This window comes from Sycon ciliatum, chromosome 12 (assembly GCF_964019385.1).
Source record: "Sycon ciliatum chromosome 12, ocSycCili1.1, whole genome shotgun sequence".
Taxonomy (NCBI): domain Eukaryota; kingdom Metazoa; phylum Porifera; class Calcarea; order Leucosolenida; family Sycettidae; genus Sycon; species Sycon ciliatum.
In genome coordinates, this window is record NC_088654.1 from 2,940,568 (window position 1) to 3,009,914 (window position 69,347).

Here is a 69,347-nt window from a genome sequence, read left to right on the forward strand (position 1 = left end):
AAGCGAACCCGCTGGTGATCAGACGGCTTTACAAGGCTATGGTCATCATCAAAAGGCAGATACGAAGGATCGGCAAGAGTATCCAAACGACGTAGAAGGTGCAACTGCAAATAGTGATACACCGTGGGCGAACGCTTTCGTGCCAGACATTGCTACGCCGGTGATTGTCCCAGAAAGCACCGAGTATATGATTGAGAATGCACAGCAGTTCAACACTGGGACAGCACCATTGGCCCACACCAACAACTCCATGGACACATTGTGGCAACCTGGCAAACAGACCCCAGAGACTGCATCGCAACCTGTGTCTAGGATGCAATCACAGCGCACACGCATGCAGTACACACACACACAGCCTTTGTATGTGTCGCAGTCTTTGTCGCAGCCCGTGCCTTCATGTATGTCACAACCGTTGTCTGCGTATCAGTACTTGTCGCTGCCTGTGACGCAGCAGTCGCTGCCCGTGTCGCTGCAGTCGTTGCCGCCGTTGTCTGCGTCTCAGTCTTTGCCGTTGCCTGTGTCGCAGCAGTCGCTGCACGTATTGCAGGAGTCGCTGCCTGTATCGCAGCAGTCGCTGCCTGTGTCGCAGCAGTCGCTGCCCGTCTTGCAGCAGTCGCTGCCTGTATCGCAGCAGTTGCTGCCCGTGTCGCAGCAGTCGTTGCCGCCATTGCCGGCAGATCAGTCTTTGCCGTTGCCTGTGTCACAGCAGTCGTTGCCGCCATTGTCGGCAGATCAGTCTTTGCCGTTGCCTGTGTCGCAGCAGTCGCTGCCCGTGTTCCAGCAGTCGCTGCCTGTAGCGCAGCAGTCGCTGCCCGTGTTGCAGCAGTCGCTGCCTGTGTTGCAGCAGTCGCTGCCTGTATCGCAGCAGTCGCTGCCCGTGTCGCAGCAGTCGTTGCCGCCATTGTCGGCAGATCAGTCTTTGCCGTTGCCTGTGTCGCAGCAGTCGCTGCCCGTGTTCCAGCAGTCGCTGCCTGTAGCGCAGCAGTCGCTGCCCTTGTTGCAGCAGTCACTGCCCGTGTTGCAGCAGTCGCTGCCTGTATCGCAGCAGTCGCTGCCCGTGTCGCAGCAGTCGTTGCCGCCATTGTCGGCAGATCAGTCTTTGCGGTTGCCTGTGTCGCAGCACTCGTTGCCGCCGTTGTACGCGTCCCAGTCGGTCTATGTGCCGAAGTCGTCGCAGCCTTTGTCTACGTTGCAGCCGTCGTCTATGCCGCAGCCGTTATCACGCATGCTACCGCCGCAGCGGTTTTCCACGCCGCTACCGAGGCCCAGGCCACAGCCGTTGTCTGGGCTACAACAACAGCAGCAGCAGCGGCAACAACTACAACAGCAGCAACAGCAGCAGCGGCAACAACAACAACAGCAGCTGCAGCAGCGGCAACAACAGCAGCAGCAGCAGCAGCGGCAACAGCAACAATACCAGCAGCAGCAACCCGCGCAGACCAGTTGGTCTGGAATGACAGCCAGCTCAACATCGTCAACAGCAGCACCAACAGACGTGTACCGACACCTGAAGAAAGTGAAGATACCTACGTTTAGTGGTGATAAAACAGCATACAGAACATGGAAAGCAGCATTCTCGGTTTGCGTAGAGCAACAAGATTTATCGCCAGAACTGAAATTATTGCAACTACGTCAGTGTTTGACGGGCTCAGCATTGAAAGCGATAGAATCTTATGGATACTCAGCAGCAGCGTACACCGCAGCAATCAGGCGTCTAGAACAGAAGTTTGTTGGCGATAGAAGACAGACAGCAGTGCATACAGAGGCGCTGGCGCGGCTACCAGTGATACGAATGGAACGAGCTGCCCAGGATCTGGAGAAGTTCGCTGATCTTCTCCAAGTAGCAGTCATTCACCTAGAAGATGCCGGACGCAGCCAGGAACTTCAGGCTGGTGCATTCTATTAGCAGCTCCTGAAGAAACTGCCACAGTCTCTCTTGACGCAGTACTACCGCCAGATGACAGAAAGAGGAGAAGCGGAGACGGTATGCACTCTGCTGGCCTGGGCATTAAGAGAAGCGGACTACAGAACAACAGCACAGGAGACGCTCACTGGCATCACCACACGGCCTGAGGGGACCAGTACACGCAACAAACAGACCTACAGAGAACAGCCAACAGCAGCAGCATTAGCAGCCTTTACGTCCCCGGCAAGTGCCAGTTGCGTGTTCTGTGGACAGAGTCATGAGACTGCCAGGTGCTCTGTCGTTACAAACACAGAGAAGCGGAAGGACATAGTTAAGAGCAACGGAAGGTGCTTTCTGTGTCTGAAACCGAACCACATAATCCGTCACTGTCAGTCGAAGTTGAAATGCGCCAAGTGCCAACGTCGACACCACACTACCCTGTGTGACTCAACATCTGACAGGCCATCACCTGTGACACCACCCACGTTGCGCTATGAAAAGAAGCCGGCCGCTAACAACCAGTCTAGGGCAGCATCGGCTCCAAGCAAGAAGGGACTGACCAATCCATCCGCCAGCAGCGTTACACTGTCGTCTGTCAGTGCTCTGACATCATCTAGCAAAGACAACAGTATGGTTTTGCTGCAGACCGCTAAAGCTATGGTTGCACCAGGCATACCTGTCCGAGACACCGGGATCCCTGTGAGAGTGTTGTTCGACGGAGGGAGCCAGCGCTCATTCGTGACACGTGATGTGCAAAGGCGGCTGGACCTAAAGACAGACAGGCAGGAAGGCTTGAATGTCAATGCCTTCGGTGATTGCTCTGTTGGGGACAGCGGTTTAAGAGACGTGGTGAATCGGACCGTACAGAGTACGGAGGGAGACCCCCTGCAGCTGGAGTGTATCGTGATTGAATCAATTTGCGCACCAGTCCAGAACCAGCACCCTGCACAAGCAGTCCAGTGCTGCGGTGCGCTACAAGGCCTCACACTGGCAGACGACTGCGACGGCACAGCCACAATCGATCTATTGATTGGAGCCGACCAGTACTGGCAATTTATGATGGGCAAGACGATCACGACGGCCTCTGGTCCGACAGCCATCCGTACGCGTCTTGGCTGGGTCTTGTCTGGTCCTGCATCAGGCCCAACAACTAGTACGACAGGTACATGCCTCGCTACTGAGGTGCACAGCTTAACGACGACAGCGCAGGTCCTTGATCAGCAGCTTCAACAATCCTGGGAGCTGGAGTCTCTTGGGATACATCCAATAACGGAGAATCAAGTCCGCCATGCAACGCTACCCGACAACTTCCGAATCAGCAATATCGAGGAAGTCAAGAGCCCGGAATTTGGTGATGTGAGAGATATACACTATGTGCCACATCAAGCCGTTGGTGGAGAAGATAGGACCACGACAAGAGTGCGTGTTGTGTACGATGCGTCATTCCGCTCAGGCAAGGGCCCGTCGATCAACGTCTGCCTCAACGCGGGACCCTATCTACTGGAGAAGCCCCATCTGCTTGAGAAGCCCCCCTGGTGGGGCGGGTTCTTTGAGAGAATGGTGAGATGCGTCAAGCGTTGTCTTAAGAAGATCATACACCTCTGATTGCAATATCATAAGTATTCGTTGTTGAGCTACAATACATGCATTCGTTCAGCCTTATGTATCTCAACGGAGGGAGTGTCTGATATTGTATCTCAACGGAGGGAGTGTTAGATATTTGCATGCGTCTTCACACACGTCTCTGATTGGACAGCTGCACTTTCGATGCATTTCTAGTATTCATTGCTACTGTGTGTTACCGTCGGACAACATTACGATTTATTGTTACATGTACGTTCTATGTCAAGTCAACCCTCAGCCTGTGTTCCCATTCATTTTCTAGTTCTATACTTACTGCCATGACTTGTCCCGTTTATGGTTATACAGTCTTCTTCTTTTCCTGTCGTATTGCTTTCGTTTACCGGAGACTTCTACGGTATGTCTCTATTCGCCTCCACGATGTCCTTATCTTGACACTAGCATTTTCTGCGTCGTGTACGGCTGGTGGGAATATCTACCCCAGCCGTCGTGATGTAGACGCTTTCTCATCATTACTACTTGGAGGACAGTCACGAGTTTGAGTATCTCTGATACTAATGATAATGATTCTTACTGAAGTATGAGGAGAATTGTTTCCGAGTGGAAAGACACTGAGTGTCTATGTGTAATAACTAAATGAGCTCAACGAAGAGCCAAAACGTCCTTTAGGATTCTACTACTACTAGTACGGGCAGAACCAGAGTAGGATCTCTAAAAGGCGAGGCGGGATCCCGCCTCGAAGCACCCGGGATCCCGGCTAGGCGGGCCAGAAAAAGCACATGTAAACAGACCAGCCCGGGCCAGAGTTGTATTATTATGTGGTCGACACTGCGTTCATACTACAAAATAGGCACTTTTACCTTTTGAGGGAAGTTATAAAGAGAATTCCCGATATTGTGTTGAAAATCTATGAAGCTTTTTGTACAGCAACAAGAAGGACGTGCAGTGAGCACTGTTTATTTGTCGACATGCATGATTTACATTAAAATGGAAGGGGAACTACTGCAAAATACTTTGATATGGACAGCTAAAAATGTGAAAAACAGGAAAAAGAAACAAGGTGATGCAACACACCAAGCATGTGCCACAGCGCGAAAAGAAATCAGCAGAAGAATACATTGTGTGAGAAAAAAAGTTTTTGGTTTATAACCTGAGTCACGATGGCTTGCAGCCCTGCGTTTCAGCCCGGGGCAGCACACTACAGTCGTAGTGTGTTCGCTGCATACCCACAACGGGCTGGCGTGAGCTCAGCGCATATAAACTCACTGCGGGCTGGCGCCCTGAGCCCGGCCTTGCACATGTAAACAGCCTTGGTGGGCTGGCCCGCTCGCTCCAGCCCGGGCTGGACTTGCACATATAATAGGCCCCTAAGGGCCTGGTCAGACTGCGGCAAAATCGAAATAATCCTGGGATTATAATCCGAATCTCCATAGTAACTTGCCGCCAGAGCGGCAAAAGCGAGAGTTGACGCTCCAAAAAAAAAGCAAGAACGGACCACGCTTTTCCGCTCCAAACAGGATTTGACGCTGATACGCCATTGACGCTGATAATCACTGCTTTTTTCATCTCGCTATCGAGGAGCTAATTGGCCACGGACAACAACAAAACTCATAAGGATGGTTGCAAGGATTGCACTGAAGGTGTTGGCGATCCCCAAGGTGAAGGAATTTGACGTCGTTCGTGGAGATTACCACTTGACGCTCGAAATGAAGTTTGAATTTTCACTCTCCCCACATGTGTAGTGTGATCGCGATTCAAATTCTGGACGCTGTTCTGTTTTCGTCAGGCAACCAAAATTTGCCGCAGTCTGACCAGGCCCTAAATGAGCTTGGATTTCCCGCCTCTCGTCCTGCTACTCTTTCTGCATCCGACCTTCCTACTCGTACAGCAGATGAGTCCTGTTCGTCTGACCCCACGCCACTGGCCAGTTGGCGGTTGGCTGGTGGACCCCGACCCCATGGATTTGTCGTACTCCGATCCGTGTGTGGGTGAGGCGATTTGGACCAGAGAGTAGTACAATACAGTACAGTATACTAGTATTGTACTACTCCCTGATTTGGCCAGGCCTTTGCCTCATGTCCGCCTTGCTGATATCGAACACATGTTTGCGTTTGACCTGGGTACCAAACCCGTACCGTAGTACTACCGGAACCTATACGCACAGTAGACGGCATGCTCTTCTTCAAACTCATCCTTTCATGGCGGGTTCCCGTTTCGATTGAAAAATCACCATGCTCCACGATCTTTCTTGTTATTGGGCCATGAATATCTCCAAATGCCCCCAAAGAACTTGCAACTGCCGATACTGTGATTACTTCACAGCCTTAAGCGGGATTCACAGAAGCTTTTTTGCGATGCGACACGCGATGCGACGCGATCTGCGATGGATGCGTGCGATGCGAACTCGCGAAATACCATTCACAGAAGAAGTCAACGATGCGACAAAGTTTTGCTGATTTGGGTACGTCACCATGATATTCGCGCGGTTTGACACAACTTGAAAAAATTTATAGGCAACTCTTGCACCTTTGTACAACTTTGCTGTAGAAAAGGTCAAAATCGTACACCAAATCGCTTGTCGCATCGCATCGCATCGCAAAAGTTGAGCCAAGCTCAACTTCTGCGATGGCCCAGTTGCGGCAGTTGCGTGGGGTGCGACATGGCTGCGATTTGGGGTTTTCCCGGTTTCGCGTCTGTCGCATCGCGTGTCGCATCGCAAAAAAGCTTCTGTGAATCCCGCTTTAGGGCCGATTCCCACGGGTAGGACTAAAGGGACAAGCCCAACTTTTTTTGCAGTTTTCTGTCATAAAAAAATTAACGTCACAGGCTGCTCTTCGCAGGTGTCCGCGTCGGAGCGGTCCGGGCGAGCGACCGCATCTCAGTGGGACACTTGTCCGTGGCCGTTGTACTGGAAATCTGTGGCAGAACCTTGCCATGCCAGAGGCTACACACACCCGGGTACCTATACCGGGATAGACAAATCCTTGGTGTTGCTCCTTTCATTTTTAGTTGTTCTTGCTGAGAAAGAAACGTTGCTGCTTGGAAAGCTTTCTGTTCACTCCAGCGACTTTCCTCTAGTAACGTTGCTCACTGATAATGATCATAGCTCGTGATGCCAATGGTGAAGAGAAGCTGGGTTTCTTGCCATTTGCAACTTCCTGGCTCTGAAAATATAGCTTGAACAAATAAGAGCTCCAAGTATTTTAGTTTTAGATTTCGATGTGCCAGACCTATCGTTACGAGATGCAGAGATGAGGAGCAAGGGAGGCGTTGGATTAATGCCAATAATGGTGTTTATGGCCCAGACAACGCCAGCGATTTTCACTTGTCAAGAGGACAGTCAAGTTGGAGCAGGCAGATGACAGATTATTTGAGCATTTATAGCGGAGTGGGTGGTTTGCTAAAGAGAATCGTCTCAGTACCTCATGGTTACTAGTATCTGACAAATGCCTCTTATTGCTAGTCTGCATTAGAGCATAGCAGAATTGATCATGTCACAAGTAGTGTCAAGACTTGATGTCCTACGATTATACTCAGGTCATGTTGTAACTTCACGGGAATATCCGTCCTGCCACTTTACGCTCTCCCAAAATTGCCTACAGGAGCCACGTGCCTGTGTAAGGGACAATGCGTTTGCATTGCTTACGGATGCAAGCGGATGGAGTGTAGACCAGATGAGAAAAAGGGATCCGGATATTCAACTAGCTTGGACTGCCATTATAAATTTGCCTGATGCCTGGACTATCTGAACATTGCTCCAAACCAATCCACAGAAGCAATACTCACACAGGAAGCCAAATGATAAACCCATTCATCAGCTATCGAACCTTTCATCAAAACAGAATGCAGTGCATGCCTACTACTACTCAAACGAGATCAACGGATGCCACATGCCACACAGATACAACGTGGAGGCTCAGTATTTTCAAGACCCCGTGCAGTCTAGACAACTAGAACAACGAGGTTTGCACCTAATGTCCCTCGATTTGCTTGCCGTATTTAGTTCCTTGCAATTGAAGCAAGCCGTATCCGAGAACCGGTCACTGAGTCTGCAGTGTCGTCGTCGCGTGAATGTTGCCGTGGTGCTCTCTACCCTCCTGTACGGCGCGGATACCTGGACAACGAAGGCTCCGGACCTACGACACCTCAACATTTTCCACCATCAATGTGTCAGATCTATCGTTGGAGTGTCGCGACGGCAGCAATGGGAGACCAACGCAACGTCCTCCGCCCTTGCAAAGACCCTTGGAGTGCCTGAGGACATTGGTCACATCATACGGGAATGACGTTTGCGCTGGCTTGGACACGTGGCACGGAGGGAAGATCACCGGTTGCCGAAGTGTGTTCTCTTCGGTGAACTGCCTGCCCCGCGCGTGATCCACGCAAGAGGTGGAGGGACGTCGTTATGCATGACTTTGCGTCGGTTGAGCCACCGGTACCAACATGTGGATGGTACGATGCAGCCCAGAACCATCCGGAGTGGCGTGCCATTACCCGTCGACCACACAAGGCACCCTCTGCTGCTGGCTACGGTTGCGCCTGCGGCCGCATGTTCCGTCGAAGCGGCGACCTGAAACGCCATCAGTCATTCTGTCGTGGACTGGAGAAATAACAATGCGGTATCATTGCTACGCAATGGGCAAGGTCAAGGTGTGTTTATGGTGGTACAGGACATGCTATGTACGCCTCTTTGGTCGCTCACACATTATCCATTGCCGGCATTGGTTACACGTTGTTATCAATTTGTTATGACCTTCGCTGGTCTGCACACCCACCCTCTCTACTCTACTCTCTGAAGTTGAGACTTTCGTTTGCCATTTCATCCGGTAGTTTGACTCTCTGAGAATATCCCTGCTACATGTACATGTATAATGTTATTTATACTTTACAATTATCCTTGTACGTGTCTATCTTCTTGACACCATGACTTTCTTTGAAGGTCTTGTAGCTATGAAATGTTATTTGCTGCAGGTCATGTGTGTGGTGTGTGTGTGTGCATCCGTGAATGTCCCACGCTTGGCCCGTGGGTAAATATACAGTAATGTATATGTTATGTGCCACACCAATTTCGCTATCTGTATAATATTATGCAGCACAGTGGCAGGCATAGAGAGAGAGAGACGTTTTAATGTCTCTGATGTGAATTCTTCACTACTACATAATCTACATTGTACTTGTATGATCGAGCGTATGAGTGTGTGTGTGTGTGTGTACTTGTATGATCGAGCGTACAAGCCTGTGTGTGTGTGCATTTGCAGATTTGGTGCTTCTCTTGCGACGGGCGTATACATGGTGTGTGTTTGTGCATCCGTGAATGCCCCACGTGTGGGTAAATATACAGTCATGTACGTGTTCTGTGCCATTCAATTTCACTAACTGTATATGCAGCACAGTGGCAGGCATAGAGAGAGAGAGAGAGAGAGAGAGAGACAGAGAGATACGTTTTCATAATGTGTCTGAGGTGAATTCTTCACTACTACATGTACTTGTATGATCGAGCGTACGGATGGGTGTGTGTGCGTGTGAATGTCCCACGCATAGCCACGTGCGCGGTGCCACACAATTTCATTATGTGTAGAACAGCGGCTGGTAGAGAGATAGAGACAGACAGACAGACACAGAAAGACAGAAACAGAGGGATGCTGCGCATAAAGAGCGACAGACAGAGACACAGACTCAGAGAGAAAGAGACAGAGACAAAGCACAGACTGAGGAGAAAACAGACAGAGACAGACAATCAGACACAGAAAGACCGAGACAGAAACAGAGGGACGCACATAATGAATGACAAAAGGAGAGACAGACACAAAGACTCAGAGAGCCGGAGACAGAGGGTCCTTAGGGAGAGATAGAGAGAAAAAAAACTGAGAAAGGGAGAGGCAGATCGAGAAGGAAGAAGACACAGAGACTGAGAGAGAGACAGAAGAAGAGAAGCAAACGGAGAAACAGCGACATAAGTACAGGGCCAAGAAGAGAGACAAGCAGAGACAGACCAAGACAGGGAGGCAGCTGGAGAGTTACACAGACAAACACAGATAGGCAGACAGAAAGGCCGAGACGAAGATTCAGAGAAACACAGAGAGAGAGAGAGAGAGAGAGAGAGAGAGAGAGAGAGAGAGAGAGAGAGAGAGAGAGAGAGAGAGAGAGAGAGAGAGAGAGAGGGAGAGAGAGAAGAAGAGAAGAGAGAGAGACACGCGTGCACACACACACACGGAAACAGAGAGAGAAAACTGAGAAAGAAAGAGACAGAGAAAAGTGACCGAGTGAGGGACAAAGAGAGACACACAGAGAAAGACTGAAGAAGAGAAGCAGGCAGAGAAACAGAGACAGACAGATGGAGACAGAGAAACAGAAAGGAAGACAGACGGACAGACAGATGGACAGACAGACAGATAGGGACAGGCACACGGACAGAACGAGATAGGCAGACAGCTAGAGAATGACAAAGACAGGCATACAGAAAAACCAAGACACAGACAGAGACACATAGACACAGAGAGAGAGAGGGGCAGACAGATAGATTAATAGAATAGAGAGACAGACAGACAGAGAAACATGTGGAGACACACAGATACGAGAGATTTCGTTCGTTGGATTTCTAGTACTGAAGTAGTATAATACAAGTAGGTAGCAGCATAATGCACACAGATCTAGAGTGCTGAGAGTTGTCGAATGCGGCAAAAGCAGAGTGTAGTAGACACTACTGTACAGGAGGGGAGCAAAGCTGATTTGTTGTAATGCTGCCTGACTGCTTGCCTGTGTGCAATAATGAGGTGAACTCATAAAACAGTGAGCCGAAAAAAAATACGATTAAAAAGCCGATTCACAAACCAGGTAAAGACAGGAAGAGAAGGAAAGATATGTGCGCATTTACCCTGCACCCGTGCACGCACACACACACACACACACACACACACAGAAGGGAGTTGATAGGTGGAGAATTGCGAAAACAGGGGACCCAGTGTGCCGTCAAGGAGATAAAGAGATAAAGATAGATAGATATTTTTGGCACAGTATATTCGGCCCTGGTTTATATATGGTTTTGGAATTTATTTTTCATTGCAATCAGGTTCGGCCTCATTTCTCTGTGCTGTGCTAATGAGTCCACAAAGGACGAAACAGTTCTGTCCCCAGATTGGATAGATAGATATAGATGAAGATAGAGAGAGGGGGGGGGAGAGAGAGAGAGAGAGAGAGAGAGAGAGAGAGAGAGAGAGAGAGAGAGAGAGAGAGACATAGGCAGCTGTCTTGGTCATTATCATCCGATGTATTCCGTGTGGCGTAGACCAGGTGTGCATTGAGAATCCTTTCACAAGGCATCGCAATAATTATAATTACGGAATTGGGCAGTAATGCGGTGCTAGTCTTGATATGTTTCACTCAGGTCATGTCTGATATCGTAGGCATAAGAGAAAATCAGTGGGTGTACATCCACTGCACTTGCAAATTTGCGTGTCTCTCTTGCGACGGATGCACATGGTACTTGGTGTCTGTGTCAATTGGCTCATTCTGTGGGCGAGTGGTCACTGCCTGAGTTCAATGTCGGAAAAGGTAAGTAGCTCTAGAGTGCAGTATAGAGAAAATTATGCCAAATACGCGGTCATTAGGAGAGACTATACCAGCAACTTCGACTCATATACTTCAATATCTAATTGGATCTGTATAGAAGACGCTGCTCAGTGGTATTGGAGTTCTGGTTGATCAACAGCGTATCTTTTAGGTACATGTGGCATCCATTGGTCTTGTGTGAGTGACACTAGGCATGCAACCGGACAACGTTGGTGAAAGGTTTCATTACCAAAGAACTTGATTGGTTTGCCATTTAGCTTCCTGAGTGGCGTCACATCGTTTCCGTGGACTGGTTTAGATTCTTGAACACGTTTCCAGGAGTCCAGCCAATTAATAGCAGCCGAAGCTATTAGAATAGCCAGATTATGTCTTCTTATCTGCTCTGCACTCCATCCGCTTGCATCAGTAAGCAATGTAAACACGTTGTCCCCTGCACAGGCACGTGACTTCTGCAGGGAATTCCGGGAGAGCGTAAAGTGGCAGGACGAATTACCGTGAAGTTGCCACATGATTTGAGTACAATCGTAGCACATCAAGTCTTGACACTACTAGTACTTGTGACATGATCAATTCTGCTATGCTCTAATGCAGACTAGCAATAAGAGGCATTTGTCAGATCCTAGTAACCATGAGGTACTGAGATGATTCTCTTCGGCAAGCCACCCACTCTGCAAAAAAATGCGCCAAAATTAATAATCTGTCATCTGCCTGCTCCAACTTGACTGTCCTCCTGACAAGTGAAAACCGCTGGCGTTGTCCGGCCATAAACACCATTATTGGCATCAATCCAACGCATTAATCCAACGCCTTCGTTGCTCCTCATCTCTGCAGCTCATACCAATAGGTCTGGCACGTCGAAAAAATAAAATACTCGGAGCTACAAGCTACATTTTCAGAGACAGGGAGTTGCAAATGGCAAGAAACCCAGCTTCCCTTCACCTTTGGCATCACGAGCAATGACCATTTAGGCCGCGGTCACACATGAAAAGCTTGCACCGCTTTTGCGGAGGCGGAAAGCGGAACTACCGCAGCCGCTTTGGCGGACCACACGATGCAGCGGTCACACATACATGTAGACTACTCTGCTCATCAACGCTCCGCTTTGGCGGAGAGAATGCAAATGCAGCACGTCCTATAAAATTTTAGATGTTCTTGTCCGAGTTGAAGCGACCTTCGCTTGTACAAGTAGAGCTATCGTGGATCGCTGACAGGCTAGGCTGCTGAATGTCTCCTGTCAAGTACACTCGTGGATTTGGGGCGCATTCACTGCGGCCCAGTACAGGTGTATTTTGAATATTACTAGTTTGGTTTGCATCAATATCAAATTCAAATAGTTGTATAGTAGGGTGTCGTCCTTCTTGTCCGAGTTGAAGCGACCTTCGCTTGTACAAGTAGAGCCATCGTGGATCGCTGACAGGCTGCTGAATGTCTCCTGTCAAGTACACTCGTGGATTTGGGGCACATTCACTGCGACGGGTGTATTTGAATATTAGTTTAGTTTACATCAATATCAAATTCAAATAGTTTTATAGCAGGGTGTCGTTGCCTCCTCCATGATCCATCATCGACCCAGCGACTGCGTGGATGCCTGCAGTTGCAGTGAGGGTGTGGCAGAGTACTGTACTACTCCCTGGTTGCAGTCCTAGTGTTGCATACTCTGGTGGACGTATTGCTTGGAGAGAGTTGGAGATCGTCCGCGATCGGGGCCAATGAGTTGGGAGACGGATTCCCTCACCAATTATCCACTCATAACGATGCAGTATTGTTTGCGAGATCTCCAGAACGTACAGTTCATTGGCAAAGAAGAACAATATGAAAACTGAATACCAAACGGCAACCAAACAACACCAGAACTCAGTGCAGAAGTAGCACACCAAACTCCAAAGCCATCGGCATGCAGGTTCCGCCAAAGCGGATCCGCGAAAGCGGAGGGTCCGCTCGCATTTTTTTGGCGTACCGATATCCAAACTTTCCGCCAAAGCGTAACTTACGCCTCCGCCGTTGCCGAGGCAACGGCGGAAGCGTAAGTTACGCTTTGGCGGAACCGCCAAAAAAAGTGCATGTGTGACCGAGGCCTTATCAGCCAGCAATGTTTTACTAGAGCAAAGGCGCTGGCGGGAACAGAAACAGCAACGTTTCTTTCTCAGCAAAAACAAATAAAAAGGAAAGGAACAAAAAAGGATCAACACCGGTGCACCAGGGATTCGTCCATACCCGGTACCCAGGCCAGGTGTGTACTACTACCTGGAAAGGCTCTCCCACAGATTGCAGTACAAAAGCCACGGCCAAGTGTCCCACTGAGGCGCGGTCGCTTGCCCGGACCGCTGGGACGCGGACAGTACCTACGAAGAGCAGCCTGTGACGTTTATTTTTTATGACAGAAAATCCGCAAAAAAAGTTGGGCTTGTCCCTAAATTTAGCCAGGCGAAGCGCCAGCACCGGAAAAGTGCCCTAAAAGTTGCACTTTTATTTTCCAAATCCGACCCCAGGCCCGGGAAATTTGAAACTCAGCTCAATATCGCCAAAAAGAGACTATTTTATCCCTTGCTCACAAGAGCTTCCCTCGTGGTATCGTCTTGTTCCGAGGCAATGTTTGGGAAGGTGCGGGCATTAGCTGCCCTAAGTTTCGCGGAAAGCTCCAAGCGACATCATTTTCCTCGCTTTCTCGCCAGAGTTTTCAAGACCGACGCAACTCGTCGTCAAAAAGTACTCAGCGTGGATTTCGTGCCGAATTCCGCCCCAAACAATTTAGGCTGACCTCTCGCCACCAATCGAACCCACTGATATGTATCTACCTATACACGAGCAATGGTTTGAGCCCAAAGAAGGACAACTTCACAACGAGCACACTTTCTGAGGGTAATATTTTCTATGTATATCAGTATTAGAACACCATCAAGACGACAAATTGACCAGCAGAAAGACAGAAAGTTGCACTACAAATACATGCATACAGCAGCTGTATAAACATAAATAATTGAACAGAAAACTATGTAACTGGATCCCACCAAAAACAGTGAAGCATCCCAAATAGTATGCGCATACACATATACATGAAGGAAGGCTATGTTGCCACCATACACTGGCTACGCACACGGACATCATTCTGGAGAGCTGAGCATCAGCGTGCGCACACACCCACACACACATCTGCATGCACGCGCGCACACCCACATGCGCATGCACACGCGCGCGCGCACACACACCCACATATACACATGCACGCGTGCACACTCCTGCCCTGTGCTGTCGAGCCACTGCCACAAGGGTTGCGTGGGCCTCGAAGGCACCGGAGAGAGAATAGGAGAACGCAGTCCCATAGATACACACGCACACACACACACACATGTACACAACACGTGCAAGTACACACGTGGCAGCTTACTACAAGAGAACCACACAAGTTCACATGTGGGCGCGAACTGTATTCACAGTTGGTCATACTGTCTTGGGCATATGAGGGAGGAGCAGGAGAGTGAGTGATTGACTCAGACACAATGCGCTTCAACATGCTAGCACATGCACCGGTTTCGGACAGTGGCAGAACGTGACGGAGAGAGAGAGAGAGAGAGAGAGAGAGAGAGAGAGAGAGAGAGAGAGAGAGAAAGAGAGAGAGAGAGAGAGAGCACCAGCGTTCCAGCTCAAGCTCCAAATTTCTAGTTGCTTCTCCTGGTCACAGTAAACACAGAACAGGGCTCAGGCAGTGCCGAGGAAGTGGTTGTACTTGGTGCAGTGTCGTGAGCAGGATAAACTTCCAACATCTCTACACAGTGTAGCTCTTCAGGCGCACACGAAGACTCAGAAACCGGAATATACTTTACATGATGATTGAAAGTCCAGCAGCACAACAAAACTTCCAAGGACTGGTTTGGCACTAGCTTCCGTCTCATTGGCGTGCGCCCAGCCAGTTTTGGAAAGAAAGAGTAGACGTTCATTCCTCGTTCAACCTGCAATGAACTGGAGACAACACAAACCAACAAGACGACGATGGTTATCATCAGCTCATGTGTTCACCACCGCAGTGCTACCATTCACTTTCCTGCTCCAAATGCACTACCAGGCTGCATGGTACTACTGTCGTGGACATGGAAATCCGGTCGCACGTATAGCGGCCCCAGGGCGCTGGCCATGCAGCCGTAGCACGGTTTATCATGCGCTGCTGATGGTCGCATTGGATCAACATGTGCACTGCATGCAACGTTCTGTACGTGCTGAGGGTGCCGGCCCCGGTCAATCGACTGGATTTCCATGTCCGCGACAGTACGATGTGTCGATAATAGACCGTGATTTGCATTTTCCAATGATTAGGACTGGTATTATTTCTATTTTTCACACTTAGAAAGAAAACAAGGGGCAAGATTTGATCTGGATTATGTGGTTGTTGGCTATGTCAACATTTGAAAGAGGGTTGCAACCGTGATAGCACTGCAACACGAGTTTAAACCTACGTATTGCATGGTATACTCAACAGTTGGCGAGCAGAGAATTTCGTGCCGAATTCCGCCCCAAGGTTGTGCACAGCAAACAACTTGATATATCATTAGCCCTACCCTTGTGCTATACGTACCCGTTGTGCCGATCGAGCCTGAGCCCTCTACTCGACTCCACGGTCCAATGACATTCGGTCATCATGGCCAAATTCAAGTCACTCAAGTGTTGAGAAGTGTCTACGTCGTCGCACACAGCATGTGTCGACATACAAAAATATGTGTACGATAGAGAAAGAACTACTGAAGAGCAGCCAACTGGTATCAGCATTCTCCTTCAAAGGATAGGTCGGTGGCAGAGGGCCAAAGCCGGACAATAGTTGTAAATTCTCAGCGTTGAATTTCTACAGGCTGTAGATACCTGGAAAAGCTCGATTTCCCGCCACGGAAAATAAAAAAGTCTTGATTTGGGGTGCATGCTGGCGCTTCGCCCGTAGCCTTTCGCGATTCCCACTATACCGTGAGTGCCGTGCCGTGAGTACCCATGGTGATTTGCTCACGTGAGGGGCAGTTTTGGCGCGAGTTCATTCCGTGGTTCCTGCCGTACCGCGCCGTGGACATTCCGGTACGCGGTGCCGAGGGTCTCTGGGGGGTGGAAATGGCATGCCGTGGTATTCCGTGAGGTCGAATGCAGTGAGTAGTAGGTATTTTACTACTCCCTGAAAGGAAGTTTTTTCTTTCTTTTGTATTTGTGGTACGAAGTTTTTTCTTGGCTTTTGGCTTTTCGATTGGTTGATTCTTGAGCTTTCTCCAGTCATCTCCCCCGCTATTTTCCCTCAGGACCAAAGTCAGAAATTGATAAAAATGGTGATCCGGCCTGCCGACGGAATGCACGGAATGATTGGGCGCAGGGTGCAGGTGTAAATCACTCTCAGCTTCAAGCTCGTACCGTGGGGTACACGTGACCTACCCAAATCTTCGGCACGGCACTCACGGTACCGTAGTGGGAATCGGCCCTTACCGCTTATTGACAAGCCGGTCGCGTGCGGCTCCGCGAGGTATATTATGGCACCGCAGGTCGCGCACCAGAGGGCCTTTCTGGAAGCCTTACTCGATCGAAACTGAGCGAAACTGAGCACCCTGGGATGCGAGCAGTTTTTAGTACTCCCTGGTCCAAAAGCTCACCACCAGGCCGTCTGTCGTCTGGATATGCACTGTTGTTCGTCATGGTCAGCAATCTCCTTCGTTCGACCTTTCGTTTTCCTGACCACGATGATGACAAGCAGCTCTCATGCTCAGGTTAGTGCTACTTGTATGTCTGGGCACACAACACATATGAGATGAACCCACTGACGTTATCGAACTGAAGAATGCAGCAATAGTTCCTCGGATTCTCTTGATTTCGGAACAAATTTCCTTCACTTTCACCCTCTCAGTCTCTTCCCCATGCCCTCCATGCATGCACAACGGAGCTTTCATTTCAAATGTTGTTTTATACTTTGGCAGTGCCTCTGCTACACTTTCATATAGAGTGAGGTCCTGTAAATAGGATCCAACATTGTTGGTGGTGTGTGTGTGTGGGGGGGGGGGGGGTATGTTTGCAGCCAGGATGTAGGAATGACACTTCTGCGCAGCATGTGGCAATAGTCAGAACTGGTCACTCTACAAATCCCATACTTGACAACCTTTGCAAACCTGAGATCGAATGACGTACCTAGGCACGAAAATGTATACAAATATAGGTCACAGTGAGGCATGGACCTTATGCACTTTTGGGTGCCTATTATCGCCCTCGATGTCGGGATGGTCGCGGCTAAATCGGGGTGGTTGTCAGGTATGAAATCCCAACCGAGAAAACCATTTCATTAAAAGATAAACTCGGCTGGAACGCCGTTTTTCTGGGAATAGAAAATTTGTTGTGCCACTTTCGGCTAGTCCTTTTAGCAAAAGTGATTCAGTGCCTCCGCAATGCTGTATGAGCGCCAGGATATAGCAACTTTCTGTATGCGGGGGGGGGGGGGGGGGTTATCGTCCGCAACATTGGTAGAGTTACGGTTACATTGTATATGTAGATACATGTGCATCAGGGATTCATAGCACCTGGGGAGACGACATGAGACCAAAGTACCCAAGACGTTGTGAGTTTTGACCCCATATTGGGTGGTTCTACGCTTTCTGTGTTCTGTGCAGCTCACAGGCTTGCTCTGTTTAACCCAAACATCTAGATCAGCAATTCTATAGACCTTATTCGATAACGTGATTTTTGGACTCGTCTCCAGGGATTTGTCGTAAGCTGGGGCACGCGTACGTGAAACAAGTGGCAAGAAAGGCCCAGTTCGTACAAGGGAGTAGTAAAATACCGATATTTGTCTGCTCCTAGGTTCCCACGACGAGTCCTCTTTGCACTGGGTCTCTTGCCACTCCCTGGTTCCCGGGACCTGGTTCACGTGATCGTGACGTTTATCGAATAAGGTCTATATGCGGGCATGCATAAATCAACCCTTCCACAAGGACGGCTCAAACAGGCAGCCAAGGAGTGAAAATTTCGCTCCTGGGGCTAGGGGTGAAGCGAAGGCCTCAATTTGCCAAATGAGCCTTCTCCATCGAAACGAACGAAGGTGTCGAATAATTATTTTACCAGTTCGCAGTTCCTGTTTACGCGCACTCCGGGGGGGGGGGGGGCTACTATGCACTTGTAGTGACATTTACAGTAAGCCAAGTTGCACCTATGGAAGCCAGGTGAAACACGACTAGTTGACTGTACAGACTACAGTATACATGCACCTGTATACATGCACATGTGTACGTGAAGATCAGTGCATGCATGCCTGCCGTAATCGTATGTTGACCTTCGTTCGAATTGAAAAGAGAGGGTCGTTTCGAAAAAGAAAAAAATCTCAATGGAAGTATGATGCTGCTGACAATTCAAGACTCACTGAAGTCGCCTTTCGGGAATGGATCATGCGCTCTGGGTTCATCCAATTGGATATGGACTCAAATCATTGTTACACCATTCTTGTTTGGTTAGTTATTCTACATCCCATAGCATGTACAATCCACCTTGTGAATAATGTACCTCGGGTTTACAAAACAACTCGCAAATAACGACACAATCTTCAGATCTAGTGACCATTTGATTGCATACTTCCAACCTCACGAGTAACAACAATACACCAATAGCGACACTTTTCTCATTCACAATCGAGGGTCAGTATTCCCCAGGTTGACTGCAATTGCCAATCAAACAGGAGGGGCGAAAGTCGACCACGGCTGAAAAGGCGTAAAGAAAATGTATGTCATGAGCTAGATGGCAGAAGGAGGAAGTAGGTTTTCTGAGAAAGCAAGAAACAGAGGTGAACGAAGCACCAGGTCTGTCCATGCAGTGGATAGAATTATTGTATTGAAAGACAGGCTCTATACGTCAGCTTGCTACTATTATACCTACATTTGCTTTCTGCCTTTTTCATGCAGGATTCTGAAAGCTGGAGCAGCTCTGGTTACCTCGACCACTGAACTTACAACTAACTTCCAACCAAATTCAAGGCAGTATTATGATGAATCAAGCTCGCTTGCCATCATTTCATCATTGCAGAGTACATCGACAAAATAGATTTGGTGCTGACTATGTATGATGTAGAGTGTGCTCTATGTATCTATACTACTGATTGGCCTACATTGTACTTATGTGGGCTGAGAGTAATCGATTGTGCTGTATGGCAGTTTACTTGTATGTCATAGATGTTCACATTGCACACAGCTACTGAATTGCTTTCTGTTGCACTGGCCTACTGCGGCCCACTGCAAATAGATTGTAGTGGCATGGGCCATGCCATCATTATAGTGGTATACCGGTACTACACCAACAGTTTCACTGGTGCACTGCACTTACTGGTAGATCTACATCATGCACAGCCTTGTCACTGCCTTTCTCACTTCTTTTTATGAATTTACTGTACTGTACTGTACACATTTAGGCACAGCTCTTCCACAAAGAGTTACTAGTATTTTCTTCTGCATACCTACTGTATACAGTGACCTGACTGGTAACATCTATGGCTGTGAAATCACAAATTTCTGGGTTGACAGCCTCGAACCTATACGATTTGTTTCTAAGTACGTGCTATAAGAAGTATTCTATTAAAGTATTCTACTGTAGCTTGCAGGACATGGACTGAGTTTGGAACACCACTCTTCTGTGATTTGGATGTCAAATTATGAAATTCACTGCTTGAGATAAACCGGTGCATGGCATTCACTGCTATAGTATGACTCGGGGTAAAGTGTTCCAACGCATACTCATTATAGTGAATAGGTGTGCGTCAGTTGATCCGTGCCAAACGTTGTTGCTGCTGGATAACATATTCCGAGATAACTGAAGCTACACTGCCATCTAATGTTCAAACATGCATCGAAGGGGCCGTAACGAGATCTGCAAGGCATGATTCTATACCTGTATTCGATGCTCTCTAGCAGGCCATTCATCTGCCTCATTTTCTCTGTGCTGCATTGATGAGTGAAACAGCATGCTGTCCGCAGATTGGGTATTGTGTATAGACAGACGTGTATGTAGTGGTAAAGCTCAAATACATGTACAACATAACAATCCCCGTGTTTTGCAATAGCACAAACCCAGCAACCGCAATTCTTATTTTTGGGCTGTGGTGTTCTTAGTACAGTGGTCCCTCTATAATCCGGCACCATTTGTGCCACGAAAATCTGCTGGATTAGGGAGGGTGCTGGATTAACAAATCTGATCTACTGCTGCAATGTGCATGAAGAGGACATTTGGCTACTGAAAATTGCGCCGGTTTATCGAGGGTGCTGGATTATAAAGTGCCGGATTAGAGAGGGACGACTGTATTCCAGGCTGGATGTTCTAGGCTTCAACGCTCTTGGGCGCACGACTTTACTGTGCCGAAGAATATTTTCAGCCAATGAACCCAGAGCTTGGGGGCAGATGAGTGCCATGGAACAGCCTTTTGCATGTGGCTTTCACTACATGCACATGTACAACTTTCAATTGATGCGGAAAATTCAGACGAGGACTTTTGCAGTTATGAGATAGGTCCCCACGAATGGTCATGTCACTTCACAGAATACATGAACTAATAGAGTAGACCTCGATCCCCCCAGAGAACGCTTGGGTGAAGTCGGTTTCAACTGAGGACATGTCCAAAACCATGCTAAGTACTTGAGCTGCTCATGAACCCCACAATTTTCAGGCCCGCCGGAGCCGGTCTGGTTGGTCAGGTCATCACCGGACCAACTTGTTGGCCACCAACAAATGTTTCCTTCTGTGGAGGACGTGTGTACCCGCCATATCACACACAAAGTATAAAAGGCCATGACACTACCGGACCAATCAAAAACTGCTTCCGGCGGTACTGATTATACAGTACAGGTTTAAAAAGCGGCTCCATTTTTGTCATACATCAAACCAACTCTGTCATTGCTATTCTACTCAAAAAGAGTAGTGATGTTTATTCACAAAAGAATCACAATACTAGCAGAGAACTTCGATATTCTCCTATTTTAGGGGCACTGCAGTACTATGCAAAACTTAATGCTGCATGGTCATTGTTATGAAGCCGTCACCTCAGTACAGCAATTGAACAGGCTGATTATGTGAGCGAGATTCACGGCAAATCTTCTTCCATCATTCAGTCTTGAGTGGTCCACTGAGGCAGGAAAACAACCTGTTCCGGCCTTCCATACGAGAAGCAGAAATTGAACATGCTCCAGGGTGGAGGTGGCGAGTATCGGCAATGTAATGCACCTTTAGGCAAACACGACCATCATTCCGAAATGGATTCTCAAACACCTTCGCTCGTGAGAGTGCCTCAGAGTGGTATTCATCAACAGATGGCAAACCTGTAAAATACATGAAAATACATAGCAGCAACACAAAGAAACCTAATGTTATAGAAACAAATTCGAAAAACAAAGTCTACTGAACCAAGGTACAATTACACTCCAGGAGACAAGCAAAAGTGCATATAATCCGAAGGTTGCGATGCCTGTATGTATTGTATGGATTTATGGATTCTCCACAGGCCTTAGGGGCCGTCCAAGGTTACCAATAGTATTTTCAAAACGAAATGTTTTCGTTTGTGGGTGGTTGGGTTTGAAGGAGTTTCGTTTTGAAAATAATTATTGAATGCTGATGGAGAATGCCCAGTTACTTCTGGATGTCGAAAATTGACATCAATCTTTTATTGAAATTCGTTTTAACCGATAGTTGAAAAGTGTAATCGTTTCACCCCTAATAATTGATACCATATCCAAGTCTGACTCTCACCGTGAGATCCTGGCAACAATAATACCTGGTACATGACATATTCAGACACTGACATAAGCATCTTTTTGGGAACAACACGTGTGCCTATCTGCTAGTGTAATGTGACACACATGTAGAATCAGTCATAGGTAATGTTACCCCCTCACTGTTGTATGCGCAGACTCCACTTCGCGGTGTCAAGTACTCTTCTTTCGGTGGGCTACTTCACTAAGGCGCCGGTCACACATGCAGGCGGCGACACCACTTTTGCGGCTGCCTCCAACACGCTGGCAGTGGGCGCTTTTGCGGCTCTTTTCTGCCGGCGGTCACACATGCAAAGGCTTTGGTACGCACGCAGCTTCACGGGTCTCCACAGGTGTCGTAAAAATTTTCTCTGAAAAAGACTGTAGCCTCAAAATTCTTCAGGAAGGTACCTGCTTTGTTGCATTTTGACTGAGTTGGCTGTTTCATTTTTAATTCCTATCACTGTTGTCTTTCCTTTCCTGCGCTGGTATGGATCGCAGAAACGCCCAGAATCGCCGACTACGTCGTGACCAGCGACTGCGGAGAGCTATGGAGATTGCCTCAATATTCATGTTGTTCAATTTCTCTTCGTTTGAATCTTGCGGAAGCTCCTTGAGCATCGGTGGACGCCTGAGTCGAGTCCCATGTCGGATGGTTGATGACACCCAGCCTGTATGGATGCAGATGATGGCACTGTTTGGTTTGCCGCACATGCGTGACCTTCTCTTCGGTAGATACAAGAGAAAACGACGCTTCTGGGCTGCTCTCAGAGATGGCAATGTATGGGATGAAGATTTTTTGAGAAATTATCCCACAATGTCCGTGCAATGGAATGTCCCCGACTTTGAAGATCAACAGTATATGGAGCATGTGCGAATGGGCAAATCAGAGTTCTGGCATCTCCATGAGGAATTTGGCCGGTATATTACATTCCAGGACAGCAAGTGGAGGTTGTGTGTACCGAGCCACAAACGTCTGGCAATAACGCTGCATTGGCTTGCCAACGGCAATAGCTACTCGCAGCTAGCCCGTCAGCATGGCATTGCCAAGTCAACCGCTGTTAAGATAGTCCATGAAACTGTGCGTGCACTGAAGATGCACATGGTGCCGAATTCCATTCGCTTCCCAGAGGGACAAGAGCTGAAGAGAGTGATGGCAGAATTCGAGTCCCTATCATTCCTGGAAAGGTGTGCAGGAGCTGTGGATGGAACATTTGTTAAAATTCGAAAGCCAAAGGCCATGTTTGGTGACTGCTACTATTGTTACAAGAAGTACTGCTCAATTATTTTATTGGGCACTGTAGATGCGTGCGGGATGTTCATCAACGTGAATGCCGGAAGGCCTGGGTCTGCTGGGGATGCCAGTGCGTATGCCACATCAACAATGTTACGCAGGATTTCCCAGCAAAAGTGGCTGACCATACAAGACAACTTTCGAATTGAAGGCACGTACATACGGCCCTACCTTGTGGGAGACTCTGCATTCCCCCTGTGTGCCACTCTAATGAAGTGCTTTGATGACTCAGCTGGACTTCAGCCACATGAACGGACATTCAACTACCGGCTTATTCGGACAAGGCGTGTAGTGGAGCAGGCGTTTGGGCGACTCAAGGGTCGATTCCGTGTGCTAGTCCACAATAACCTCGACGATCCCGACTTCGCTGCTGATGTGGCCATTGTCTGTTGCGGTCTGCACAACATCTGCGAGAGATGGAAGTGTCCTATGGAACCGACTTGGCTAATTAACACTGCCACGTACAATCAGTTCCACGCAGGACCAAATGACCAACCCCACGATGACTATGAACAAGCAGGTTGGACGGTGAGAAGGAAGCTAGCGCGGCGTACTCACTGAGATCACCCTGTTGTTTGAGCAATACGGTTCTGCTGGCCTCTTATTTCCACACTGAGTACAATCCATTCCATTGATGAATTTATACACCTGCTCTGTGTGAACGAGAAGCACTGAATGCAACTTTATTGTTTTGCCCGTGCAGAAGGCGTATAAGAAAAACCGCAGCGTGCTAAATTGCACCTAAAAAATAGAAGAGAAGAACACGGCTGAAAAAAATTGAAGAAAGGATTAATCACAAAACAAGCTCAGTCCTGCCCCTCGTTCCGGGAAGACCTTGGTCCGGGACCATTGAAGAGGTTGCTCACAAGTGTGGCCTGGAATGTCATCATGGACTGCTGGACAGTCATCTGGAATTCCTGATTTTGCCGTTGTGTGGCTGATGACGTTCTCTCCTCACGATCTCTCATCCGCTCTTCAAATTGTTGCTGCTGTTGTTGTAGCTGTGCCTGCGGTCAAAGCACACAAATAACCATCGCAAGAGGACTAAGTATTGCTGCTAGACTGCTAGTGATGTTTCATTGGCCAAGTTGTTTGCGAATTCTCACTAATTCCAATTCTGTAAAGTAGATACCACAATTATGAACGAGTGGCCAATACAAATCTATAATATACTACAGTAGAATTCAAATTTTAAGGAACATGGCCAACAATCTCCTGTCTATTTCAGACCATATTCTATTTTGGAAAAGGCAGTTTTGGAAACAGTTGCTTCCCTGAAGTGTAATGGTTTGTTGTGTATGCGCTTGCATGATGTTGCCAAATGATGCCAAGAACTGGTCCTGTTGCTGGCGCTGTTGCTCTGGTGCTGCCGTCCTACTTCTGCCAACACGACTCGGTGGTGTGGGAGGCAAGGCAGGCCCAGCACGGCCATTGTGCGGCTCCTGTTGAGTTTGAGCTTGCGCCTGTGCTCGTGGCCTTGCTGTTGCCTGCGTCGGTAGAGGCAGTGGGGTAGATGCTGCTGCAGGCAATGCTGCTGATGGTACGACTGGCTGCGCTGAAAGTGCTGCTGCAGGCAATGCTGCAGATGGGAGGACAGGCTGTGCTGAAAGTGCTGCAGCACGTGCTGGTGGAAGTCCATCAGAACTATCGGCCTCGCTGTCATCAGCCACGTCATGGTATAAATAATCATCTATGTCACCATCACCAAAAGTTCCACTGTTTCCAGTAGTGTGTGCAGTACTGCTATCACTGCTTGTACTAGCTCTGTTGCTCGTAGCACTGAGGTTGGCTGCCTCTGCTGAAGCTGCCTGTTCAGCATCATCAGCATTGTTGTCATCATCATCATCCTCACTGGTGTCTTGGGCACTATCAGTGGAAATAGCCAGTCCCAGAGTGGGATGAGACTTCCACAGATCATAGAAATATTTGAGTAGTGGCCACTTCGCTTCTTTGAGAATCTCTTCCCAGTCCAGCTCATCTTCATCATCATCATCATCAGCAGCTGCCCCGGTTCGCTCTAGCCTACTTCTGCGCACTCTGGGCTGCACATGAAGTTTAACCTTTTTGGAGCCCGTCTTCTTCAGGCGCCCGATCTTATCCTTGACCTGCTTCCAGGCGACCACCACATCCTCCTCCTTCAGCTTGTCAACAATCCATTTGTACCTCTGTACATCTCTTGTCATTTTTTTCTGGTGTCTTGTCTTGACCTCGAAATAGAGGGAGAGGAGCAGTTGCTCTTGGTCAGCAGTCCACTTCATGACGAGAGATGAAAAACTAATTTTTCCAAGATCCAAGAGATCCAACAACGACAACGCCGCAAAAGTTGCACTACCGCTTTTGTGTTTCGCCACCAATTTTTTGGTTGTGGCGCTTTTGAGATTGCCGCCGTGGCGCCAGTGGCGCCAGGCGCAGTATCCATGGTGATCCGGGGATATCCCAACTTTTGTGGTGCAGCTTTTGTGGTGTCGCAAAAGCGCCATGCATGTGTGACCGGGGCCTTAGGCGCTTGTCTAAAAGGACTCACATTCATCCTGCAAACCTACACGACTTGCATAGTTTTCACTGTCGCCAAAGTGCGTGCATTGCACACATTGAGATTCACTCCCTCCGTACAGGCCAGTACAGAGCTGCCCACCAATTGAGTCTGTTTTGCGTACTCAGACTTCTGATTTTCCGTATCTTGCGGTGTTTGGCGTACTGCCGTGTACGTTGCATCAAGAGTACATAACCCCCCAGAGTGTGCAACGCCTGATCCAGCTCTGCATAGGGTCTTGGTCGAGCGGAATCGGATCTTTGCGTCATAATACCGTACACATCCGAGGGGAACCCGGGAAGTCGCGGGTACTCTTGGATCAAAAACAATGGTGCCCTGCCTCGAGACCGGCCTTGCGCTGGTGTGAAGTGTACGCATGACATCAGAAGATCCGATTCCGCTCGACCAAGACCCTACACAGAGCTGGATCGGCGTTGCACACTCTGGGGGGTTATGTACTCTTGATTGCATGCATACTTGCACTAAAAAGTTTTTTGACACACACATGCATGTCCGTGGCTGCATTTGGTAGTGTAAAACATGTGTGACTTGCACTCACGACATTCATTTTGTGCTACATGTACATGTTGTCGTGGTACCGCATGCACTCACTTTGGTACAAGACTATTCATGACTCAGCTTACACTTGCAATGCTTCTACACAGCTGATTGATCCTCTTCGATTTTCTGTACCATTTGCCCAAATTCTGTAGTGCGAACAAGGAGAGATTTTCCCGACAAATACAGAAAAATATTTTCAGTTTTTTTCAGTCATTTTCACGACATATTTTCTTTATCATGATCCCTGGGTGTGGCGTTCTTACGAATGCGGAAACGCAGTCTTTCTAACCGAGTCTCACGTGCACTGTGAATTTTATTTTTTATTTTATTCACAATGCCATGTACGGATTCATCGCTTCTTCGCACCTGAGATCCTGTGCACGTGCAACAGCGATTTAAAGATTAGCTTTATCAAAATTACTAGTGATCAGAGAGAGAGAGAGAGAATCAGTTGTGGCTGCTGTGACAGCATAGAGTGTATATTGGTGTAAACATCATTGCCCAGCAGAACCGTATTCATAATCATAGGGACCCGCGTTTAGCATTACATTTAGGAAGCTATTTTTTAGAATTTTTACAGGCCCAATAAGCCTGAAGAGAAGAACACCTAACTTAGACTGTCCTAACGTTATCGAACGCACTGCCAAAGTAAAAACAACATTTGAAATGCAAGCTCCATTGTGCCTGCATGGAGGGCATGGGAAAGAGACTGAGAGGGTGAAAGTGAAGGAAATTTGTTCCGAAATCAAGAGAATCCGAGGAACCCTTGCTGCATTCTTCAGTTCGATAACGTCAGTGAGTGCATCTCATATGTGTTGTGTGCCCAGACATACAAGTAGCACTAACCTGAGCATGAGAGCTGCTTGTCATCATCGTGGTCAGGAAAGCGAAAGGACGAACGAAGAAGATTGCTGACCATTACGAACAACAGTGCATATCCAGACGACAGACGGCTTGCCAGAATCAGTCTGGTGCATCTTCAGGAATCTTCTTTCCTAATCGCATTCAGCAGTCAGGTTCGAGGTCAAGAGCACGATGATATTTTCAGAAGGAATAATTTTGAAAAATGTTAAAATGTTGGAGAAGAAGCTTCCTCTCTAAAAATTAGCGTTCCCTGCTTTCCCGCAAGGTGCCTTGCCGGACATGTCGTCGACAGCACAGTGTCGGCAGATCCACGTTTGTAGGCTGCAGACCCGGCAGACGTTTTGATCAGCCCGGCCTGGTGGTGAGATTTTGGACCAGGGAGTACTAAAAACTGCTCGCATCCCAGGGTGCCCAGTTTCGCTCTATCCGATCGAGTAAGGCTTCCAGAAAGGCCCTCAGGTGCGCGGCCTGCAGTGCCATAATATACCTCGCTCCACAGGACAGTGCTACGAGGTACCAGCCAGGCTTCCCTTGTGAATCCACCTGCTTCAGCTCAGCAGGGCTAACTTCATTTTTGGACAGTTCCTCTATATAGAAAACGTGATCTGACGGCCACTCAGGCTCTCTTCTAAACAGTATGGAAGCGGACGCAGGAGCGCCCAAACTGCTCCCACCCGCCATGACTACAATCTTTTTGCACAAGGGAAACTAGGTGAATTCAACTCCTCAGGTATATTGCCATGACAGGGTGAGGTTATTTTAGACCTGAAATTATGTACAAACCAACGGCACGAGATTATGGAAATATTTATTTCTTCGCAGTAATGCGCAGATGCACCTACTCCTACCCCAGGGCTGCCGCTGCGCCGGTTACCGATGGCTTTCGTGCCAAGGCTGCACCAGACAGGACGAATGCAGGCTCAGTAATGGAGCCCGCACTTCAGGCACCGGTGACATCTTGCTATCAGCGCCCTGCACGCAAGCCTGACCGGTTAAGGGGTGCATGTCGGCTAAAGTGCAAGGCCGTCTACGTTGGCCGTGTTGATGTCGGTTGTTCGTCAAGTTCAATCGCTAAATGGTGCGAGGACCGCAGTGTAACTGTAATCAAATGGCCAGTATCTGCGGCACGGTATTTTGGTCTGGCGTATGCCCACCTTGTTATTTCGGAGGAGCATGGTCAGAAGGTCCAGAGTCTAGACTTCTGGCCAAGTGGCATTTCGGTTCGTGAATGGCGCTTCAAATCAGACCGCATCACTCAACATAACTGAGTGCGTCGCTCAATCCACTTGCACCATCATTCCTTCCTGATTCTGGACGACAAACTAATAAAACTCTTAATCAACCTGCCCAATTAACTTCATCTTTCCCAGTGCTCTCACTTAACTGCCGCTCCATAAAAAATAAGTTAGCTGAGCTTAGTCAAGTCTGTGAGCAGTATTATCCAGACATAATCTGCCTATGTGAAACGTGGCTGACAGCTTCCATAGACGTCTCAATTCCAGGCTAACCGTCATACCGCCTGGACCGCCCACCCACGACCAGCTCTGATAAACTGCAAGCGAGAGGCTATGGCGGTGTTGCTACTCTTGTAACTGAAAGATCGTTCATGTCCATCAAGCGCCGCTCCGACCTTGAGCGCTGTGGACTGGAGGCGGTTTGGCTCGAATTGCGGCCAGTGGTCCTTCCGTCACTCCACCTCATCATCTGTTCTGTTTACAGAGCCCCTGGAGACAGCATCTCCCATGTCCAGGCATTTAGTGACCTCCTAGAGGACTGTCTGTCCAATGTTAGCCTCCCCAATTCTGCTATTGTACTTGCAGGAGACTTGAATGCTCGCCACTCTGACTGGTCTCCTAGTGACACCAAGAATCGTGGTGAAAGGGAGTTCCGTAACCTCTTCTCTTGTTTTGGCCTTGAGCAAATGGTGACATTCCCCACACACTTTACCCCCCACGGCTCAACATCGTGTCTTGACGTTGTACTCACGGATCATCCTCACCTACTACTCTCTGTTACATCTGTTGCTCCTCTTGGTGCATCTGACCATGCACAGATCCTCAGTCACTTCCTACAGCCTGCTGATGCTGTTTATCGTGAGGAACCTGCTGCAAACGGACATCCCGCTGCTGCACCCTGAAACCACTTCAGCAATGTTCCTGCAAAGCCGGAACATGACTTTAAATTTGTGCCATCTTCCGTCTGGGATAGTGTGAATGCAGAGCTCGCTGATATTGACTGGAGCTGGCACCTGCGTGCCAGCAACGTCAACGCGCTTTCGAACCTTTCTTCCATTCTCAACAGTGCCCTTGGGAAGCACCTCTGGCCATTCGGAAAGCAGCCGTCTTCTCACCGCTGCCCACGGCCCAGTCAGCCACCCTGGGTTGATGCCCATCTCCGCACAGCAATCAAGTGGAAATATGATCTCTATAGTATTTTTAAGAAGTACTCAACACAACAAATAAAACAAGCATACCAACAGCAGCGAAATATAGTGAAAACCCTGACGCGGACAAAGTACAGAGCTTATATCCGCTCAGTGCAAACTACTTTGCAGGGTAGACACCGACCATCGCTTCACCAGTTTGTGAGACAAGCAAGAATTCGAAACCTATCACGGGAAATTCCGTCACTCACAGCAGGGACTCAGCAGGCGGCTGACCCTTTGGCCAAAGCTACGGCAGTAAACGCCCAATTTGCCTCTGTGACTCGGCCAGATGACCCGTTGCTCTCTATTCCCCTTATTCTCACCCCCTCGGAGCCCTCAGCTTGTTTCACGTCCGTCATCACCACAACTGCCACTGTTCGGCGTCATCTGAAGAAGCTTTCCTACGTGCAAGGCATCTGGTCCTGACGGCATCCCCAACCGGGTCCTCAACGCCCTGGCACCATTCATACCATTCCCTTTGTGCCATAATTTCAACATGTCATTTACCACGGGCATATTCCGTTCCGCATGGAAAACAGCGAAAGTCATACCTGTATTCAAGAAAGGTCCCCGCCACGAACCTGCAAACTACAGCCCTATCTCTCTTCTTCCCTGCGTGTCCAAAGTATGTGACCGCATCTTTTATGACCACTTATACAGGCATGTTTCGCCGTTTCTGAGTCCCGCACAATCTGGATTTCGTAAAGGCGACTCCACCTCCCTTCAACTGACACGCATCGTGCCGCAGGTGTGACAGCATAGGGATAACAGAGCGCTTGCTGGCATTTGCTTCTTTGACTTGGCCAAGGCTTTTGATACCGTCTGGCATCGAGGACTTTTGGCAAAGCTCGATCATGCATTCAGGGTACGCAAACAACCACTCTCCTGGCTGAAATCTTATCTCTCTGGGCATTATCAGTACGTAACTGTGCTTGGCACATCCTCGGTAGCAGAGCCAGTATTGTCAGGCGTTCCTCAAGGATCAATTCTTGGTCCCCTACTATTTATAATTCCCGTAGCTATGCAGAAGACGATACTTCAGTAACGTCTGGCGCTAGCCAGGGTCCACACAGCTTTAATTTGGTGTTTGTTTGTTTGTTTGTTTGCTTGTTTGTTTGTTTGTGTCACGCCTGGCGCTATCCTGCATCTGTCCCGTACCGTACCGTACCAACAAAGACAGCTGGCGCCTTGGCCACAATATATTTGTTTGTTTGTGCCATCGGCATGCCTGGCGCTATCCCGTACCCGTCCCGTACCATCAAGTGTACGGTACCATCAAGAGAATGAGTATATATGCGAAGTGTATCGGGGAATGCATTCAGTGCAGTAACATTTTGTGTGGATTTGTGTGCGAGGCCGAGATCCCACTAGCAGGCTGGCTGGGCCGCCTGTCGAACACCCCGGGAATCGCATGTAGGCCGATAGCATAATAATTATAACGTGTATACAGTCAATAAAGTTGAAGACACCACTGCAGCTGTACTTATGGTTGACAAAAATGGTGGTAAAGACACACCTGCCAGGTGTGTCTTTACCACCATTTTTGTCAACCATAAGTACAGCTGCAGTGGTGTCTTCAACTTTATTCTCCCGAGTCAAGCTCCGTATGAAGACATCCAAGAAGAAGATTGCCTGATGAGTCCAGCGGGGACGAAACGTACGTCGCAATCGAGCTATGTCGTTGCTGTGTCATCATCTAGGTGCCATGCGCTACTTGATGTACCAGCCTGCTATGCCGGATACCGCCAGCCATGCATCGACCAGGCGCTAGGCGCGAACTGATGGTGGTGGTGGTGAGAAGGAGAACTCTGTGCCAGAACGTTGCAGCCTAGAGAGCGTGTGTGGGCAGGCGTGTGTTTACCGCCATATTGCCAGGTGTGTCTTTACCACCATTTTTGTCAACCATGTGTATACAGTCATGTAAATGTATAGCAGGGAGTCATATTATGTAAACGACTCCCTGCTGTATGGGGAGATTTTCTGGAAAGAAAATACGAAGTAGGGACACGAGTAAATGCAATTAGCATGGATGTTAGTTGCCGTCAGTATAATAATAATAAGAAGAAGACGAACGCCCGTGATCGGCAGAGTCAGCGCCGGTCCCAGGAAACGGGAGGACAGACATCCCGTCGACTCCAGAACGCCCGTGATCGGCAGAGTCAGCGCCGGTCCCATAGCTATGCAAAAGACGTTAGTTCAGTAACTCATTGAAACGTTTTTGCAATACAATGATGTAGCTAATCAAAGGAAAACACTTTTCCATCAGTTCTAACAACATGCACGATGAGCTAGGCAACAAAGCATAGCGCAGGGCCCTGAGCTTCCAAGCTCTCTCGTTTACGTAAGCGACTTACCTGCAGTCTTTCCTGGAACGTCTCTGTTTGCTGACGACACGACCCTTCTCACCTCATCAGCTTCCCTCACTGGCCTGAAAAACAACTTGCGTGCTGGCATCCATGAAGTTCTTTCCTGGATGTCGTCCCCAAATCTATCAAAAACAAAGATCATGCTCTTCCCGCCCCAGCCGGAGTTCACAACCCTCATCCATGGCAACTTTCCAAATCCAATTGACATAGTGTCTTCTCACAAACACCTTGGCATTGTGATTGACTCTGCACTCTCTTGGGCACCCCACATCGAATATATCTTTAAAAATCAAGTAAATCCTTAGGAGTTCTCTCCCCCCACTGCTCCTACCTCCCACTTTCTTGCAAGCTTCTTTTTTATTTAGCCTACCTTCGCCCAATATTTGATTATGCCGATACGTCTTGGGTTGGATTATCCTCTTCAGCTGCAAAGCTTGAAATACACCACAAAAAAAGCCTTAAAATTCTCCTCCGTCAACCCCGCATGCTCTCATCATCCGCCCTTTATAAAATCGCTCACACAACCCCGTTATCACATGGACGCAGTGCACACCTGGCTTCTCTTGTCCATTCTATTAAGATTGAGTTGTGCCCACCTCATCTCATGTCTTTTAATTGGTTCTCTTCTCTAAGAACTAGAAACTCGCTCTTATTCCCTAAGTGTAACTCATCCACTCTTTTGCGCTCCCCTCTCTTTATTGCTTTTTCTGTTTGGCTCACTCTACCCAGCGAAGTTAAGGACCGGACCTCACTCCGCCTGTTTAAGATCCGTGCCGCCCCTTATTTACTACGACATCAATAGCTCATTATCCACTCATTATCCACATGCTCATTATCCACATGTCCTTTTCTCTCCCCTTATTTTTATTTATCGCCGTGGTTGGCAATCACCCACTCTCCTAACATTGGCCGGTGTTTCCACTGCGTCTTGAGATGTTGTAATAAATAAATAAATAAATAAATTTATTAATGCGATTAATAGTATAAGTGAAGCGGACATTACAAAATGATGAATGAGAATACATGTATCTTAAATGGTTGTTCCTAATCGATTTTCTTGAGACTATCATCAGGGAAAATCGTCTCACAATAGAGGCTATACGGAGAAACAAACTACTTATAGGTTAATGGATAGTGGGAAGTATACAAGGTGAGGTGTGAAAAAAAACTAAAGTGGGAGAGTAGACGAAAGAAATTAGAAGAAAATATGTGAGAGTGTTCTGACGGTGTGAGCTACTACAAAAGGTGAGTGAAATGAAGGCGTGGAAGCAGGTGAATGTGATAGAGTCTACCTTTTGTAGTAGCTCACACCGTCAGAACACTCTCACATCTTTTCTTCTAATTTCTTTCGTCTTCTCTCCCACTTTAGTTTTTTTTCACACCTCACCTTGTATACTTCCCACTATCCATTAACCTATAAGTAGTTTGTTTCTCCGTATAGCCTCTATTGTGAGACGATTTTCCCTGATGATAGTCTCAAGAAAATCGATTAGGAACAACCATTTTAGATACATGTATTCTCATTCATCATTTTGTAATGTCCGCTTCACTTATACTATTAATCGCATTAATAAAGTTATTGTCCCCTCGTCGCCTTTTAAATAAATAAATAAAAATAAATTGCATGTTTGTTGAAAAAATGTAGCCATATTTGTACTGTGGCATCCTGGTGGTGTATTTCGTAACTGCACTGCATGACACTATTATTTTATGAGAAATGGCAGCGATTGTGAACAATGTACAATCAACAGTATTGGCAAAAATGATGCAGAGCTGTATGGAACTTTGGTACAATGTGCCTGTATATTGGTATTTGAACACAATGCATGAAGCAGAAGAGCATAATAATGTTGACTTGTCAATTTATAGTTAAGACGTGAATATGAAACTCATGACCAATGCCAATAGTCCAATGATGAAGGGTCTGCGCAATGCTGAAGGGCCCAGTCTGCGCAATTACATTGTGTGTGACATTGTATACAAACACTCCCTGTGGCATAATCATGTACTCCGTGCAAATACATGCTTGAGCGGTGATATTTGTTACTGTACATTGTAAAAATCGTGGTGTCATGCTCCTTGGTATGTGTGTGTGTGTGTGTGTGTGTGTGTGTGTGTGTGTGTGTGTGTGTGTGTGTGTGTGTGTGTACACTACACTCTCTGTGTATAGATGCCTATGTGGATATCACCATGCCCATGGCCAACAAGGTCAAACGCTTCCAACTGCCAACAGTAGATTGCCTCATTTCTCCCACCGGGGTGATCCTAGCTTGAAGTGATGTATGATATTGGCTCCCATTTGCCAGCCACTTGCTGGAAGGCAGGCAAATGGAGATTTCGTTGAACACAACCCTACCAATGAAATGAAGGCAACAAGGCAGGAGAGCAGAGACAACAGATGGTAGAGTCACGAGGTGGCTTTGCCGGTGAGGAAGATCCAGCTCAACAAGGCGTTCTTGCAAGTTTGATCAGTACACCGTCCTGGTCCGAATCCTCAATATCAGTGAATCTTACAGATTAATGGCTGCTGCCTTGACTTGTGATGCCTACGATTGGATACAAGCTGCTCGAAGTATGTTTCAAATAGGAGTACATGTATCTTGAACTTAGCATGAGAGGCATCCACTTCGTTTATAACAGCAGAACCTTTGCATGACTGTCATAACACTCTCCTTATTGCAATATTTAGCCAATACTCCATTTTGTTGTAGCAGCTACCACTCCACTACAAGTGTGCATTCATTTCCTGGCTGGCTTGTGTAAAGTTATGAATGCAATCATGTGACGCTTCGTGTACACATGCTCCCATACTTTAGTGCATGTGCGTGCGTGTGGTCAGGTATTGGTGTGTATGTTCGTGCACCTACATGCACATTTAGAAAAGCGATCCTATCAGCTTTTCTATTATTGTGTTCACATGCCAAGAAAAACGACACCGCTATGCTACGTAAGTTTCTACGTAAGGTGCTCGGTATTTCACTTAGGCTACGTAAGTTTCTACGTAAGGTGCTCGGTATTTCACTTAGGCTGCGTAAGTTTCTTCGTAAGGTGCTCGGTATTTCACTTAGGCTTACACTCTCGTCTGTCTACAGAAAGCATGAGCAGGAGAAGAGGAGGAAATACGAGCGGCGAGTTCGGGAGATAAAGATCTCCTCCTTTGTGCCCATTGTCTTCTCCACCACTGGTGGACAGGGAAAAGCCTCATCTGCGCTGTTTGCCAGGATTGCCAGCAAACTGAGCGACAAGCGCAACGAGCCATTTCCCGTCACCATGGCTTTCGTCCGGACCAAACTGTCCTTCAGCCTAGTGAGAGCCATGGTTGCTAGTCTGCGCGGCTACCGGCGTTCTTCAGTGCCACTTCCTGCTCACTCCGCTGTTCTGGCGGCTGCTGAGTGTTCGTTGTGAGCGTATGACACAGCTGTACTGTTGATGTTCATGGAGTTGCTTACCTCTCTTTCTTTTCCTTTCTTTTCTTTGCCTTCTTCTCTCTCTTTGGTAACCATGGCGACCCCGTGTGCTGTACTACTTTTTCTTTTTTTCTCTTTTACGTAATTACTTTATACCAGGTGTGGGCCATCCCCTGTACATACATGTAGGTGCCACCAAAAAAAACAGGAAGTAAAGTTTTTAAAAAAACCCAAAAAGAAGAAAAAATTCACTTAGGCTACGTAAGTTTCTACGTAAGGTGCTCGGTATTTCACTACTCCATGCCTCCTACAATGTAGATCTACCAACGCGTGGGCCATGGGAGCCGCGCGCTAGCTGTGCACGTGCACGGCAGATATTGTGTTGTAGGGCAGTCCGTTTTCGGATGTGCATGCGCGAGAAACGTCCTTCTTTGGAACTGCTTCTTGCATGAGCTGTCTCCTGGCTTATTTCGCTTCGGCTCTGCTGAGACCTCCTTTCACGGAATATTACTCAATGACAGGTGGGTTGACCAGTTCCCTTTGATTATGCTCGCGATATCATGGACTTATGCTTTCATGGATTCTCGCACTGTGCTCGCAAAATCCTCATATTATGCTTTGGCACGCGGTGATACACATTCACGTTGTTGTACTTACGGAGCCTGAACGTTTGGAAAATTGTGCGTTTTTCGTACATGTACTTGCAAGTGGCCATAAGTACAACAAAATACAGGAGTATCACCATACTAGGCCTCGACCAAATATGCTAAAAAAAGAGCATACCGGTAATTATTATGCTCATCACGTATCAGGGAAAACGTCCATAATATGCCAAAGGCTTAGCAAGATATGCAAAAAGATATGCCAAAATATGCTCGACAAAGTGTAGATCATTTCAGTAAAATTACAACCTTGGAATACACGTTTTGATCATCCCGGCCTGGTGGTGAGATTTTGGACCCGGGAGTACTAAAAAGCTGCTCGCATCCCAGGGTGCTCAGTTTCGCTCTACCCGCGCGATTAAGTTTCCAGGTAACGGCCCCTCTTTCGCGGCCTGCCATGCCGAGCATAATATAAATCGTGGCCTGCGCCCTTGGCCGTACGCACTCGGCCTTGATTCAGCCGTAAAGTCCTGCCAGACCTCTATGATTGTCTACTGAAACGTCTCATGTAAACACAGCCTTGTTTGGAGCAGTGCAATCTCGCCGCTACTCACACATAAAACAGCCCAGACACGAGTAAACAAATCCAATCGTACGAGATTTTCACGAGACGAGACTGCACCCATTGGCTTGTTTCGTATGAAGCAAACAAGTCACTGAACCTCTCCACAATGGAGATTTCCCCTGATACATGTTATTCTGCATACTCGGTCAATGCGTCCTTGAACCTTTCCCTACCGATTGAGAACTGCCAGCGATAAAAAAATATTATTATTCCACTGCAAAATTCAGATTCTACCCTATGATCGGGGCACGGAGTGCCGGAAGCAATACCAGTGACCTACTTGTAACGTACAAATGTACAATGAACACGAGAATTTCGACAACACATCTAAGCCTCAGCAACATCATAAGCCTTACCGTAAAGAAGGTGAACTTGCCTTCTTCGCACACTGTGGGCAAGGGCAAAGAGACACGACTGGATCTAAATCCGAATAAAATCAGCACACGTTTCCGTACATGAAAGGGTAAGCATAAGCAAATCATTATCCATATAAAAATCGCTCTGTTAGCGGTTCTGAAAAACCTTTACTGGTACTGCCCCGTCGTAAAAGTAAGAAATTAGAACTGGCCCATTGTCCCCCCAAATGTGAACTGATCCACCTAAATTGCGAATGACGGGACCCGAACGCACCAGTAGCATGAGGTCGGAAGGGCACAGGATCACGGCAATTAGTAGTACAGTAGTAGTAGTAGTAGTAGTAGTAGTAGTAGTAGAATTTATTATTTTGATAGGGAAGCCTACCGCTAGTACAGTACATGGCCTATGGTCCGGGCCAACGTCCCCATCTGCATCCACAGGTAGGAACCTCGTGCTACTGGTGCGTTCGGGTCCCGTCATTCGCGATTTAGGTGGATCAGTTCGCATTTGGGGGGACAATGGGCCAGTTCTAATTTCTTACTTTTACGACGGGGCAGTACCAGTAAAGGTTTTTCAGAACCGCTCACAGAGCGATTTTTATAATGGATAATTTCAGTTCTTTTTCCGTTCCCTCCCCACCCCTACCCCGAAGGTAAACATGATGACCACGCGCGCGATTTACTGTATGTAGCCATGCGACTGCAATAACACACTGATACATACCAGCCCTCCCCGCCTCGCTACCCCGCACACAGATACACAAACATGTGTATGCACACAGCACACACACGTGGCCACGCACACATACGCACATGCACACGACACAAACAGGAAATTCTTCATGTATAATGCCATGCAAAGCAGTGGCCACCGTACTTGAGGAAGTCAGTTGTGAAACAAAAATAATTCAACTACAGCGTGTAGACAAGCTGACGGCCAAAGCACAACATAGCAAACATGACATTTGCCCAAGGATTGCAGTTTGCAGACCATGCCATGGAAGCAGCGAATACAGAATGTAATATCATACAAAGTGACAAGCAAGGACGTTGCCATCATACACCAGAAACTTGCAGAAAGTCACATATCCAACAGATAGAGAAGTGAACAGCAATCTGATACAGCCCACACAGGACAAAGCGGACCTGATACTCCTCCCAGGATCGCAAGTGGCAAACCCTTTTCAATGCATAACATGCAGGTGTACGTTAGACGCATGAACATCTGACCGTGTCGCCAGCATACAATGTCATCACATGTTTACCCCACAAGTTACACACATGCACAGTAGAAGCACAATGAAAGCAATGGAAAAGTACGATGTGGTTGCTGAAGTATCTTCACACTTCAAATTCAGACTTCAATGTGGTCGTCACGGGATGATATACCTGCAAGATACAAGTGATGAAGAAAGAAAGCAGAAGGTCGTGAAGTAGGCTATGATACACTACAAACGGTTCACCTACATGTCTGTTCAGGGCTAGTGCACTCACACGGAGAATTGTCATAATCGAGCATTTCCCAAACTGAGAAGTGCAATGAAATCCACTTCCATGCACAGGAGCAATTTTGCAATAATTATTATGATGCGCAATTCGACACGATCTGCGATGCTGCGTGCGATGTCCCCTGCTGTCATGATAGTGACAGTCACCGCGGTATGTTTTGTCAACGTCGCCCGTGCACTCTTCTGTCAAGTCCAAAGTGCTCACATACTTGGCAATGTTTTTGCAGTGATTAACTTTTATCCTACTTATGTCACGGGTAACTTTAATGAAGTACCCGCAGGCCGTGTCGATCTGCACATCGTCCACTCTCTCATGTACTTGGCCTGCTTTGTCTGTGTATCCATTTCATGTGCGATCCACAAAATCGACTAGACAGTGGGTGCAATACGCTCTCTACCTGAAGACGTTCTTCTGGCGACATCTCGCCATGTATTTGGCCTGGCTTTGTCTGTGTATCCATTTCATGTTCGATCAACAAAATCTCAATGCACTACAGAGACTAGACAGTGGGTGCAATACGCTCTCTATCTGAAGACGTGAACCATTAATTTTTTTGGAAAAGTTATACGTACACCTGAAACGTAATGAAGTACAGGAATAGAGAGAGTGACTACAATACGCTCTCGACCTGATATAGTGATAACGTGAGTACAAGACACTCTCCACCCGATAACGTGTTAGAAGGTAACATGTCTACAGTCCCACCGTACCCTTCCGACACGACTGTGGACCATTACATTTTTTTGAGAAGTTATACGTACACTTTAAACGTAATGAAGTACAGGAATAGAGAGAGTGACTACAATACGCTCTCGACCTGATAACATGAGTACAAGACACTCTCCACCTGATAACGTGTTAGTAGAAGGTAACAGGTCTACAGTCCCACCGTACCCTTCATCATTCCTCATTCACCATCGCGCGATACCCTGGCGCACCATGGCAACATATCAATGGGGTGCCTTACCGTCGTCTAGAGGAGACGTCTTCGCAGCAATATTTTCCCTCCTGCGCATTCAGTCGCCGACGCGACAGCGTTCACGGGGCCGTTCCAGTTGCGGAAGACAATCGATTCATCGGACCAATTCAGAAACAGGGGCCGTGGACACACAGGGGGCAGAGGAGAGACATTGTTAGTGGACAAGAAATATGCAGTGGCAAGTGGCGAGTGCCGCATGGGTGTCAAGTTGTCATGCACAATTCAGCTATTACTTACGGTCCAGCTAGTCCTGCCATTGCTCGCTCGTCCTGGTTCCTCCTCGTTCGTCTTCCTGCACGTCTGCACTTCTCCTTCCCCACCGTTGGCTTTGCGGTACGGGGGTGCCGGAAGGAATTCCCACCATGTATCCATGTACATGAAGTCCCACCATGACTCTCCATGTACATGTCCACGGCCACGTCAGCAGTTTGTATAGTACCGGAAGGAGTTCCCACGATGTCTCCAAAGGCCTAGAGCGGACGTCTTTGCAGCAATTCTTTTCGCCCTGCGCATTCAGTTCGCCGACGATGGCTCCAAAGGCAAAGGCCTAGAGCCTAGTAGAGGGGACGTCTTTGCAGCAATTTTTTTCACCCTAGTACCATGCACATTCACTCCTCCGACACGACAGCGTTTACGGGCCGTTCCAGGTGCAAAAGGTCCACGTCAGCAGTTCTCAACTATTTCACGTACGGGATAGTCGCCGCGACAGCGTTTAAGGGGTCGTTCCAGGTGCAAAAGGTATCCATCAATGGCACTTTGCAGTATCGGGTACAGAAAAGGGGCCTCCACGTTCGACTTCGTCGACTTCTGCAGTTCTCCTTCCCGTCAGGGGTACCGAAAGGGGCCTCCTCGCAGTTGTCTTTGCCGTCAGGTCCACGTCATGCAGTTCTCAACTATTTCGCGTACGGGATAGTCGTCTTTGTCGTACGTGACATCGGCGTTTACCGAGTGGCATTGGCACAAAGCAGACCGTTGACAGGGTCACGCGTCAAAAAAGTATCAACAACGTGTCGGCTAAGTGTCGACCACGTGTACACTCAGCGGTACACTAATTCTCGTGCCATTCTCGTGTCACAAAACTGGAACATCGAGTACCAGTATGGAAAGGCTTCAGACAGGAAGCCTTTCCAATTAATGAATCGAAGGAAACCAGTCACCTCAGAGATCACCTGTCATCGAGTATTCCGTAAAAGGAGGCCTCGGCAGCGGAAAAGCTAAATTTAGAAAAGAGATCCTGTCAGTTTTTCCATATTTATTGCATTACACCCAAAATCAGCACTCTTTTCGTAAATGAAAGAGTCAACACAAGCAAATGAATCAAAGGGAACTGGTCAACTCACCTGTCATTGAGTAATATTCCGCGAAAGGAGGTCTCAGCAGCGCCGAAACGAAATCAGCCAGGCCAGGAGACGAAATTTCCGAAACAGCTCATGCAAAAAGCAGTTCCAAAGAAGGAAGTTCCTCTGCATGCAACACAATGTCTGCCGTGCACGTGCACAGCACACGGCTACCAAGCGTTGGTAGATCTAATACCGAGCGCACAACGTACCTTACGTAGAGACGTACGTAGCCTATGTGAAATACCGAGCACTTAGGTTTTTTTTTTTTTTTTTAACTCAAACCATGCCTCTTGTACGGGCAAAACATAGAATAAAGACAATCAATGATTAGATCGAGCGCACGCGGTGATGATCATGTACAATGTCATTAATGACACTTGACAGATAATAATAATAATAATAATAATAATAATAATAATAATAATAATAATAATAATAATAATAATTTGAAACTCGGATGTTGAGCCATAAATAAATGTAGAAGAGAAAAGGACATATCGATACGAGTTAAGAGTAACTCTCCATCACTGTAACATGATACTATATACAGTCAGAAAGTGCAATAACTAGGCACAAAACTGACAGAGTACTGAAACATTCGACGTCCTGACACCTAGCCTCAACACATCTCCGTAGCGCTAACCGACAGCCTTCCAACTTGGAAGGTTCAAGGTTATGGAAAGACCAAAGAGGGGAAGGCAAGCGCAACGAAAATGAGCAAAAGCTACAGTCCCAACGGAACAAAGAATGTCGATTGTTACTGGACGATGAAGAGACCAGTACGATATTTGACAAAGCGGTCTAACTACAATTCGAAGCAGCAAAGCAGCACACCACCCAACTTGGGTGGGTCATAAATATCAAAGATAAATGAAGAAAGGGAAGCTTTGCGAAAACGAATTGTACAAGCCGAAAGCCAAACTCCTACAGTACTCCTCATGCATGACATTGTGATGGACTAGTTGACTACAAAACAAGTTGTTTCACACGACGTACGTTTCGCCGTATGGTTCGTGACGGCTCATCAGGTGTGCAATTTGAAACTCGGATGTTGAGCCATAAATAAATGTAGAAGAGAAAAGGACATATCGATACGAGTTAAGAGTAACTCTCCATCACTGTAACATGATACTATATACAGTCAGAAAGTGCAATAACTAGGCACAAAACTGACAGAGTACTGAAACATTCGACGTCCTGACACCTAGCCTCAACACATCTCCGTAGCGCTAACCGACAGCCTTCCAACTTGGAAGGTTCAAGGTTATGGAAAGACCAAAGAGGGGAAGGCAAGCGCAACGAAAATGAGCAAAAGCTACAGTCCCAACGGAACAAAGAATGTCGATTGTTACTGGACGATGAAGAGACCAGTACGATATTTGACAAAGCGGTCTAACTACAATTCGAAGCAGCAAAGCAGCACACCACCCAACTTGGGTGGGTCATAAATATCAAAGATAAATGAAGAAAGGGAAGCTTTGCGAAAACGAATTCTACATTTATTTATGGCTCAACATCCGAGTTTCAAATTGCACACCTGATGAGCCGTCACGAACCATACGGCGAAACGTACGTCGTGTGAAACAACTTGTTTTGTAGTCAACTAGTCCATCACAATGTCATGCATGAGGAGTACTGTAGGAGTTTGGCTTTCGGCTTGTACAATTCGTTTTCGCAAAGCTTCCCTTTCTTCATTTATCTTTGATATTTATGACCCACCCAAGTTGGGTGGTGTGCTGCTTTGCTGCTTCGAATTGTAGTTAGACCGCTTTGTCAAATATCGTACTGGTCTCTTCATCGTCCAGTAACAATCGACATTCTTTGTTCCGTTGGGACTGTAGCTTTTGCTCATTTTCGTTGCGCTTGCCTTCCCCTCTTTGGTCTTTCCATAACCTTGAACCTTCCAAGTTGGAAGGCTGTCGGTTAGCGCTACGGAGATGTGTTGAGGCTAGGTGTCAGGACGTCGAATGTTTCAGTACTCTGTCAGTTTTGTGCCTAGTTATTGCACTTTCTGACTGTATATAGTATCATGTTACAGTGATGGAGAGTTACTCTTAACTCGTATCGATATGTCCTTTTCTCTTCTACATTTATTTATGGCTCAACATCCGAGTTTCAAATTGCACACCTGATGAGCCGTCACGAACCATACGGCGAAACGTACGTCGTGTGAAACAACTTGTTTTGTAGTCAACTAGTCCATCACAATGTCATGCATGAGGAGTACTGTAGGAGTTTGGCTTTCGGCTTGTACAATTCGTTTTCGCAAAGCTTCCCTTTCTTCATTTATCTTTGATATTTATGACCCACCCAAGTTGGGTGGTGTGCTGCTTTGCTGCTTCGAATTGTAGTTAGACCGCTTTGTCAAATATCGTACTGGTCTCTTCATCGTCCAGTAACAATCGACATTCTTTGTTCCGTTGGGACTGTAGCTTTTGCTCATTTTCGTTGCGCTTGCCTTCCCCTCTTTGGTCTTTCCATAACCTTGAACCTTCCAAGTTGGAAGGCTGTCGGTTAGCGCTACGGAGATGTGTTGAGGCTAGGTGTCAGGACGTCGAATGTTTCAGTACTCTGTCAGTTTTGTGCCTAGTTATTGCACTTTCTGACTGTATATAGTATCATGTTACAGTGATGGAGAGTTACTCTTAACTCGTATCGATATGTCCTTTTCTCTTCTACAATAATAATAATGTAAGCCTCAACCTGAGATTCTTGCTTCAGCAATAACAAGCGCTGCCGAGTCTGAGGCCATTGCTGGTAAGAATGCCTTGCGTGCACCACGCAAGCACATCAGCGCTGAACGGACCAGTGCAAAGCCAATCTGGCAGCGGATGGCAGCTAGGGTGATGCTGTATGGCTCCCCAGTCTTGGCAGCGAGGAGAGAGGCGATGCGTTTGTAGAGCGAAGCACCATGCTTTCCCATGCCTCCGGTGGTAGAGAAGATGGCGGGGACAAAGCTGGAATGCTCCACCTCCCTCAGGCGCTGCTCATACGCACGACGCTTAGCCTTTTCATGACGGACATAGGTAGCAGCAAGTGAGTTGGAACGGTTCGGAGACGCATGGGGGTTGAATACCCGTACATCAATGTAGGTGCGTTCGAACTGTCCTCCCCAAATGCCACTAGCCACGACGTCTAGGCGTGCCTGGTCGTCAGCAATAGCAGTGCGATAACGGAGTTGCTCTCCGGAGAGTGGCTGGAGGTGTGGCTCAACTGCCACCTGATGGGCCACCCGCCTGAGCAGACGAGCAGTGAGGTCCCTCACCTCGTTGTGACGAATGGACGGAAATCCACCAGTCGGACACGAGACGGAGTGAGACACAGTGAACTGCTGCCCACACGCACACAGTGATGGTAGCCGGACCGGCAGCCAGTTGAAGCGAAGGCAAACAGCATCCCGAAACTCCGACTTCGTCAGGGTGAAGCCATGGCGTTGAAGGGGTCGGCACGTGAGCCAGCTTGAGGCACCCGGTTCCGAAGCTAGAGCGATCACTCGCTGCAGCTCTGAACTGGCGGAGGAAGAGAAGGCCTGGGCTGCTGCGCGAATTGACTGCGATGGACCAAACAAATACCTCAACTCAATATCAAGTCAACTTTCTCGCAGCAAACGGCCGTTGTGACGTGTTTCCCTTACGCAAAGCGAAGTGTGAATGAGGCGTTACTCTACATATCCAAAACTGTAAACCAGTGAAGACTACTGCTTAGAAGAAGGTATTATAATGTTGTGCATTGTACTTGCCAAATGTGTGTGATACTCTATGTAACATACATGTAGATAGGGCCAAGCAAGCACAGCAAGTTCTGAATTTTAGGTATTTGGAGGTCGTGAACAGATCAGATTTGTCTTGTAAGTGATAGGTATTGCTTACCTCTATATGTTGCCGCTTTCGTGCTGGCCGAAAACGCTGCGTGCTCTGGCGATAATTCAGCTGGAAATTAGGTGCATAAAAATGCCATTTTCAGCTTCGTTCACAACATTTTCGATATGCGTCTCCTCTACGAAACTTCACTACAAATATATCTGCCGAAAGAGCGTCCCGCCAAGAATACATGGTGTGAAATAAAACAAGGTGGTGAACAGTAAAACGACGTAGGCCATGTAATGTTTTGAAGTTTTTGGGGACGGTTGGCGGTTTTCGTGCTCTGAGGATCAGCCCAGCGGCACTCCTACAGCATCCCTTAGGCAGTGACCAAACCTTTGTGTACCTTACGATGTACGTGAAGGAATCACCTAACACGGAACCTGCTGATCCGTGCGTCCTGACAGGGGTGGTGCCCATCAACAAACTTGTGCTCTACGTTGGAAGCATCAACAGCGGTTGCAACGCTCACTCCATCAGAGACTGGTGCGAAGCGAGGGACATGGAGGTATTAAATTGCTCCGTCATGGAGTCGAAATACCTTGGCACATCGTATGCCAGAGTCACTGCGGCTGCAGAACATGAAGAGCGTGTACTAGACAGAGCCTTCTGGCCCGAAGCCATCAGCCACTGAGTATGCAAGTGGCGTTTTGCGGACAGCCCCAAAGTGACGAAGCCAGCTTCCAATGCGTAACTTTTATCCCTCCTCTTCCACTTCAACCCCTGCGCCTCTCAACGCTCTTGCCCCACCTTTCTTCCCCCATTCTGTACATGCTGCTACTCACCGACTTACAATCTGTGTCCTTAATGCTCGCTCCATAACAAACAAGTCTGGCGAACTCATTCAAATCTGTGAGGATCACACACCCAGCGTTGTATGCATCACAGAGACCTGGCTAACTCCCACACAAGCTTTCCAGGTGCCACACTATGAATGCTTCCGTCGAGACCGACCTGTTTTAGAAAATAGACAGAACCGTGACCCACACGGAGGAGTTCTAATCTTAGTTCGTGAAGGTCTGTGTACTTCCATTGATCAGGGACCGGATTTTCAGTAACCGGGCTTGGAAGATCTAGCACTTCGGCTTACACTCGCTGAACATAAGCTTGTCTCACCTTCTGACCTGCCAACAACCCACCTAACAGTAGCCTGTATCTACCGTGCTCCTTCCCCGTCGACGGATGACTTCTCGACTTTTCTCGACCGACTCCAAATAGCCCTGCAATCAACTCAAAGGATGCCCGAAGCCCTTGTGATATCAGGCGACTTCAACTGTAGGTATTCCGGCTGGTGCTCAACTGACCAAACGGATGCACAGGGTCTGAGTCTTGAACACCTCTTCTCATGCTATAATTTGACCCAATCGGTAACCTTTCCCACCCACCTCCGCTCGAATGGACTTGGCAGCTGTCTAGACCTTATCGCGAGCAACATCCCTAACCAACTCAACCACATTCAACACCTGGCTCCTCTTGGCGCATCAGACCATGCCGTCCTGCTGGCTGAGTTCTCCTCCTCAAAGTCCTCCCCCACAGCAGCCAGCACCTGTCGTAGCCCACCATCCACGCAAAAAATACAATGTCCTGAGTGCCACGGATAACATGTGGAATGCCATGAATGTTTTTCTCGCAGATGTACCCTGGTCTCAGGTCCTTGCCTCCCACTGCATCGACATGGCTGTCTCCGCATTCACTGACATCCTTGAAGGTGCCTTGGACCTATATATATAGGAAGATCCTCACCTCCTCGTCGGAAATCACGCCACAAACCCTGCCCCTGGATGACTCCATCACTGAAAGCAGCTATTAAAGTCAAGAGCGATCTCTACAGCATCTACCGGAAATACCCATCCCCTACAAATTTCAACAAATACAAACACCAACGTAACTATGTAAAATGCCTTTTCAGATCCTGCCATCGCTGCTACATCCACAACCTCCGTGCTACGATATCTCCCACAAACCCTTGCCTCTGTGCTCATTCGTCAACTGCGAAATCCTACCAGCGCCCGGGTCATACCTTCGAAGATGGTGGGCCCAAATGGTCGAACAAGCACCTCTCCGCCATCCATTGGTAATTTATTGAACCGCCATTTCGTCAGTGCTGGCTTACAGGTTGACCCCAATGCTCCTATTCCCACTATTTCCTCCCTACCTCCACCAGCAACTACATTGCACTCCCTGATCATCACCTCATCGACTGTTCACAAGTATATTGCAAGACTGCCTCTGAACAAATCCCCCGGAGCTGATAGGATCACCAATGAGATCCTCAGGAAACTGAGCTACTCAATTGCCCACCCACTCTCCATTCTTTTTAACCTTTCCCTCTCCTCCGGCACTTTCCCGTCACGATGGAAGTCAGCCACTGTCATTCCAGTGTACAAAAATAAAGGCGACAAGAACAACCCGTCTTAATACCGACCAATCTCCCTCCTGTCCTGCGTCTCCAAACTGCTAGAGAGAATAGTGTACGACCGCTTGTACGACCATATCTCCCCTGTTTTTCACCCCGCACAATCTGGCTTCCGCCGAAAGGACAACAGTAGTAAGTGCGGGGCGGGTTCTGGGCCACTTTTTGACCTTTGACCTTTGGGCCAAATAAGGCACACTGTGTCGGGCGTGCTTGGTCTGGCCCCGGGACCCCCCAGAGTTTGACCTTTGACCCCTGGCATGCCATAAATGTCATCCTTAAGGTTCTTTTCGCCATAGATGGCGAACGTGCACTTGTGCACGTTCGGTGCATTCGCACCGGGGAGTAGTAAAATACGTACTATTCCCTGATTCGCACATCGTAGATGTGCATTGCATGCAGTGACATATTGCGCATGCGTGCATACGCACGCGGAGCGTGTGACCTTCAGTGGTCCTATGCGTGTGGAAAAGACGCAGTGCAACACAAGGTGTACTAGTACACGTGTCATTATACTACTCTCTTCGTAGATGTGCAGCAAACAAAGTTCACGTTCCGTGCATTCGTTTTATTTGCACATCGTAGATGTGCACTGATTGACAAGTTGCCCATGCAGAGCATGCCTAATCGGCTTTTCGATCGGTTAAGAGAATGTTCAAATTCGGCCATATTATGAGCCCCAAGATCAGAATTCGACTCAACGTAGTACTTGAAGTCACCGTTCCCATTACGTCATGTACATTTACACACACTCTGTTGAAGCACTGAAACATCGACTTTCGGCGAATTCAACAAGTTAAATGTGAACATTCGGCGAAAAGATGGGTAATTTCTTCAAAACCACTGTTTTCGGCGAATTTTTCGCCCGGCCGATTTGGGAAATGCCTACTGTCCATGCAGGTGCAATAGATGCATATTTCTATTTTGATCGGAATTCAGTTAGAATCAACCGGCTACGCCCGGAGTATCATGCATCAAAACAATTATTGAAGGGGTGTCACAGTGAAGCAGTGTTGCTACGCACCACAAATCCCCTCTGCCCTGCACCGAATTTATACTGGAGAATCCAGAGTGACCAGCAAAGAGTCACAACCCGCGGGTATCCAGTCACACTAAGGCATGTCCACAATTCCCCACATATTCACTGTAACAAAACACAATACTGTTTACTATAATACACTTTTATTTAAATTGACTTGGATGAGTCTGTAGAAGAGAACACAATGCACGCACACGCACGCATGCGCGGACACACACACGCACACACGCACACACACATCTAGGTTATAGTGCTATACACGTATCTAGGGTTTAGGAAGCACGAGAATGTGTCGAAGCACCCACACATACCCCTTCATGCAGTGTACTTCAGTAGCCCAACACATTACGACTGCTCAGGACCATCACAAAACACATTACGACTGCTATAGCACAGGACCATCACAAAACACATTACGACTGCTATAGCACAGGACCATCACAAAACACTACACACTGTTACTACACTGCACACACAGTTACTACACTACGCCTGTTACAAGTACTTACAAATAATTTTGAAACAAATGGCACATCCCGAAGACGGCAGCTCCAGACCTTCATACATCATCATCTGTAAAACCAAGCATGAGCGCACACAAACACTATTAGTGTCACGAATACGGAAGCAGGGTAAGACAAGATGATACGAAACAAGTAAGTATCGCTATAACAAGGGGGTAAGTATACATGTAAACAGAGCAGTGCTTACTTACAGGGTCCTAATATGCTCTACGGCGTCCCGGTAGTCGGATTGCAATAGCATTCCGACTTGCCGACCCTCCCAGTAACGGGCTAGATGGGCCGTACCCGTGAGGTGGGCAGCCACGGCTGTGGCTCCCACCAGCCTTTCTCCACTGTAAAAACGAAAGAAACCGCAGAAAGCAGAGTGTCATAGAGCTCTTTTGTTGAGGGAGAGAGCTAGGAGCACTGCACACTTACCATTTGTCACAATATATGATTAGAAAGAGGCGGCGCTTGACGCACCGCCTCAGATGCCGGAACAGGGGTATTACCCCTGTCAGTCGGACACCGCAGTGGCACGTGAACGTCATTTGGACTCTTTTCAGGATAATGATACTGAAGTGAAGGTGTGAACCGCAAAGCAAGGCCTTTACCTTCTTCCTGTCGAATTCGCTCCCCAGCTGCAAACCGACACCATCCGCTAAAATCCAATCATACCAAGTAACGCAAAGGTCATCAGTTGACCTTTTGGACTTTTCAACTCTTATCCAAAACCACCAAGAGGAAAAAACCAGGATGAAGAAGACGTCAGTTGTAGAAGCGTTTGTGGAGGAGTTGTTACATTATTCTCAGTAAATAGATATGGCTGATACATTCGGTGTAGACTTGGACGACCGGTCGTGGTCTCTCACCACGGGTCCTTTACTAATAGAAAGGTGGACGCCAATAAGAACAGTTGTGGAGTTGGCAGATCAAAACGCGCAGCAAGAAATTTGGCACGTCGATGGTAGACTCCATCGGGAGGACGGACCAGCTCTTGTTGATAGTAGGGGAGTGTCCGCCTGGTGCTATGGAGGTCGCCTTCATCGCGTTAATGAACCGGCTTGGATAGGACGGGGTAGCATCGAGTACTACCTCAACGGTGTCCGTCATAGAGCCGGCGGTCCTGCAGTCAGTTATTGTGACGCCACATGCTGTATTCTGCGGTGGTATCACCACGGAATGCTCCACAGGGAGAATGCGCCAGCGGTGATACGCAGGGAAGGTAACAATCGTGTACGGGAGTGGTACCGATACAACCTTCGGCATAGGGAAGATGGACCTGCTTTCATCTCTCAGGAGGAGGAGGGTATCTATCAGTGGTACCTCAACGGGGTGTATTACGGTAGCCACCATCAAGACCAGACAATACACCCCATGGAGCTGCAGTACATCAATGTAGTGCCAACTAAGGTAGACTCGTCAGCAATAAGTCATGAGCCCATTTGTGTGATTTGTCAGGATACCCTGGACAGTCCTCTATCCAAGTTGGAGTGCGGTCATGAATTTCACTTCCACTGTATGAAGGAGTGGATCAGTTCTGCCCCCAGCCCAACTTGCCCAACCTGCCGCTACTCCATGACTGCTGAGGACTTGGTTGAGTTCTTGTAGTAATACATGACACAGCTGCATGTAGGCGACTACGAATGACCAGTCATGTGCTACAGATGGACGCGGACACGCCACCCTAAGTAGCCATGAGCGGCTATTTGGACAAGGACAACAAAGCACCTCGTGGGCGGCCAAGGTTGACACTAGCCACAAGTCTGGTCGCTCAGTTGAATCAGCTGGGTGTGCCCATGAAGACCATGGAAGACCGTTCCAGGTGCCGACAACATGCAGAGGACAAGACAGACTGGAAGAAACTGTGCAGCTCGACACTCGAGGATAAATCAGTATCAGCAGCTACTACACCTTGCTGATGATGCTCACAAGACAGAAGTGGGAAAAAACACTGAATTTCTTTATTTAGTGCTCAACTACGCAAAATGTGTTATTATTATTATTATACATGTTCAACTGTACTCAGTCTGGCTGACTGCCATTCTCTACCACACATTACCGGACACTATTGTGGTTGTCGTCGTTATCGTCGTCGTTGTTGATGTTGTTATTGGTTGTTGCTGTCGGTTGTTGCCGGTTGTTGTTGGTTGTTGTTGGTTGTTGTTGGTTGTTGTTGATGTTGTTGTCGGTTGTTGTCGTCGTTATCGTCGTCGTTGTTGATGTTGTTATTGGTTGTTGCTGTCGGTTGTTGGTTGTTATTGTTGATTGTTGTCGGTTGTTGTTGGCTGTTGGATGTTGTTGTCGGTTGTTGTCGGTTGTTGCTGGTTATTGTTGGTTGTTGTTGGTTGTTGTTGGGCGTTGTTGGTTGTTGTCGGTTGTTGTCAGGTGTTGTTGGTTGTTGTTGGTTGTTGTTGTCGGTTGTTGGTTGTTGTTGTTTGTTGTTGTTGGTTGTAGTTGGTTGTTGTCAGTTGTAGTTGGTTGTTGGATGTTTTTGTCGGTTGTTGTTGGTTGTTGTCGGTTGTTGTCCGTTGTTGTTGGTTGTTGTTGGTTGTTGTTGGCTGTTGTTGGCTGTTGTTGGTTGTTGTTGTTTGTTGTTGTCGGTTGTTGGTTGTTGTTGTTTGTTGTTGTTGGTTGTAGTTGGTTGTTGTCAGTTGTAGTTGGTTGTTGGATGTTGTTGTCGGTTGTTGTCGGTTGTTGTTGGTTGTTGTTGGTTGTTGTTGGCTGTTGTTGGTTGTTGTTGGTTGTTGTTGGTTGTTGTTGTTTGTTGTTGTCGGTTGTTGGTTGTTGTTGTTTGTTGTTGTTGGTTGTAGTTGGTTGTTGTCAGTTGTTGTTGGTTGTTGGATGTTGTTGTCGGTTGTTGTCGGTTGTTGTCGGTTGTTGTTGGCTGTTGTTGGTTGTTTTTGGTTGTTGTTGGTTGTTGTCGGTTGCTGTCGGTTGTTGTGTTTTAATCGTTATTTTGTTCATTATCCAGGAGGATGTTGCTATGATCCAGTACCATTTTTTCGCATATATGAGACAAGTTTGTGTAAAGTAAGTGTGACGTGGAGTATGCTGATTGGATGTGAGGTGGTGAAAGTATGCTGATTGGCCGATAACAATTAGTGGAAGGGATAATGTAATGCGCTGCTTGTGCAGCGTAACCAAACACATGGTCTGTGGGAAACGCCCTAGTAAAATAAATAAAATAATAATAACATGAATTGCCACGGGCACTTGAGAGACTCGAGCCCCGCCACCTAGTTCAAATCGGACTTGGTAGCTTCATACTGGAACTTAATCTTCTTCTTTTTGAGGTATGACCGTACAAAACGCGCTTGGATTTTTTTCATTTTTATTTTATTATTATTATTTTTTTTTTCATTGCAACTTTTTTAGCAGATAGCAACTTTTTTAGCAGACTACTGAAGCAACGGTGAATCTGGAACGAATAAATGGTCCGTCCATGTCAAAGGCATGACGAGTCTCGAAGTCTTCACATTCATGATGGAACCTTGTCATGATTGACGCATTCCTTGATGGTGTGCACATGAAATCACCCTGGCTCATCTTTTCCAATTCCATTCTTTTCACATCCTGCAACCCATACCCTACTAGTATCAGTGGGGATGCTAGAATCAGAAGAGGCAAGGCAGCACTCTTCCGTGGATGTATTACTCGACACAACACCACCCATACTTGTTTTCTAGAAGTTTTGACGATAATGATATATTGCAGTAGGAAGTAGTATACAGTCAAATAGGATAGGATAAGAATGAATGATCAACTGTCTGATAAAGAATGCAGTTCATTAAAGACTTATTGGAAGGTCTCTACCAGCTGATCGTCATGTTGGACGGCGACACTGCATAATGATATGAAGCTCTCAGTTAGCTGTTTCAGTTCCGTGGTAGAAAGTGTCATGTGTGCGTCCAGAGAACGATGAAAACATCTGGGGTCCACGTTGATGCAGACGATTGGAGCAACAGCAAGACGTACCTTCAACGCTTGCTCGTCAATGTCGAGGGAGACTGCCCCGGGGTAGATGAAAACATCTTGTTCCACATCCAGTTCGAAACAGCTGGTCGGGACTAGCTTGCTTTCACCGTTGATGTACACCCGACATTGACCGTAGGACGAACGTGATGGGTAGAAGTTGGTCTTGATCTTCTCCACACGTCCTCTTCGGAGAGTGTCACGGAGCGATGGACAAGTCTTGATCAAGTTCGTAATGATGAACTCAGTGGACTCATTCAGTTCGATGTAAACCTGTCCTTGAGCATCTTTGCGAGCTGTTGCCGTACTACCACAGGCGGGTAGAGCTCCTGAAGGGAAGTACATCTTATAACCAGGCTTGTAGAAGGATCTACCTGATGACTTGTAGGACAGTTGCATGTCCTCCTGAAACCCATCTACCACAATCTCTTTGTGGAGCTTGGTAGGAGCAGGTGACACATAGCGACGCTTAGCCGGTACTGCCTTCGAAGAGAGCACAACTTGAGGAGGGTCAGCAGGAAGAGCGGAATTCTTCCTCACCCGCCGCTCGTATAGGTTATCCATCTTCCAGGAAGCGAAGGGAGAACAACTCATCAGCACTGTATTCGATGAACGAATGACTCGACTACAGGACAACCACCCGTATTTATACAAGGCAGAGACGGAGGCGGGTTGAAGTGATGAAATATGTGTCAGCTAGGTCAACCAATCATCATCAAGCCCGCCAAAACCATTTGACCACTCAGCATTGAGCCCACCAAAAACATTTGACCAACCAGCATCAAACCCGCCAAAAGCATTTTGTCCAATCAGCGGCATGCCCACCAAAATCATATCTCATCTTAAAGATTCCTTACATGATACCGCCACTTTAGTGAACTGATACAGTATGGAAATAAGATCAGAGTCAAACGTGTGCAAGTTCTGAATCACGTGATCAAGTGAATAGGTTTCCCAACAATAGGCATCAATCAATGATGAAATAAGAGATGTATCAGATGGAGATAAAATCAGCAAATTCGTACGCAAAGTGGAAAGTTGAGAAGAAGACACCATCCTGGTCGACCCCATGAGATGCAGTACATATAGGAGTGGAAAATGCTGAGGAAGAGGTTTCATGATTCGACTGAACCTCAACCATGATACATTGCTACGAGGTAAGTAGGAACGCAGTTTACGTAGTACATCCACATTCGTATCGTATACTATGCAGGATAATGCTATTGCATAGTTTATACTCTTGTACAACCAGGATTTTTTCATCGCAAGTATCTGCTCCCGAAGAGGGTGTACGCAAAGCTGATCGGATAAGAGTTCAGTTTTCGAAAGAAAATGCAAAAGATGACGATCCACACCGCTTAACCGCTCATGTACCGCGTAAGGCTTTTTCATCAAACTACATCTCCTATGCACATCATCTTCAGGGAAGTAAATCACCACCATGACAAGTCCACACGAAGAACACACGTATCTTCCTTCATGTAAAACATGATCAAGATGTTGACACTGTTTTTCCTCCCCGTATTGCTCTTTTTCTTCTTCTTCTTCATCCTTCTCATGAAGTCTCCTTTCACGTACATAAGCAGGTGAGATCTTAAATTCAGAATCCATCTTCACTCCTCACCAACATCCTCATTATGACACTATATCCAGCATGATATCTACTTTATATAACCAATCCTATCCAGGGCAATTATCAGGTACAACCATGGGGGTAGATGACCTCATACCCTATCCGACGTGTTGGAAAAATCCTGGTTGTACAAGAGTATAAACTATGCAATAGCATTATCCTGCATAGTATACGATACGAATGTGGATGTACTACGTAAACTGCGTTCCTACTTACCTCGTAGCAATGTATCATGGTTGAGGTTCAGTCGAATCATGAAACCTCTTCCTCAGCATTTTCCACTCCTATATGTACTGCATCTCATGGGGTCGACCAGGATGGTGTCTTCTTCTCAACTTTCCACTTTGCGTACGAATTTGCTGATTTTATCTCCATCTGATACATCTCTTATGGCATCATTGATTGATGCCTATTGTTGGGAAACCTATTCACTTGATCACGTGATTCAGAACTTGCACACGTTTGACTCTGATCTTATTTCCATACTGTATCAGTTCACTAAAGTGGCGGTATCATGTAAGGAATCTTTAAGATGAGGTATGATTTTGGTGGGCATGCCGCTGATTGGACAAAATGCTTTTGGCGGGTTTGATGCTGGTTGGTCAAATGTTTTTGGTGGGCTCAATGCTGAGTGGTCAAATGGTTTTGGCGGGCTTGATGATGATTGGTTGACCTAGCTGACACATATTTCATCACTTCAACCCGCCTCCGTCTCTGCCTTGTATAAATACGGGTGGTTGTCCTGTAGTCGAGTCATTCGTTCATCGAATACAGTGCTGATGAGTTGTTCTCCCTTCGCTTCCTGGAAGATGGATAACCTATACGAGCGGCGGGTGAGGAAGAATTCCGCTCTTCCTGCTGACCCTCCTCAAGTTGTGCTCTCTTCGAAGGCAGTACCGGCTAAGCGTCGCTATGTGTCACCTGCTCCTACCAAGCTCCACAAAGAGATTGTGGTAGATGGGTTTCAGGAGGACATGCAACTGTCCTACAAGTCATCAGGTAGATCCTTCTACAAGCCTGGTTATAAGATGTACTTCCCTTCAGGAGCTCTACCCGCCTGTGGTAGTACGGCAACAGCTCGCAAAGATGCTCAAGGACAGGTTTACATCGAACTGAATGAGTCCACTGAGTTCATCATTACGAACTTGATCAAGACTTGTCCATCGCTCCGTGACACTCTCCGAAGAGGACGTGTGGAGAAGATCAAGACCAACTTCTACCCATCACGTTCGTCCTACGGTCAATGTCGGGTGTACATCAACGGTGAAAGCAAGCTAGTCCCGACCAGCTGTTTCGAACTGGATGTGGAACAAGATGTTTTCATCTACCCCGGGGCAGTCTCCCTCGACATTGACGAGCAAGCGTTGAAGGTACGTCTTGCTGTTGCTCCAATCGTCTGCATCAACGTGGACCCCAGATGTTTTCATCGTTCTCTGGACGCACACATGACACTTTCTACCACGGAACTGAAACAGCTAACTGAGAGCTTCATATCATTATGCAGTGTCGCCGTCCAACATGACGATCAGCTGGTAGAGACCTTCCAATAAGTCTTTAATGAACTGCATTCTTTATCAGACAGTTGATCGTTCATTCTTATCCTATCCTATTTGACTGTATACTACTTCCTACTGCAATATATCATTATCGTCAAAACTTCTAGAAAACAAGTATGGGTGGTGTTGTGTCGAGTAATACATCCACGGAAGAGTGCTGCCTTGCCTCTTCTGATTCTAGCATCCCCACTGATACTAGTAGGGTATGGGTTGCAGGATGTGAAAAGAATGGAATTGGAAAAGATGAGCCAGGGTGATTTCATGTGCGCACCATCAAGGAATGCGTCAATCATGACAAGGTTCCATCATGAATGTGAAGATTTCGAGACTCGTCATGCCTTTGACATGGACGGACCATTTATTCGTTCCAGATTCACCGTTGCTTCAGTAGTCTGCTAAAAAAGTTGCTATCTGCTAAAAAAGTTGCAATGAAAAAAAAAATAATAATAATAAAATAAAAATGAAAAAATCCAAGCGCGTTTTGTACGGTCATACCTCAAAAAGAAGAAGATTAAGTTCCAGTATGAAGCTACCAAGTCCGATTTGAACTAGGTGGCGGGGCTCGAGTCTCTCAAGTGCCCGTGGCAATTCATGTTATTATTATTTTATTTATTTTACTAGGGCGTTTCCCACAGACCATGTGTTTGGTTACGCTGCACAAGCAGCGCATTACATTATCCCTTCCACTAATTGTTATCGGCCAATCAGCATACTCTCACCACCTCACATCCAATCAGCATACTCCACGTCACACTAACTTTACACAAACTTGTCTCATATATGCGAAAAAATGGTACTGGATCATAGCAACATCCTCCTGGATAATGAACAAAATAACGATTAAAACACAACAACCGACAACAACCGACAACAACCAACAACAACCAAAAACAACCAACAACAGCCAACAACAACCGACAACAACCGACAACAACCGACAACAACATCCAACAACCAACAACAATTGACAACAACCAACTACAACCAACAACAACAAACAACAACAACCAACAACCGACAACAACAAACAACAACAACCAACAACAACCAACAACAGCCAACAACAACCAACAACAACCAACAACAACCGACAACAACCGACAACAACATCCAACAACCAACTACAACTGACAACAACCAACTACAACCAACAACAACAAACAACAACAACCAACAACCGACAACAACAAACAACAACAACCAACAACAGCCAACAACAGCCAACAACAACCAACAACAACCAACAACAACGGACAACAACCGACAACAACCAACAACAACCGACAACAACATCCAACAACCAACTACAACTGACAACAACCAACTACAACCAACAACAACAAACAACAACAACCAACAACCGACAACAACAACCAACAACAACCAACAACACCTGACAACAACCGACAACAACCAACAACGCCCAACAACAACCAACAACAACCAACAATAACCAGCAACAACCGACAACAACCGACAACAACATCCAACAGCCAACAACAACCGACAACAATCAACAATAACAACCAACAACCGACAGCAACAACCAATAACAACATCAACAACGACGACGATAACGACGACAACAACCGACAACAACATCAACAACAACCAACAACAACCAACAACAACCAACAACAACCGGCAACAACCGACAGCAACAACCAATAACAACATCAACAACGACGACGATAACGACGACAACCACAATAGTGTCCGGTAATGTGTGGTAGAGAATGGCAGTCAGCCAGACTGAGTACAGTTGAACATGTATAATAATAATAATAACACATTTTGCGTAGTTGAGCACTAAATAAAGAAATTCAGTGTTTTTTCCCACTTCTGTCTTGTGAGCATCATCAGCAAGGTGTAGTAGCTGCTGATACTGATTTATCCTCGAGTGTCGAGCTGCACAGTTTCTTCCAGTCTGTCTTGTCCTCTGCATGTTGTCGGCACCTGGAAAGGTCTTCCATGGTCTTCATGGGCACACCCAGCTTATTCAACTGAGCGACCAGACTTGTGGCTAGTGTCAACCTTGGCCGCCCACGAGGTGCTTTGTTGTCCTTGTCCAAATAGCCGCTCATGGCTACTTAGGGTGGCGTGTCCGTGTCCATCTGTAGCACATGACTGGTCATTCGTAGTCGCCTACATGCAGCTGTGTCATGTATTACTACAAGAACTCAACCAAGTCCTCAGCAGTCATGGAGTAGCGGCAGGTTGGGCAAGTTGGGCTGGGGGCAGAACTGATCCACTCCTTCATACAGTGGAAGTGAAATTCATGACCGCACTCCAACTTGGATAGAGGACTGTCCAGGGTATCCTGACAAATCACACAAATGGGTTCATGACTTATTGCTGACGAGTCTACCTTAGTTGGCACTACATTGATGTACTGCAGCTCCATGGGGTGTATTGTCTGGTCTTGATGGTGGCTACCGTAATACACCCCGTTGAGGTACCACTGATAGATACCCTCCTCCTCCTGAGAGATGAAAGCAGGTCCATCTTCCCTATGCCGAAGGTTGTATCGGTACCACTCCCGTACACGATTGTTACCTTCCCTGCGTATCACCGCTGGCGCATTCTCCCTGTGGAGCATTCCGTGGTGATACCACCGCAGAATACAGCATGTGGCGTCACAATAACTGACTGCAGGACCGCCGGCTCTATGACGGACACCGTTGAGGTAGTACTCGATGCTACCCCGTCCTATCCAAGCCGGTTCATTAACGCGATGAAGGCGACCTCCATAGCACCAGGCGGACACTCCCCTACTATCAACAAGAGCTGGTCCGTCCTCCCGATGGAGTCTACCATCGACGTGCCAAATTTCTTGCTGCGCGTTTTGATCTGCCAACTCCACAACTGTTCTTATTGGCGTCCACCTTTCTATTAGTAAAGGACCCGTGGTGAGAGACCACGACCGGTCGTCCAAGTCTACACCGAATGTATCAGCCATATCTATTTACTAAGAATAATGTAACAACTCCTCCACAAACGCTTCTACAACTGACGTCTTCTTCATCCTGGTTTTTTCCTCTTGGTGGTTTTGGATAAGAGTTGAAAAGTCCAAAAGGTCAACTGATGACCTTTGCGTTACTTGGTATGATTGGATTTTAGCGGATGGTGTCGGTTTGCAGCTGGGGAGCGAATTCGACAGGAAGAAGGTAAAGGCCTTGCTTTGCGGTTCACACCTTCACTTCAGTATCATTATCCTGAAAAGAGTCCAAATGACGTTCACGTGCCACTGCGGTGTCCGACTGACAGGGGTAATACCCCTGTTCCGGCATCTGAGGCGGTGCGTCAAGCGCCGCCTCTTTCTAATCATATATTGTGACAAATGGTAAGTGTGCAGTGCTCCTAGCTCTCTCCCTCAACAAAAGAGCTCTATGACACTCTGCTTTCTGCGGTTTCTTTCGTTTTTACAGTGGAGAAAGGCTGGTGGGAGCCACAGCCGTGGCTGCCCACCTCACGGGTACGGCCCATCTAGCCCGTTACTGGGAGGGTCGGCAAGTCGGAATGCTATTGCAATCCGACTACCGGGACGCCGTAGAGCATATTAGGACCCTGTAAGTAAGCACTGCTCTGTTTACATGTATACTTACCCCCTTGTTATAGCGATACTTACTTGTTTCGTATCATCTTGTCTTACCCTGCTTCCGTATTCGTGACACTAATAGTGTTTGTGTGCGCTCATGCTTGGTTTTACAGATGATGATGTATGAAGGTCTGGAGCTGCCGTCTTCGGGATGTGCCATTTGTTTCAAAATTATTTGTAAGTACTTGTAACAGGCGTAGTGTAGTAACTGTGTGTGCAGTGTAGTAACAGTGTGTAGTATTTTGTGATGGTCCTGTGCTATAGCAGTCGAAATGTGTTTTGTGATGGTCCTGTGCTATAGCAGTCGTAATGTGTTTTGTGATGGTCCTGAGCAGTCGTAATGTGTTGGGCTACTGAAGTACACTGCATGAAGGGGTATGTGTGGGTGCTTCGACACATTCTCGTGCTTCCTAAACCCTAGATACGTGTATAGCACTATAACCTAGATGTGTGTGTGCGTGTGTGCGTGTGTGTGTCCGCGCATGCGTGCGTGTGCGTGCATTGTGTTCTCTTCTACAGACTCATCCAAGTCAATTTAAATAAAAGTGTATTATAGTAAACAGTATTGTGTTTTGTTACAGTGAATATGTGGGGAATTGTGGACATGCCTTAGTGTGACTGGATACCCGCGGGTTGTGACTCTTTGCTGGTCACTCTGGATTCTCCAGTATAAATTCGGTGCAGGGCAGAGGGGATTTGTGGTGCGTAGCAACACTGCTTCACTGTGACACCCCTTCAATAATTGTTTTGATGCATGATACTCCGGGCGTAGCCGGTTGATTCTAACTGAATTCCGATCAAAATAGAAATATGCATCTATTGCACCTGCATGGACAGTAGGCATTTCCCAAATCGGCCGGGCGAAAAATTCGCCGAAAACAGTGGTTTTGAAGAAATTACCCATCTTTTCGCCGAATGTTCACATTTAACTTGTTGAATTCGCCGAAAGTCGATGTTTCAGTGCTTCAACAGAGTGTGTGTAAATGTACATGACGTAATGGGAACGGTGACTTCAAGTACTACGTTGAGTCGAATTCTGATCTTGGGGCTCATAATATGGCCGAATTTGAACATTCTCTTAACCGATCGAAAAGCCGATTAGGCATGCTCTGCACGGGCAACTTGTCAATCAGTGCACATCTACGATGTGCAAATAAAACGAATGCACGGAACGTGAACTTTGTTTGCTGCACATCTACGAAGAGAGTAGTATAATGACACGTGTACTAGTACACCTTGTGTTGCACTGCGTCTTTTCCACACGCATAGGACCACTGAAGGTCACACGCTCCGCGTGCGTATGCACGCATGCGCAATATGTCACTGCATGCAATGCACATCTACGATGTGCGAATCAGGGAATAGTACGTATTTTACTACTCCCCGGTGCGAATGCACCGAACGTGCACAAGTGCACGTTCGCCATCTATGGCGAAAAGAACCTTAAGGATGACATTTATGGCATGCCAGGGGTCAGAGGTCAAACTCTGGGGGGTCCCGGGGCCAGACCAAGCACGCCCGACACAGTGTGCCTTATTTGGCCCAAAGGTCAAAGGTCAAAAAGTGGCCCAGAACCCGCCCCGCACTTACTACTGACAACACATCCCTGCAATTGTCCCGCATAATCCAAGACCTCTGCTCCCTAAAAGACCAGCGGCAGGTTTCCTGCATCTGTTTCTTCGACCTCTCCAAGGCCTTCGACACCGTGTGGCACAAGGGCCTGATCGCCAAACTTCGTGCCCATGGTGTCTCCGGCTCCCTACTCACCTGGATAACTAGCTACCTCTTGGACCGAAATCAATGCGTCACAGTAAATGGAACTTTATCTGACCCCGAGTCTGTGACATCCGGAGTGTCCCAGGGCTCCATTTTAGGTCCCCTGCTCTTCCTCACATACGTTAATGACCTCCCCTATTCAATTCCCAATATTTCTTTGTTTGCAGATGATACCACTGTCCTTGCTTCCTCCCCATCTCACGCCACCCTGTACCCCAAAGTTCAGACCTGTATCAACGACATTGTTCACTGGATGAGCACTTGGTACCTTAAGCCAAATGTGACCAAAACCGAGCTCCTCCTTTTTCCCCCTCCCACAGATCCAGTGCCCATCTTCCACTTTCCCCATGATCCCGGTCACCCTATCTCTGTAGCGCCCCACCATAAACACCATGGCATTGTCATAGATTCCGCCCTCTCCTGGTCTCACCATGCTGATCATGTGTCGTCCAAAGTATGCCGATCTGTCGGCATAATGTCAAGTCACTTGTCCCATTTGCCCCAAAATTGCCGGATTAATTTTTATAAATCATACATTCTTCCCCTCTTCACGTACGGCTTCCCTGCCTGGTCCACCATTAACAAAACCCACATAGGTAAATTAGAAGTTCTCCATCGCCGTATACTGCGCATCATATTTCGTACTGATCGTTATATCACAAATCTAGACTTGTATGCTGCTGCATCCACTACCACTCTGCAACATTACCTTGATGCTTCCAAGTGCACCCTGGCACATTCAATTTTTCTTGACAAGCACCCTGCTCATTTACAGTCCCTTAATTGGTTCAATTCAGGTGGCACCACCCGAAGCTGCGTTCGTCTCCCCCTAGCTAGGTCTACCCTATTCGTAAAGTCCCCTTTCTTTTCCTCCTACTCCACGTGGCTCCAACCGCCTCCCAGTGTTAGACAAGCTCCAGATATGCCCAAATTCCGTACCCTCGTCAGACAGTTGGTGTTGTTGTTGTTGTGTTTATTTTAATTCGCAAACCAAACGGGCAGATCTGCCCAATGAAAAGGTGGCGAATGCAGATAGAAAGCAGTAATAAATGAAATTGGGGACTGATGTAATTAGGATAGAGGTGGAGAAAAACTAAGCCAGCTGATCATCAAACAGGACGTTTGGTACTCTAGGTACTAAGGCCAGTAAGTGTGTGCGGGATCATGCTGGCGCGGAACTGGCGGAGCGTGGAGATGGCACTTACATCGCTGGGTAATGTGTTCCACAGCTGGGCATCCCGGAACGCGAGGCAACCCTTGCCGAACCTGGTGGAAACTGGCGGTTGGCGCAGACCCATGGTGGAGTGCAGCCTAGTTGGGCCAGCTGACGAAGGAACTAGGAGGGCTTGCAGTTCAGAACTTGCGTGCTCATTCCGAGACCTCCAGACCAGAACGATGAACTTCTGCCTGAATATCTCGGATATTCTGTAGGTGTCCAATTGCAGCAGGAGGGTACGCGCGGAGGTGTGATGCGAGAGTCCGAAAACCGCCCTTGCCGCCCGATTCTGCATGACTTGTAGCCGATCCAATTGGTTGGCAGTAAGAAGCGGGGAAAACGCATTGGATACGTACATCAGGTCAGTTGCATGCGTACTACAGCTGTGTACAACTAGATTCCAGTGCGCCGCTGGCCTTCCCTTTTGGTATAGTTGTACCGTACACCGTATTCAGCAGGCGAGCAGAATTCGCCGCTCCTTGCCTTTTGCCCTGCTTCCATTATCTCTCTCTCTCTCTCTCTCTCTCTCTGGTTATAATAATAACAAGAGTACATAACCCACGAGGGGTTATGTACTCTTGATAATAATAATAACTTTATTAGGATGACCCAAAGGCTGACTGCCTATCGTGGGGTCCGTCGCATTGAAGGATGATGGTACAAGAGAGTACAGATTGGGAAGGGGGGGGGGGGCTACGATGAACAGGGTAAGGGCTAGGCTCCGGCGGATTATGCTCGCGAAATCATGGAATTATGCTTTAATTGATTTTCGGATTATGCTCGCAAAATCCTCATATTCTGCGTTGGCACGCGGGGATACATATCCACTTTGTTGTACTTATATGGAGCCCCAAAGTTCAGAAAATTGTGACTTTTTCGTACTTGCAAGTGGCCATAAGTACAACAAAATGTTACACGAGTATCCACATACCAAGGTGTCATGCATGCTAGAGATCAACATGGAAAAGGGAAAACATTACTTCTATAAATTCACAGAGGGTGTGCGCCTTAACCTGCAATAGTGCTCAAATGCCCGGTATGGGCAGAGCGTAGTACGCAAGAGGTACACAAAAGAAAGTATATAGGGCTGTTTCTTGTTGTAACTCAGAGTTTCATGGCAAAAACCAATCATCAGACAACATAAGGAGATTAGAAAAAACGCAGGTATATGAAGGCAAGCAGAGGAGATAGAATAATTCAGTGCAGACAATATGATAATCATTCAACACCTCCCAGAGGCAGTACGCTCTGACGTGCCAGAATCAACATCTCAGGTGCTGGGTGAAACATGAACGCGCACACTCATCCACACACACACACACACTAATCCACACACAGCCTCTCGTTCTCACACACTCCACACTCCCGCATTATCACGCCTAAACACACGCGCACGCACACACACACACGCGCACCAAACACACACACGCACCAAACACACACATGCACCACACACACACACATACACACAGCCTCTCGTTCTCACACACTCCACACTCCCGCATTATCGCACCTAAACACACACACGCACACACACACACACACACCAAACACACACGCACCACACACGCATGCACCACATACACATACCTACACACAGCCTCTCGTTCTCACACTCTCCACACTTCCGCATTATCGCACCTAAACACACACACACACGCGCGCGCGCCAAACTTCTATAAATTCATTAGTTGACTTCTTTTGTACATCAGTAAAAAGAATTTTTCATTGCCGAATTAATTTGATTTACCTTTGAATATTCAGTTATCATGTTCAACTGTCTTCATAATCGTCATACTCGTCCAACTGATGTCACCCTCACCCTGCGAATAATCTCATCTCTCCCGTAGCTCCACCTCTCCTTCCATCATGACCGAACATCAACTATACCTCATTTTTTAAATATTATTAGAGCAATATTCATAGCCTTCACAGTCATCGCTGCTTAAATCCAGAGCCAGGTCAGGACTTCGTCACCTGTATTATTACATGTACGCGGACTACCCCTCACTATCTCGTCCGCCCCAGGATACGTGATAAAGGCGGATTCACTCCCATCTTCTGCTACATGTACTGTATCAGTGTGAGAAAAAAAACAGTTTGAAGAAGGCGAGTTCGAGCACACAATATTTTATCAGTGCCATGATCTCTACCCTGCTTTTCATTGAAAACACAATCTGCAGGACCTCCCAACCCTTTACCATGCAGGCCACCAGCACTGATCAGGTGCATTGTGCACAATTGTGTAGCCTACATACTAGAACTGTGGTACAATCGTGTAGTTATGCTCCTACCTCCGAAAGGATGCCAAATTATGCTCCAATTTTTCAACCACCAAATTATGCCAATAACTATGCCCGCATAATCCGCCGGTGCCTAGTAAGGGCATGCCAGCGAGTAGACCTGAATACTGACAAGAATGTTTGCGCAGCTCTCTCTTGAATACATGGACAGAAGATTCCGAAGTCAATGTGGGTGGGAGACAATTCCATAAAAGGGAGGTTTTGAATAAAAAAGTGATTTGGATGTTGTCTAGGCTTTGGGGAGGATATTTTGGTGGGGCGTCTCTCAGTACGGGAAATATTAAAACTGAACTGAGCCAAGGTGTTCCGGTATTTGAAAATAAACTTGTGCAATGTAACTAGGCTAATGAATAGTCTACGGTACTGCAGTGATTCTAGTTTGGCGAATGCTTTCAGATCTTGCTTTGGCGTGTCGAAGGCAAATCGAAACTTACGCCGTCGCAAGTACGATCTGATGAATCTTGCTTGGAGGTTGTCTAGCTCACACAGATCAGAAGCAGGTAGCCGGTACGCCCACAACACAACACCATACTCTATAACGGGTCGAACGTAGCTCTTGTAAAGGAGCATCATGGCTTTGGGAGTAAGGCGCTGGGCCATGTAACATAGCAACGTAATCCTCTGTTTGAATTTTCCACTCATATCTATGTAATGCTGGTGGAAGTTCAGATTAGCGGTGAAGCGAATTCCCAGATGTTTCAGCACATCTGTACCGTTGAGAGGAGCCCCATCTATTTGGTATGCTGCAGCTGTGGACGGCGATACCGACTTGTAGGAATAGCTGATGACAGAGGTTTTCGATGGGGAAAGCTCGCCTCCTCTAGCTCGAGCCCAGGTTTGGCACGCTTGTAAATCAGCTTGCAGTGCTGGGCTGGACGGAGTGTGTTCGTATGGGTGGAGTAAAGTCACATCATCCGCAAACAGGAAGGTATGGGAATGCATTATGGTAGTAGGTAGGTCATTAATGTAGATTAAGAACAAGAGAGGTGATAAATGTGAGCCCTGCGGCACACCACAGTTGGTGATCTTCGGTAACGATGTGCATGACCCAACTTGTACCTATATGAGCCGAACAGTAATGTTTCTGTCCTCTCTGTAATCTACAAAGTAACATTAATTATGACACCAGATTCAATCGTTCGAAGTTAATTCTACAGCATATCAGTATCTCCCAGTAAACAAAGTCACAGTCACCACTTCCGCTGCATAGCTCGCTGAGCATCCCATTGCTTTTTAAGTTGCTAATCCCTTCCCACTTTGTGTACGTGCTCTTCATTTTCTTTTTTTCTCTTCTTCCGTGGTTGGTCTCACCCTCTCCTCAATTCAATTGGCTGTCTTGACATGCCACGAGGTGAAGAAAAAAATAAAAAAAAATAAAACGGCTTCCATCTCTCAGAACCAATTTAGGACAGTTCTCAAATTTGAGAACATTTTTTCGCTTTCGCGGCAAAAATCAGTCAAGAATCTGTTACATATATCGATTAGTGGGGAGAGGTCTTTTTTTGCGCGTCTGGGGACGTACTGTTTAGGTGATGTAAGTCCTACAACACCAATCAAACCATAGGCTCGAGGCCATATACCCGTATCGCCATGGCGATGAGAATAGCTTCTCCTGCTTTTCACGATCATCATCATCGTGACGTCATGACAAGCAATACGCCACAAAACACACCTCGGTGATACCGTGGAGTCACCGTGTGAAGCGGTATGACGTGCAGCAAAGGTTATTCACTCTGACCTAAACAAACAATCTTTACGCCCGGATTCTACTCACACATGGCTTTTTTTTAATACCGAAAAGTAGTTATTTACTCTTGGCAGTAGCAATGAGGAAAAAAATTGCACAAACCAAAGTATATACTGAAGAAGATGCAAGTAGGGACGACCGAAATAGAAAAGTCAGATTCTTTCTGCAAATAAAGTGTGTTGAACTTGACAAATGCGGAGCGAATATGAGATTCATCGTGACAGGGTGGAGCCATAATCTAGGACTTCTTTTGCAACTATTTGCACAAACCAAAGAATATATTTTAGAAGACGCTAGCAAGAAAAGCAGAAATATAATTAGAAAAAAGATGGCACTAAACAGATCAGCTTATAGTAGAAGCTGGTTCTGTTTATGGTATTCATTACACTGTTGTCACCTTGTCGCCTTCAAACGTCAAACGATCACTGTATCAGAACCAAAACAGCACGAATCAGAAGAAAAGTGGCAAAGGAGCCGCAGAAGTATAAAGTCAGTGGTGGGTGAACAATGCAGTAGAGTGCATTGAGTGATGGTGTGGTGGATCAGCAACAAAGGCACCATCCAAACATCCATCCAAACATACAACGTTACATGAACAATGCCAAACTGTAAGGAACTTAAAAGGTCCGCGTGGAGACAAGAAACCTTATAACAATGAAAGTTAACTGAGCGGACTCAATGGAACACTATTTTAACTTGAAAGGCTGAAAGAAAGGATTATATCAATTACAGGGTAATCTATAGATAATGACTTAACAATCAAGTAATCGTTACTCTACGGATTACTCATTACGGATGTTGAGTCCAAAAAGTACTAACAAACCCTCTTTTGTGAATTTTGAATCAGTTTCCGCTGTGAATATGCAATTGGCAGGGTAGGGTTCTTGTTCCGAGGTTCAATTGACTTCAAAACTGCCATGTTCTGGAGCTAGCCTTTGAATTTTTGGTATTATGATGACGTTAACTTTATCATTAGCTTGTTGAACTTAGAAGTTGCGACTTCGCCGGTATTAGTCATGAAGTTGGTTGTTCCAACTAGGAACACACTCTTCTTGCCGAACTTGACACTTGACTGACTCACGACTGCCATCTAGGAGCACACGAGGAGCACGTCGCAGCTTCCACTCGGCAAACCTGCAAGAAAGCACCACTCCCTGCTCAATGCACAGTGTTTCGGGGAATTCAGCCTCATCAGTTGAGCTTGAGTAGGCTGAGGAAGATTGTGCCTGAAAAGTACTCTCCAGACCAACCATAACCAAGGATACAAACTTAGAGACACACTTTGTTTCCAGCGCGAAGTTCAGCAAGAGGCGTGTGTTCCTAGTTGGAACAACCAACTTCATGACTAATACCGCCGAAGTCGCAACTTCTAAGTTCGTATTGTTGCCCCTCACACGGACATGCGACTAGTTGTTGGAGGTGACAGCGTTGTGAATAGCTAACTGGCTCTCAACTTCTGTTTGGCACAACTCCATGAGCGACTCTGACTCACGCTGCTACCTGGGGCTTCACGAGGTGTTTGTCGAGCTGGAAACAAAGTGTCTCGATAAGTTTGTATCTCTGGTGATGGTTTGGCCTGGAGAGCAGTATATAATTGGTGCTCTTCAAGAACAATCTTCCTCAGCCTATTCAGGCTCAACTGATGATGGGTGAATTGGCCGAACACTGTGTATTGAGCAGGGAGTGGTGCTTTCTCGCAGGTTTGCCGAGTGGAAGGTGCGACGTGCTCGTCGTGTGCCCCTGGATGGCAGTCGTGAGTCAGTCAAGTTTCAAGTTCGGCAATAACCATGTGTTCCTAGTTGGAACAACCAACTTCATAGCTTGTTGAAACAGAGGAATTTTTGCGAACATTTTGACATTGTTTGTTAATGATTATAGTCGATTAACTGAGATTTAAGCTAAAGAGAAATCGATAGGTGGAAAATCACGATCGTTTCAGCCCTAGTTTTAAGAGTAATCGATAGGTGGAAATTCACGATCGTTTCAGCCCTAGTTTTAAGAGTAATCGATAGGTGGAAAATTACGATCGTTTCAGCCCTAGTTGTAAGATTTCAACGTTCTTTTCATGTGATAATCATCAGATGCAAAGTCATCACCTTGAGAGTTGGAGTACAAAAGAAGGATATTTTATGGTACAATAATGTGAACATTATTGTATCTAAAACGAATAAAAAAATTGGTTGTGAGCAAACTGGCTCACACTCAATCACTGCTTTTCACCAGAAAAATATTTTATTTAAGAAATAAAATATTTATTCATAAAGATGGTTGCTCTAACGAAAAGCACACGCTACTTGCCAAACTAACTTGACACTTGACTGACTCACGACTGCAATCAGGAGCACACCAGGAGCATGTCGCACTTTCCGCTTGGCAAAGCTGAAAGAAAGCACCACTCCCTGCTCAATACACAGTGTTTCGGGGAGTTCACCCCTCATCAGTTGAACTTGAGTAGGCTGAAGAAGAAGATTGTGCCTGAAAAGCACCACTTATATACTGCTCTCCAGGCCAAACCATCACCAGGGATACAAACTATACAAACCTCTGTCTAGCACAACTCCATGAGCGACTCCGACTCACGTTGCTACCTGGGACTTCACGAGGTGTTTTTTTTTTTTTTTTTTTTTTTTTTTTACTAAGGCCACAGCTTCCAATCATGACATGCAAAGCAGCGGTGCAGCATCGCAGGCATGAATCGTGGACGTGGTGACGGGGTCTGTTGTGCTCCACCGACCTAGGGTCTCGGCTTCACTGCACAGCAAACGCGTCGAAAGAAAACGGGGGCTAATAATTATCGGGAGATGGGGGGGGGAAGAAAAAGAGAAGAAAGAGAGAGAGAGAGAGAGAGAGAGAGAGTGAGAGAAAGAGAGAGCGAGAGAGAGAGCGAGAGAGAGCAAGAGAGCAAGAGAGCGCGCGCGAGAGAGAGAGAGAGAGAGAGAGAGAGAGAGAGAGAGAGAGAGAGAGAGAGAGAGAGAGAGAGAGAGAGAGAGAGAGAGAGAGAGAGAGAGAGAGAGAGAGAGCCTCGGAGGGCGAGAGAGAGAGAGAGAGAGAGAGAGAAAGAGAGAGAGAGAGAGAGAGAGAGAG

At 47.1% G+C, this 69,347-nt stretch overlaps 2 protein-coding genes and 3 long non-coding RNA genes across 5 annotated transcripts; 2 read left to right on the forward strand and 3 right to left on the reverse strand.

The window, feature by feature from the left end:
• The first annotated feature begins 1,957 nt into the window (after nt 1-1,957).
• LOC135828723 (uncharacterized) lies at nt 1,958-3,511 on the forward strand. The gene has a single exon (XM_065341146.1). The coding sequence runs from the start codon at nt 1,958-1,960 to the stop codon at nt 3,509-3,511; it is 1,554 nt and encodes a 517-aa protein (XP_065197218.1).
• Nucleotides 3,512-23,883: 20,372 nt separating this feature from the next.
• Nucleotides 23,884-25,260, reverse strand: LOC135828724 (activating signal cointegrator 1 complex subunit 2 homolog). Its single transcript, XM_065341147.1, has 2 exons — nt 24,466-25,260; nt 23,884-24,084 (listed from the first exon to the last, which is right to left on the reverse strand). Exons 1-2 carry the CDS (start codon nt 25,258-25,260, stop codon nt 23,884-23,886), a joined length of 996 nt encoding a protein of 331 aa, XP_065197219.1.
• Nucleotides 25,261-37,739: 12,479 nt separating this feature from the next.
• LOC135828881 (uncharacterized) lies at nt 37,740-39,791 on the reverse strand. Its single transcript, XR_010555767.1, has 3 exons — nt 39,542-39,791; nt 39,293-39,333; nt 37,740-38,205 (listed from the first exon to the last, which is right to left on the reverse strand). It is a non-coding gene; the product is annotated as an uncharacterized LOC135828881 (long non-coding RNA).
• Nucleotides 39,792-48,457: 8,666 nt separating this feature from the next.
• Nucleotides 48,458-49,000, reverse strand: LOC135828601 (uncharacterized). Its single transcript, XR_010555720.1, has 3 exons — nt 48,898-49,000; nt 48,672-48,812; nt 48,458-48,529 (listed from the first exon to the last, which is right to left on the reverse strand). It is a non-coding gene; the product is annotated as an uncharacterized LOC135828601 (long non-coding RNA).
• A 9,863-nt stretch (nt 49,001-58,863) lies between these two features.
• On the forward strand, nt 58,864-59,406 carry LOC135828608 (uncharacterized). Its single transcript, XR_010555723.1, has 3 exons — nt 58,864-58,966; nt 59,052-59,192; nt 59,335-59,406. It is a non-coding gene; the product is annotated as an uncharacterized LOC135828608 (long non-coding RNA).
• Nucleotides 59,407-69,347: the final 9,941 nt, after the last annotated feature.

Bases quoted from the DNA above. Each gene is read 5' to 3' on its own strand.
- LOC135828723 (XM_065341146.1), top strand. From the start codon at position 1,958: ATGACAGAAAGAGGAGAAGCGGAGACGGTATGCACTCTGCTGGCCTGG.
- LOC135828724 (XM_065341147.1), bottom strand. From the start codon at position 25,260: ATGACAAGAGATGTACAGAGGTACAAATGGATTGTTGACAAGCTGAAG. The intron at 24,085-24,465 runs GTTGGCAGAAGT...CTTTGACCGCAG, and splicing joins CTCCCACACCACCGAGTCGT to GCACAGCTACAACAACAGCA.